The sequence below is a fragment of the Salvelinus fontinalis genome, chromosome 8, assembly GCF_029448725.1.
Source record: "Salvelinus fontinalis isolate EN_2023a chromosome 8, ASM2944872v1, whole genome shotgun sequence".
NCBI classification, from domain to species: Eukaryota; Metazoa; Chordata; class Actinopteri; order Salmoniformes; family Salmonidae; genus Salvelinus; species Salvelinus fontinalis.
The window spans coordinates 44,991,225-45,063,313 of NC_074672.1; the positions used below are offsets into that span (position 1 = coordinate 44,991,225).

Genomic DNA, 72,089 nt, shown 5'->3' on the forward strand with positions numbered 1-72,089 from the left:
CTCTGTCTCCTCCCCCTCCTCCACCTCCTGAGGGAGAGAGAGAGAGGGGAGAGAGAGAGAGAGAGAGAGAGGGAAGGGAGGGAGAGGGGGGGAGAGAGAGGAGGGAGAGAGGAGAGGGAGAAAGATGGAAGGGAGAGAGAGGGGGGAGAAAAAGAGGGAATGAGAGAGAGGGAAGGGAGGGGAGGGAGGGAGAGGGGAGGGGAAGGAGGGAGAGGGGAGGGAGGGAGGGAGGGGAGTGAGAGAAAAAGAGGAGGGAGAGAGAGAGGGAAAAGAGAGGAAGGAGAGAGAGGGGAGAGAGAGAAAAGAGGGAAAGAGAGGGGAGGGGAGGGAGGGAGAGGGGAGGGGAGGGAGAGAGAGGGAAGGGAGAGAGAGGGAAGGGAGGGAGGGGAGGGAGGGAGGGAGAGGGGATGGAGAGAGAGTGGATAGGAGGGGAGGGAGGGAGAGAGCGGGAAGGGAGAGAGAGGGAAGGGAGAGAGAGAGTGGGGGGGGGGAGTGGTGCAGCAGTAGATTCCTCCCTCGCTAAAGTTGATAAATCCTCTCACAGACTGATTCATATCTTAGTCAGTCAGTCCAGTGTTCCATAATGTGACTTTACATAATCAGTACCCTCTCGGGTTTAGTTTGGGCTGCTGCCTGAGTCACACACACACACACACACACACACACACACACACACACACACACACACACACACACACACACACACACACACACACACACACACACACACACACACACACACACACACACACACACACACACACACACACACACACAGTCTTGTACAGCTAACCTTGTGGCGACACACAATTCAGTCCCATTCAAAATCCTATTTTCCCTAATCACGAACCCTTAACACTGACCCTTACCCGTACTCTTACCCTAACCTTAACCTTAAACCTAACTCTAACCTTCACCCAAAAACCTAACCTTAACCCTAAACCTAAAACAAACCCTAGCTCCTATCTCCTAACTCTTAACCTTATTCTAACCCTAACCCTAATTCTAACCTTAACCCTAAACCCCCTAGAAATAGCATTTGACCTCATGGGGACTGAGGGAACCTCCTCACCTATAGTATCATCCATTGTTTTAAACAGCCAGAGGCTAAATAAATAGATTCCTGTATCTAGCTAGTCATAGCCACTCTATAACAGCCTGCATGGGTATCAGGTCCTTGGCTCCTATGCCATTATAGTGTAATGCGTCTTCTGTTGTTCTGGGTTTGGAAGGCAGACAACAAACATAGCTTTGGTTTAATTTATGCTGTTGGGTAAAGGGTAAGCTGTATATTATGTTTGCCAGTGCTACTCTGTGTGTAGAAGCACAGAAACAAACATCCTCACCAGATCCCGTCCTCCTCCCTTTGCCATTCGCTCACTAAAATACCCCACTTCAAATAAAACACACAGCCAATTAACCCCCCCCCCCCTCTTCCCCTCAGAGAGAATAGTTACTGTGGCATTAAACTGGAGAGTCAGCCAGGCATGATCTGTCACTAGTGACCACTACAGCAAAGAGACAGAGGGAGAGGGAGAGGGAGAGGGAGAGGGAGAGGGAGAGGGAGAGGGAGAGAGAGAGAGATTAACCCGGAGAAGAGCAAGCTGTTCTTGGGGCTCTCTTCAAAAACACAAACAGACCCCACAGAGCTTCAGGACAAGAGCACAATTAGACTCAACCAAATCATTCAGGGGGAAAAAAATCGAATAAAAAGAAAAGCAGCCAACAAGTGCTCAGCATATGTGGGAACTCCTTCAAGACTGTTGGAAAAGCATTCCAGTTGAAGCTGATTGAGAGAATGCCAAGAGTGTGCAAAGCTGTCATCAAGGTGGCTACTTTGAAGAATCTCAAATATAAAATATATTTTGATTTGTTTAACACTTTTTTTAGTTACTACACTATTATTTAAAAATGTAGAAAATAGTAAAAAATAAAGAAGAACCTTGGAAGGATTAGGTGTGTCCAAACATCTGACTGTACATGTATTTACATTCCGGATACAGACTCAGCTCGGTTTGATATTTCTTCATTTCTTCGTTGTCTTTCTTCTTTTGTTTACTTTGAGTGAAATGTGTTTTGTTATTGTATTGCTGGATATTGTTGTATTGTTATTGTATTGCTGGATAATGCTGTATTGTTGGAATTAGAAACATAAATCTTTCACTGCACCTGCAATAACATCTGTCAGACTGTGTACCAATAAACTTTGATTTGATTTGGTTTGTGAGGGAGCGAGAGAGATGGAAAGAGCGAGAGAGATGCCATGTTTAAAAGGGCAGGCCGGGGTAAACAAACACTGCACCTTTCAACCTGTCAACTCTGGCATGTTAGACAGCCACTTACTAACAATAACAGCCAGGACCCAGACCACGTGCTCTGTCTGTCTCTGTCTCTGTCTCTGTCTCTGTCTCTGTCTCTGTCTCTGTCTGTCTGTCTGTCTGTCTCTTTCTTTCTCTCTCTCTCTCTCTCTTTCTCTCTCTCTCTTTCTCTCTCGTCTATATTGTTAGTTCAGAGGAGTGTAGTGGGGAATGGCAGTAGTTCAGTGGAGTAGTTCAGGTAATAATGTCCCTGGTGTTATGGCTGCCTGGCCTGCAGCAGCTGAGATCCACCCTGGTGTTATGGCTGCCTGGCCTGCAGCAGCTGAGATCCACCCTGGTGTTATGGCTGCCTGGCCTGCAGCAGCTGAGATCCACCCTGGTGTTATGGCTGCCTGGCCTGCAGCAGCTGAGATCCACCCTGGTGTTATGGCTGCCTGGCCTGCAGCAGCTGAGATCCACCCTGGTGTTATGGCTGCCTGGCCTGCAGCAGCTGAGATCCACCCTGGTGTTATGGCTGCCTGGCCTGCAGCAGCTGAGATCCACCCTGGTGTTATGGCTGCCTGGCCTGCAGCAGCTGAGATCCACCCTGGTGTTATGGCTGCCTGGCCTGCAGCAGCTGAGATCCTCCCTGGTGTTATGGCTGCCTGGCCTGCAGCAGCTGAGATCCTCCCTGGTGTTATGACTGCCTGGCCTGCAGCAGCTGAGATCCTCCCTGGTGTTATGGCTGCCTGGCCTGTAGCAGCTGAGATGCTCCCTGGTGTTATAGCTGCCTGGCATGCAGCAGCTGATATCCTCCCTGGTGTTATGGCTGCCTGGCCTGCAGCAGCTGAGATCCTCCCTGGTGTTATGGCTGCCTGGCCTGCAGCAGCTGAGTGCCTCTCATACCGGTTTACCAGGCTCCAGTTTACCAGGCTAAAAAGGGCCAGTGAGTCAGTACTGTGCTGAACTGAATACACAAGGATGACAGGTCCCTTGTGAGAATACGAGAGTGGTTATTTGGAGCCTTGGTTTCCCTCCCTGTGTCTTCTGTCTCTAGTCTACTCTACCGGATCTCAGCACTACTAACCCATTGGGCACACAATGGTTGAATCAACATTGTTTCAACGTAATTTGTCAACGTATTGTGGCATGGAATCAACGAGGAAAATTAGAATCTCCAAATCTCAGAGCTGACGAGGTGATACATCTGTCTGATTAGAATCTCAGAGCTGACTAGGTGATCAATCTGTCTGGTTAGAATCTCAGAGCTGACTAGGAGATATATCTGTCTGGTTAGAATCTCAGAGCTGACTAGGAGATCAATCTGTCTGGTTGGAATCTCAGAGCTGACTAGGTGATCAATCTGTCTGGTTGGAATCTCAGAGCTGACTAGGAGATCAATCTGTCTGGTTGGAATCTCAGAGCTGACTAGGAGATCAATCTGTCTGGTTGGAATCTCAGAGCTGACTAGGTGATTAATCTGTCTGGTTGGAATCTCAGAGCTGACTAGGAGATACATCTGTCTGGTTGGAATCTCAGAGCTGACTAGGAGATACATCTGTCTGGTTGGAATCTCAGAGCTGACTAGGTGATCAATCTGTCTGGTTGGAATCTCAGAGCTGACTAGGAGATACATCTGTCTGGTTGGAATCTCAGAGCTGACTAGGTGATATATCTGTCTGGTTGGAATCTCAGAGCTGACTAGGAGATCAATCTGTCTGGTTGGAATCTCAGAGCTGACTAGGAGATACATCTGTCTGGTTGGAATCTCAGAGCTGACTAGGTGATACATCTGTCTGATTAGAATCTCAGAGCTGACTAGGAGATCAATCTGTCTGGTTAGAATCTCAGAGCTGACTAGGAGATCAATCTGTCTGGTTGGAATCTCAGAGCTGACTAGGTGATATATCTGTCTGGTTGGAATCTCAGAGCTGACTAGGTGATACATCTGTCTGGTTGGAATCTCAGAGCTGACTAGGTGATACATCTGTCTGGTTGGAATCTCAGAGCTGACTAGGAGATATATCTGTCTGGTTGGAATCTCAGAGCTGACTAGGTGATCAATCTGTCTGGTTGGAATCTCAGAGCTGACTAGGTGATCAATCTGTCTGGTTAGAATCTCAGAGCTGACTAGGTGATACATCTGTCTGGTTAGAATCTCAGAGATTAATTTTAATAGAACTGTGGTATGTAATAGATCCATGGTTTAAGATTTATATTTACATTTACATTTACACTTATATTTACATTTACATTTGAGTCGTTTATCAGATGTTCTTATCAAAGAGATCATACAATCCCTTCATTATTTATCTTGGTTAACCCAGAACTAAAATGCTGCTCACAATATAGTATGTTTACGTAGTCTGTCCACGAGAGATGAATTCATTATAGAATCTGTCGTGGTTCTTATCCAGAAAGACTACAGTTAGTGCATTCAACTAAATTAGGTCTAACATACAGATCATGATATTGTCTTCGAGATGCTTTACAGAGAGGTTTGAAGGGGTAAACAACTCATGCAAAAGCCTTTAATGCTTGTCTCAGGCCAACAAGCACGTGTTCATGTGGGAAGCAACCCGTCTGCCTAGTTGATGCAAATCCCTCTTTTATGCAGATGACACTGCGTACGTGTACCACTCTGACAGCGTATCGCCTGAACAGCTGTCGAGGTCTGGACTTGGTTTGGTGTAGTGGGGTCTCTGCTGTCAACACTGACATGGGTATGACACATCTTCAGCCTGTTGCTAAGCGATGGGAGGAGGGACGTGTTAGGGATCACAATAAGTGTTGTTTGTGTAGTATCATCATCATCATCATCATCATCGTTGTCGTCGTGATCCCCATCATCGTTGTTATCAATGAGTAACCTTGCCTAAGACTTGAGTTAGCTCCCTGAGCTAATGCCTAGGCTTAAGCTCAGCGGGCTAAGCTAGTCCTGTGGCCATGCCGGGGACCTACATTTGAATCCCGGTCGGCTACTGTATGTCTCAGATTTGTTGGAGAGAGAGAGGAACTAAATACTGCAAATTGGAACCTGAGCCCTGAATAAAACACCATGCTTTACTTGACTATAGTTCTCTACCTCCCAACACTAACACCTGGCCTTGCTATTGTTCTCTACCTCCCAACACTAACACCTGGCCTTGCTATTGTTCTCTACCTCCCAACACTAACACCTGGCCTTGCTATTGTTCTCTACCTCCCAACACTAACACCTGGCCTTGCTATTGTTCTCTACCTCCCAACACTAACACCTGGCCTTGCTATTGTTCTCTACCTCCCAACACTAACACCTGGCCTTGCTATTGTTCTCTACCTCCCAACACTAACACCTGGCCTTGCTATTGTTCTCTACCTCCTAACACTAACACCTGGCCTTGCTATTGTTCTCTACCTCCCAACACTAACACCTGGCCTTGCTATTGTTCTCTACCTCCCAACACTAACACCTGGCCTTGCTATTGTTCTCTACCTCCCAACACTAACACCTGGCCTTGCTATTGTTCTCTACCTCCCAACACTAACACCTGGCCTTGCTATTGTTCTCTACCTCCCAACACTAACACCTGGCCTTGCTATTGTTCTCTACCTCCCAATACTAACACCTGGCCTTGCTATTGTTCTCTACCTCCCAACACTAACACCTGGCCTTGCTATTGTTCTCTACCTCCCAATACTAACACCTGGCCTTGCTATTGTTCTCTAACTCCCAACACTAACACCTGGCCTTGCTATTATTCTCTACCCCCCAACACTAACACCTGGCCTTGCTATTGTTCTCTTCTCCCTCTCTCAGCCCAATCAGTCTATTAATAAATGAACTAACCTCCATTTGTGTTTGGAAAACCATTCCATGTGACTACCTCATGAAGCTGGTTGAGAGAATGCCAAGAGTGTGCAAAGCTGTCAACAAGGCAAAGGGTGGCTACTTTGAAGAATCTCAAATATAAAATATATTTTGATTTGTTTAACACATTTTAGGTTACTACATGATTCCATGTGTTATTTCATAGTGTTGATGTCTTCACTACTATTCTACAATGTAGAAAATAGTAAAAAAAAAACAAAAAAAAACACTGGAGTATGTGTGTCCCAATGTTTGACTGGTACTGCATGTGCTTGGATGCAGACTACCATCATAGGATCTCATCAATCTGTTCTCAGCCATCAAGTCACCCGCAGCTATAAGAAAGAAGAGGACTAGATTGGTTGGTGAGTGATGATGAAGGCTATAGACAGGCTTTACATTGAAACACTGCAGTGGGAGACAACAGTGGCATCACCAGCATCCAGGTCAATTATTCATCTGTGGAATAGTTTTTTTTGCTTTGCCACTTTCTGTCACATCTTAAATATTTAAATGGAGCTACTGCATTATGGAATAGGAAAGTCTTTTTTTTCTAGCGTCCTTGTCATTCTGCTGCCCTAGGCGAGACTAGAATATTCCCAGTAAGCAAAATGACGTTGAAAAGACATCTAAAAAAAGCTACAGTGTATTCGGGAAAGTATTCACTCCCCTTGACTTTTTCCACATTTTGTTACGTTATACCGCCTTATTCTAAATTATAATTTTTTTAAATCGCATTAATCTACACACAATACCCCATAATGATTTTTTTTGCAAATTTATAAAATAAAATAAAAGTGAAATATTCCATTTACATAAGTATTCAGACCCTTTACGCAGTACTTTGTTGAAGCACCTTTGGCAGCACTACAAGCTTGGCATACCTATATTTTGGGAGTTTCTCCCATTTTTCTCTGCAGATCTTATCTAGCTTTGTCAGGTCGGATGGGGAGCGTTGCTGCACAGCTATTTTCAGGTCTCTCCAGGGATGTTCGATCAGGTTCAAGTCCGGGCTCTGGCTGGGCCACTCAAGGACATTCAGAGACTTGTCCCAAAGCCACTCCTAAGTTGTCTTGGCTGTGTGCTTAGGGTTATTGTCCTGTTGGAAGGTGAACCTTTGCCCCAGTCTGAAGTCCTGAGCGCTCTGGAGCAGGTTTTCATCAAGAATCTCTCTGTACTTTGCTCTGTTTATCTTTCCCTCGATCCTGACTAGTCTCCCAGTCTATGCTGCTGAAAAACATCCCCACAGCAGGATGCTGCCACCACCATGCTTCACCGTAGGGATGGTGCCAGGTTTCCTCCAAACGTGACGCTTGGCATTCAGGCCAAATAGTTAAATCTTGGTTTCATCAGACCAGAGAATCTTGTTTCTCATGGTCTGAGAGTCTTTAGGTGCCTTTTGGAAAACTTCACACGGGCTGTCATGTGCCTTTTACTGAGGAGTGGCCACTCTACCATTAAGGCCTGATTGGTCGAGTGCTGCAGAGATGGTTGTCGGTCTGTAAGGTTCTCCCATCTCCACAGAGGAACTCTGGAGCTCTGTCAGAGTGACCATGGCACCGATGATGATGGCACCGACAGAGATGGTCGCCTCGCTTCAGGTCCTTAGAAAACTATGCAGTTATTCGTTTTTTGGGGGGTATTATTTCTTACATTGTTATCCCAGAAAATCTCAAGTGTTATTACATATAGCCGGGAAGAACTATTGGATATAAAAGCTATGTCAACTTACCATCATTATGACCAGGAATACATCTTTCCCGAAGTGGATCCTTTGTTCGGACTTCCACCCTGGACATGTGCTCTTATCCCAGAGGCCGACCCAAAACAACGCAGGAGAGGCAGACCGAGCGGCCTACTGGTCAGACTCAGAAGGTGAGCACACCCTCCACCGCTTCCGAGCATATTACTCGCCAATGTCCAATCTCTAGATAACAAGGTGGATGAAATTAGGGCACGAGTTGCCTTCCAGACAGACATCAGAGATTGTAACATTCTCTGTTTCACGGAAACATGGCTCAATCGGGATACGTTGTCAGAGTCGGTACAGCCACCCGGTTTCTTCACGCATCGCGCCGACAGAAACAAACATCTCTCTGGTAAGAAGAAGGGCGGGGGTGTGTGCCTTGTGATTAACGACTCATGGTGTAATCACAACAACATACAGGAAGTCCTTATGTTCACCTGACCTAGAATTCCTTACAATCAAATGCCGACCGCATTATCTTCCTAGAGAATTCTCTTCGATTAATCACAGCCGTGTACATCCCCCCCAAGCAGACACATCGACGGCCCTGAAAGAACTTCACTGGACTCTATGTAAACTGGAAACCACATATCCCGAGGCTGCATTTATTGTAGCTGGGGATTTTAACAAAGCTAACCTAAGATCAATACTCCCTAAATTCTATCCGCATATCGAATGCGCGACACGTGCTGGCAGAATTCTGGATCATTGCTACTCGAACTTCTGCGATGCATACAAAGCCCGCCCGCGCCCAGCCTTCGGTAAATCTGACCACGACTCCATTTTGGAAAAGGCTCTCCAGAGGGTCGTGAGATCTGCACAACGCACCACCTGGGGCAAACTACCTGCCCTCCAGGACACCTACAGCACCCGATGTCACAGGAAGGCCAAAAAAATCAAGGACATCAACCACCCGAGCGACTGCCTGTTCACCCCGCTATGATCCAGAAGGCGAGGTCAGTACAGGTGCATCAAAGCTGGGACCGAGAGACTGAAAAACAGCTTCTATCTCAAGGCCATCACTGTTAAACAGCCATCACTAACATAGAGCGGCTGCTGCCAACATACAGACTCAAATCTCTGGCCAAATAAATTACTTGGTACATATTCTCATTTAACCCTTTAGATTTGTGTGTATAAGGTAGTTGTTGTGAATTTGTTAGATTACTTGTTAGATATTACTGCATAGTCGGAACTAGAAGCACAAGCATTTCGCTACACTCGCATTAACATCTGCTAACCATGTGTATGTGACCAATACAATTTGGTTTGATTTGATTGGATTTTTTGGTCACCTCCCTGACCAAGGCCCTTCTCCCCCGATTGCTCAGTTTGGCCGGTCGGCCAGCTCTAGGAAGAGTCTTGGTGGTTCCAAATGTCTTCTCTTTAAGATTAATGGAGGCCAATGTGTTCTTGGGGACCTTCAATGCTGCAGAAATGTGTTGGTACCCTTCCCCAGATCTGTGCCTCGATACAATCCTGTCTCGGAGCTCTACGGACAATTCCTTCAACCTCATGGCTTGGTTTTTGCTCTAACATGAACTGTCAACTGTGGAACCTTATATAGACAGGTGTGTGCCTTTGAGTTTACCACTGGTGGACTTCAATCAAGTTGTAGAAACATCTCAAGAATTATCAATGGAAACAGTTGTGATTGTCCATTCCATATTGTCCATTTTACTTTGACCTGTCCTGTTTCTAGGATATGTTGTTTGTCAACATGACAGCGCTTTTCTGTTGTTGATTGGGTGCCATTTATGTTAGGCTACTTGATTGGAGAAACCTTCATGATGCAAAAAGTGTCCTTGTCATTACATTGTTGTATATTTTATCTCCAGTCTGAAGGCTACAGAAAAGGCCACATACTCTTTCTATCATATCTGCTCTATGATTTATGTTAGATCTTTTTTTTTAAAGGAATGTTGGTTTAGCGCCGCAGCGATGGGTCTCTCCAACAGCACTCTGGAGAGGCGCGCTGGGAATGGACTAGCAAAATATTTTGCACCTTTGCCTTTGACAAAGTGGGCACTGCTTATCACAGGGCGCCATCAACGCTCAGCTAAAAAGCCCTTATGCCACCGGTCGAGAACAATCGGCATTGTTTTTTGGCATAATTATGTGAGGTTTTCTGTGTTGTTGGAGGTGTTTCTTGGTCAGTTAAAGTCAGAAAATGCCACCCGTGTCAATCTGCTGCCATAGGCGGCTGCCTAATCATGCCTAATGTGAAGGCCGGCCGTGAATGTGGTTCAGGCCGCCATGATGACTGGCCTGCGTTCATTGGAAGGCTGTAATTACCCCTCCTCTCTCTCTCTCTCTCTCTCTCTCCCTCTCTCTCTCTCTCTCTCTCTCTCTCTTTCTTTATCTCTTTTTGTCCCTCTCCCCCTCTCTCTCTCTCCCCCTCTCTCTCTCTCTTTCTGTCCCTCTCCCCCTCTCTCTCTCTCTCTCCCCCTCTCTCTCTCTCTTTCTGTCCCCCACACCTCTCTCTCCCTCTCTCTCTCTTTCTGTCCCTCTTCCCCCTCTCTCTCTCTTTCTGTCCCCCCCCCCCACCTCTCTCTCTCTCTGTGTGTTGTTATAGGGTTGGTTTCCGGCAGCAGAACCCCTAAGTGATCTGGTTACATGGAGAGCAAAGGGAAGTAAAGTGGAGGCTGAGTACTGCAGCCACCACCACCGTACAGTCAGTTACTAGGCAACGCTGTCCTCGTCACAGCAGGAAAAAGAGTCGAACTGAACATTAATCACTTTGTACGTTTTCACATCTCAACGGCCTTCACATCTCAACGGCCTTCACATCTCAACGGCCTTCACATCTCAATGGCCTTCACATCTCAATTTCCTTCACATCTCAATGGTCTTCACATCTCAACGGTATTCACATCTCAACGGCCTTCACATCTCAACGGCCTTCACATCTCAATGGTCTTCACATCTCAACGGTATTCACATCTCAACGGCCTTCACATCTCAATGGTCTTCACATCTCAATGGCCTTCACATCTCAATGGCCTTCACATCTCAATGGCCTTCACATCTCAACGGCCTTCACATCTCAACGGCCTTCACATCTCAACGGCCTTCACATCTCAACGGCCTTCACATCTCAACGGCCTTCACATCTCAACGGCCTTCACATCTCAACGGCCTTCACATCTCAATGGCCTTCACATCTCAATGGCCTTCACATCTCAACGGCCTTCACATCTCAACGGCCTTCACATCTCAACGGCCTTCACATCTCAACGGCCTTCACATCTCAACGGCCTTCACATCTCAACGGCCTTCACATCTCAACGGTCTTCACATCTCAATGGCCTTCACATCTCAATGGCCTTCACATCTCAATGGCCTTCACATCTCAATTTCCTTCACATCTCAATGGCCTTCACATCTCAATGGCCTTCACATCTCAATGGTCTTCACATCTCAATTTCCTTCACATCTCAATGGTCTTCACATCTCAATGGCCTTCACATCTCAATGGCCTTCACATCTCAATGGCCTTCACATCTCAATGGCCTTCACATCTCAACGGCCTTCACATCTCAACGGCCTTCACATCTCAATGGCCTTCACATCTCAATGGCCTTCACATCTCAATGGCCTTCACATCTCAATGGCCTTCACATCTCAACGGCCTTCACATCTCAACGGCCTTCACATCTCAACGGCCTTCACATCTCAACGGCCTTCACATCTCAATGGCCTTCACATCTCAATTTCCTTCACATCTCAACGGCCTTCACATCTCAACGGCCTTCACATCTCAATGGCCTTCACATCTCAACGGCCTTCACATCTCAATGGCCTTCACATCTCAACGGCCTTCACATCTCAATTTCCTTCACATCTCAACGGCCTTCACATCTCAATGGCCTTCACATCTCAATGGCCTTCACATCTCAATGGCCTTCACATCTCAATGGCCTTCACATCTCAAAGTCAGACAGAATGAAGTTTCTTCCTAACAAACTAAGGCTGATTTAAATTGATGCCATAAAATAAATATACAGCGCCAGAATTCTGAAGTTCAGCACTACAGGGCAGTGGACAGCAACCGTCTCAAGGGCATCCCTGCATGTGATGTGACCCAATCCGGCATCCATAGCCTTGCCAAATAAGGCCCAGTATAGCAGCATTTAGAATTCCCAAAGCTGATTAATCCTAATCAGGCAAACCAACCTGTCTGATTAGGATGATCAGTTTTCCCTGATCCTTGGCTCTGTGTATCCATCAATCCAAAATGGGATCAATCACAGAGGTAAACACTCCTAGTAAACACGGCTTGCCTGCATAGTAAATGTATTTTATTTATTTATAAAGCCCTTCTTACATCAGCTGATATCGCAAAGTGCTGTACAGAAACAGGTTTGTAAGCAGGTTTGGTGTGGATTCAATGGGACTGTGTTGTGTACTTGCTTGGGTCCTTCCTGTCTCCCTCCCTGTCTGTCTCCCTGTCTGTCTCCCTGTCTCCATGTCTGTCACCGTCGCTGTCTCCCTCCCTCCCTCCCTCCCTGTCTCCCAGTCTGTCTCCCTCGCTGTCTGTCTCCCAGTCTGTCTCCCTCCCTGTCTGTCTGTCTGTCTCCCTCCCTGTCTCCCTCCCTGTCTGTCTCCCTGTCTCCATGTCTGTCACCGTCGCTGTCTCCCAGTCTGTCTCCCTCCCTCCCTCCCTGTCTGTCTCCCTCCCTTTCTGTCTCCCTCCCTGTCTCCCTGTCTGTCACCGTCGCTGTCTCCCTGATCAACAGGGCCAGTCATCACAGGGTAAATACTAACTGAGATCAACAGGGCCAGTCATCACAGGGTAAATACTAACTGAGATCAACAGGGCCAGTCATCACAGGGTAAATACTAACTGAGATCAACAGGGCCAGTCATCACAGGGTAAATACTAACTGAGATCAACAGGGCCAGTCATCACAGGGTAATTACTAACTGAGATCAACAGGGCCAGTCATCACAGGGTAAATACTAACTGAGATCAACAGGGCCAGTCATCACAGGGTAAATACTAACTGAGATCAACAGGGCCAGTCATCACAGGGTAAATACTAACTGAGATCAACAGGGCCAGTCATCACAGGGTAAATACTAACTGAGATCAACAGGACCAGTTATCACAGGGTAAATACTAACTGAGATCAAGGGATATAAAGTAGGGGGGGTACTGTATTATTGACTGTATGTTTTGTTTACTCCATGTGTAACTCTGTGTTGTTGTTTTTGCCGCACTGCTTTGCTTTATCTTGGCCAGGTCGCAGTTGTAAATGAAAACTTGTTCTCAACTGGCCTACCTGGTTAAATAAAGGTGAAATAATAAAAAAATATATATAAGAAATGCTTACGTGATAATGATGAATGTGTAGTATGCTTATGAGTGTTATGAAATCAGTATGTAGGTACCTTTCAGATAAGGTGTTTATCAAAATGAATGATCTAGTTCTCTCCAACAGATACAAGTGAGGAAAGGATATTGCCGATACTGGATTCAGGCCCCCAGTCTTATGTGGTATTGTGAGTCGATACTGGATTCAGGCCCCCAGTCTTATGTGGTATTGTGAGTCGATACTGGATTCAGGCCCAGTATTGTACAGACTGAGCTGAAGGTATAGACTGAGCTGAGGGTATAGACTATTGTATAGACTGATCTGAGGGTATAGACTGAGCTGATGGTATAGACTGAGCTGAGGGTATAGACTATTGTATAGACTGAGCTGAGGGTAGAGGCTATTGTATATACTGAGCTGAGTGTATAGACTGAGCTGAGGGTATTGACTATTGTATAAACCGAGCTGAGGGTAGAGGCTATTGTATAGACTGAGCTGAAGGTATAGACTATTGTATAAACCGAGCTGAGGGTATAGACTATTGTATAGACTGAGCTGAAGGTATAGACTATTGTATAGACTGAGCTGAGTGTATAGACTATTGTATAGACTGAGCTGAGGGTAGAGGCTATTGTATAGACTGAGCTCAAGGTATAGACTACTGTATATACTGAGCTGAGTGTATAGACTATTGTATAAACTGAGCTGAGGCTATAGACTATTGTATAGACTGAGCTGAGGGTATAGACTATTGTATAGACTGAGCTGAGGGTATAGATTATTGTTTAAACTGAGCTGAGGGTATAGATTATTGTATAGACTGATCTGAGTGTATAGACTGAGCTGAGGGTATAGACTATTGTATAGACTGAGCTGAGGCTATAGACTATTGTATAGACTGAGCTGAGGGTATAGATTATTGTTTAAACTGAGCTGAGGGTATAGATTATTGTATAGACTGATCTGAGTGTATAGACTGAGCTGAGGGTATAGACTATTGTATAGACTGATCTGAGGGTATAGACTGAGCTGATGGTATAGACTGAGCTGAGGGTATAGACTATTGTATAGACTGATCTGAGGGTATAGACTGAGCTGATGGTATAGACTGAGCTGAGGGTATAGACTATTGTATAGACTGATCTGAGTGTATAGACTGAGCTGAGGGTATAAACTATTGTATAGACTGATCTGAGGGTATAGACTGAGCTGAGGGTATAGACTATTGTATAGACTGATCTGAGTGTATAAACTGAGCTGAGGGTATAGACTGAGCTGAGGGTATAGACTATTGTATAGACTGAGCTGAGGGTATAGACTATTGTATAGACTGATCTGAGGGTATAGACTGAGCTGATGGTATAGACTGAGCTGAGGGTATAGACTATTGTATAGACTGATCTGAGTGTATAGACTGAGCTGAGGGTATAGACTATTGTATAGACTGATCTGAGGGTATAGACTGAGCTGAGGGTATAGACTATTGTATAGACTGAGCTGAGGGTATAGACTATTGTATAGACTGAGCTGAGGGTATAGACTGAGCTGATGGTATAGACTGAGCTGATGGTATAGACTGAGCTGATGGTATAGACTATTGTATAGACTGAGCTGAGGATATAGACTATTGTATAGACTGAGCTGAGGGTATAGACTATTGTATAGACTGAGCTGAGGGTATAGACTATTGTATAGACTGATCTGAGGGTATAGACTGATCTGAGGGTATAGACTATTGTATAGACTGAGCTGAGGGTATAGACTATTGTTTAAACTGATCTGAGGGTATAGACTATTGTATAGACTGATCTGAGGGTATAGACTGAGCTGAGGGTATAGACTATTGTATAGACTGATCTGAGGGTATAGACTGTTGTTTAAACTGAGCTGAGGGTATAGACTTATTGCATAGACTCAGCTCAGGGAATAGACTTTTGCATTGAATGAGTGATTTAATTAGATTTTTTCCATGCGGAGGAGATGCATCTCATTCTGCACCCATGAATCTTGAGAAAATATGCCATTTCTACTAGTGTATCATGGCCAGGGAGGACACATGTTATGGGAAGGGAATTGATCAGTCACTTTAACGCTCATTCTTTAGAGCAGGACAGGAGGAGCAGACAGAGCGTCTTCTTCGTCTGTGTGAGGTTAGACTTACAGTAGTAAGTCATTGTAGCCTAGTACTAGAGTAGCTTGTCGGGGTACCCAGTGGCGTGTATTCATGGTTGCCACGGGAAGCCCCCCCCCCCAAAAAAAATTACACATGTTTTATTCTCTCCGTGTTTCATAATTGTCCTTCAATTCACATAGAGGCTGAATGTATCTCACAGGAGAAAGCATCCGGGCGAGTGAAACAGCACCCCTCTGTCTCTCTACGAGTAGGCCATCTATCTGATTCTGTCTGGTCCAAACGACTATGACAGTGTTGCCGCCCGTAGCGCTGAAGGCAAGGGAAACCAGCACCCCTCTGTCTCTCTACGAGTAGGCCATCTATCTGATTCTGTCTGGTCCAAACGACTATGACAGTGTTGCCGCCCGTAGCGCTGAAGGCAAGGGAAACCAGCACCCCTCTGTCTCTCTACGAGTAGGCCATCTATCTGATTCTGTCTGGTCCAAACGACTATGACAGTGTTGCCGCCCGTAGCGCTGAAGGCAAGGGAAACCAGCACCCCTCTGTCTCTCTACGAATAGGCCATCTATCTGATTCTGTCTGGTCCAAACGACTATGACAGTGTTGCCGCCCGTAGCGCTGAAGGCAAGGGAAACCAGCAACCATCTGGCATCCATTGACAAAGACAGTATAAAACATTTGCCAATCAGCGTTGAGCTAAATTTGAGCGAGCTCAACTGTGAATGGTTCTGGCACACCAAAGAAAGTGTCAAGGGAAGCCAGCTTGGATTTGGCGTCTCTCCTATCATATCCCATTGAGAGCATACATCATTGACAGAAAAACTAGAATTGTTGCATCTCGTTGTGGTGTTGTTCTCCTGTGGATAGCTAGACAAAATGGGACCTTTGCTAAATTAGCCATGGATGGAGATGTGGACTTACATTTACATTTAAGATTTAAGACATTTAGCAGACGCTCTTATCCAGAGCGACTTACAAATTGGTGCATTCACCTTATGATATCCAGTGGAACAACCACTTTACAATAGTGCATCTAACTCTTTTAGGGGGGGAAGGGGGGGGGGGGGGGGTTAGAAGGATTACTTTATCCTATCCTAGGTATTCCTCAAAGAGGTGGGGTTTCAGGTGTCTCCGGAAGGTGGTGATTGACTCCGCTGACCTGGCGTCGTGAGGGAGTTTGTTCCACCATTGGGGTGCCAGAGCAGCGAACAGTTTTGACTGGGCTGAGCGGGAACTGTACTTCCTCAGAGGTAGGGAGGCGAGCAGGCCAGAGGTGGATGAACGCAGTGCCCTTGTTTGGGTGTAGGGCCTGATCAGAGCCTGAAGGTACGGAGGTGCCGTTCCCCTCACAGCTCCGTAGGCAAGCACCATGGTCTTGTAGCGGATGCGAGCTTCAACTGGAAGCCAGTGGAGAGAGCGGAGGAGCGGGGTGACGTGAGAGAACTTGGGAAGGTTGAACACCAGATGGGCTGCGGCGTTCTGGATGAGTTGTAGGGGTTTAATGGCACAGGCAGGGAGCCCAGCCAACAGCGAGTTGCAGTAATCCAGACGGGAGATGACAAGTGCCTGGATTAGGACCTGCGCCGCTTCCTGTGTGAGGCAGGGTCGTACTCTGCGAATGTTGTAGAGCATGAACCTACAGGAGCGGGCCACCGCCTTGATGTTAGTTGAGAACGACAGGGTGTTGTCCAGGATCACGCCAAGGTTCTTAGCGCTCTGGGAGCAGGACACAATGGAGTTGTGGTTTTACTTCTCCGTTCTGGCCAATGATTATAGCAGTGATTCTGATCCAACCATTCATTCATACATTGTTGTTCCCCTGGCCTGAGAGGATGTTAGTTCAATATGTAGCTAGATGTAGAAGGCTAATGTTAACTAGCAAACGTTGGCCATGAATGGAAGTTAGGCTAGCGAGCAAGCATTTTAGCCCGTAGCCTAGGACAACAACAAAAAATGAAAGCACGTACGGTATGACAGTGACGGAACATTTCATCAACTTGAAAGAGAGGAGGAAGGCATTGGTGTTTCTCTACAAGTAGGGTGAGTCAACATGTTTTTCTACTTGCTCAAACACACACACACACACACACACACACACACACACACACACACAAACACGTGCACACACGCACACATAAATCAGAACCATGGACAGCCACATCATATTTATCTTATTGGACTAAATAGTTTTGGGTATATTTTAGTTGTCACTGTATTAGACTAAGCAGAGGTGATTTGATGATGTTGAAATGTTAAAGTTGAAATGCTGCTGGAATAGCGGAGGCAGCTCCTGTTTTGTGACTTGCGGTAACTCTCTGTGGTTCTAAATCAATAGATGTTTAGCCGTCCTAAAATGTCTGAAACATTAACTAGCTTGACCATGCTGTAGGTCATGTACTGTCTGTTACTGGACATGCAATATGCGTTGTGGACTTCGCTGGACAGAGGTTGTTATCCGGTTTTGTGATGAAACAAAGGTGTTGATGAATTTATCCTGCCACTGTGTCTTCTTATTGTCTCAGCCGTTAGGCCTATATATCACGGTCGCGGGGCGAATGAACTAACAGGTTATGGATCAAACAACCGATTATCACAACACGTAGGTTAAAATACGGATTTTATGGAGTGGGTACCGCTAGTATCGCAGTGTGAGTGTAGGCCACCAGTCACTGTTGGTCTAGTATTGAAAAAAACACGTCTACAAAAGTCGGCCAGTTGCTGTGGGCAGCCGTAACACTACACAGACTGGAGTAGACCTATGAATAAGAAAAAAACACGAACAATTTCTTCTGGCAAGACTAGACTGCTCATGCGCTCCCATGATTCACCACCTCAGCTTGCAGAGATGCTGCTGACAATGCGACTCATGAAGAGAAAACGCACTGATTTGCTGCAGAAGACGTAAAGAATCGAAGGCCGCCGCTTGGCTGACCAGACCACTTGTCCTCAGAAACGTAATACATCATCAGAATACATGGCGTTGAATTTATCTCTGTCATTAATTCAGGTTGGGTGAGTGCCACCGGTCCAACAATGGCATGTGTTCTTATATTTTTACATAATCTTATTTTTGCGTAATTTTATACCGAGTTTTGGATGCGGCGCGGAGCAGTGTGTTGTCAGGATCAGGGAAATACAGCCAGGAAGGATTTCTCCAGCGCTCTCTTCTTTTCGCCCTGCATCCCGCTTCTTGTCTTTACATTGGATAGACTATTACTGTAAGGGACTAAGACGAGGTGCAAATTATAAACAGACGTGTCCGATTTGGTAGCGGATGGATTTAATTTCAGAGAATGGCTTAATCTGATCTGACGTGAAGGTAGGATACATAATTTATAATTTATCAACATTTAAATGAATTGATCCATTGCTGTGTTTTGGATTAAATGGAATGGAGCAATGCATCATTGAATTCACCAGCACTGTGCATGTAGAAACGAATAAAATTACTAACAAACGATTTGTTAAAGGGTCAATCGGCATTTGAAACAAAGCGTTTTTCCTCACCCTTGTTTCGGTAAAAAGCTGAGGGATAGGGCTGGAGAAACGTAAACCACTCTCAAACGGATAGACATAGCTATGGATAAAAGGATGATCTCAACACTATAGTTTGAACCGTGTTCTGAGACTATACAGAGTTTTGTTTACATTTGCTTTGTTTACAAACATTGGAGTGAAAAAAGCTTATATTTTAGGTTCTGATCGGGGTACGACAGTTGAACTAAGCTCATGACACATAAGTTATATTCTTCAAGAATCAATGGGTGGATTTAATTAATTCAGAATCAAAGAATGGATGAAACAACTGCAGATTGCCCATTTAAAGGCAACTGACGTTGAAAATGATGATAATGCCCTTTTAGTGTAAGAGCTGTTTGAAAAGACCACCTGAAATTTCAACTTGTTTTTGGTGGGATGTAGATTTGACATGCCTGGTGACATCACTAGGCAGTATATTGGTTAATAGACTAATACAAAATAGTGTTCCAAACCTCTCTGCTAATAACAGCTATTTTTCTGTTTTCTTCTCCCGACAGTCCTAATACAATTCTAGATTGAGAAATTGCTCTTTGCTAGGAAGTTATTTTTGTTTATTTTTCACCATTTTAATTGAAAACAATCACAGTAAGGTCCTTAATTGTTACCCAGAAATGATTGTATATTAATACAATATGGCTGTATTGGACCTTTAACATGTGAATGTATTGATACAGCCATCTCTGTTTACAACAACAATAGTTGGTTTTCTTTTCTTTCAGACCTCAATTAAGCGATGCCTGGGATTCCACCAGCTGCTGCTCCATGCTGTGTAGGAAGAGACCCATAATACAGGAAGTTCTGCTCCATAAATAACAACAACGCACCATCAACTAGCATGTTGCCTCCACACAGAGCAGACGCCCTGCCAGAGTCCTCTCCGTCTGCCTCTCCCTCTCCCAGCCTGAGGAGGGTCCAGGTTCAATGGGCCTTGTACCTCTCCCTCTCCCTGGCCCTCCTCTGGTTCCCCTCTGGGGCGGTAGCCTCAACCCTCAACTGCCACAAGACCTGCATCTGTGCCAGTAATATCGTGAGCTGTTCCAAGATGAACCTGACCACGGTGCCCACTGGCCTGCCTCTCTACACGGCCGTCCTGGACCTCAGCTACAACGACGTCTCCCGACTGAGGGCTGAGTGGACCACGGTGAAACTCACCAAACTCCACAACCTCCTACTCAGTCACAACGGCCTTCACTTCCTCTCCTCCGAGGCCTTCGTCTACGTCAAACACCTGCGTTACCTGGACCTGTCCTCCAACGACCTGCGACAGCTGGACGAGTTCATCTTCGAACCGCTGGGGCAGCTGGAGGTGAGAGAGAGTGAGAGTGTGAGAGAGAGAGAGAGAGAGTGTGAGAGAGAGAGAGAGAGAGAGAGAGAGAGACTCCTAATCTTCTGCCAAATATATGATCATAATTAGAGACACATATTTCCCTCAGATTACACAGACCAACGAAGATTTCGAACACAAATCACATTCTGACAAACTTCCATATCTGTTAGGTGAAATACAGCAGTGTGCAATCCCAGCAGCAAAATGTGTGACTTGCTGCCACAACAAAAGGTCAACCAGTGAGTCAGAAACACCAATGTAATATAACCTATATTTAAACCCCCCTGCCGTCATTCTTACATTCTACTATTAGCACATTGTCACAACACTGTACATCGCTTATGTAACATTATAAACTGCTAATAGAAAAATAATAATTTATTATTTTAAACGTTGTTATTCTCTTAGAACTATTTGTGTGTGTAATGTTTACTGTTAGTTTTGTTGTCTTTGTTTTGTTTCGTTCTCTTTGTTGCTTCGGGTTTTTTTTCACTTGCTTTGGTAATGTTTCCCATTTTTCCCAGATTTCCAATGTTTGCCACATTTCCCATGTTTCCTCTGTTTCCCATGTTTCCTATGCCAATAAAGCCATTTGAATTGAATTGAAAGAGAGAGAAGGAGAAACAGATAGAGAGAGAGCGACAGACAGACTGAGACGAGACAGTGAAAGAAAGATAGAGTCAGATAGAGAGAGAGACAGAGATGGGGAGAGAGAGACAGACAACGAGAGGGATAGAGAGACAAAGAGAGATAGAGCAATAGAGAGATAGAGAGAGCGCGATAAAGAGACAGAGAGAGATAGTTGTTTTTACAATTCTGACTTTTACAAACCGTACAAGTCAAAAGGTTGACACACCTACTCATTCAAGGATTTTTATTTATTTGGACTATTTTCTACATTAAAGAATAATAGTGAAGACATCAAAACTATGAAATAACACATTTGGAATCATGTGGTAACCAAAAAAGTGTTAAACAAATCAAAATATATTTTATACTTGAGATTCTTTAAAATAGCCACCCTTTGCCTTCATGACAGCTTTGCACACTCTTGTCACTCTCAACCAGTTTCATGAGGGAGTCACCTGGAATGCATTTTAATTAACAGGTGTGCCTTGTTAAAAGTTAATTTGTGGAATTTATTTCCTTCTTAATGCGTTTGAGCCAATCAGTTGTGTTGTGACAAGGTAGGGTTGGTATACAGAAGATAGCCCTATTTGGTGAAAGACCAAGTCCATATTATGGCAAGAACAGCTCAAATAACCAAAGAGAAATTACAGTCCATTATTACTTTTAAGACATGAAGGTCAGTCAATGTGGAAAATTTCATGAACTTTTAAAATTTCTTCAAATTCAGTCACAAAACGATCAAGCGCTCATGAGGACAGCCACAGGAAAGGAAGACCCAGAGTTACCTCTGCTGCAGAGCCACTACTAAAGGACACCAATAAGAATAAGAGACTTGCTTGGGTCAAGAAACACAAGCAATGGACATTAGTCCGGTGGAAATCTGCCCTTTGGTCTGATGAGTCCAACTTTGAGATTTTTGGTTCCAACCGCTGTGTATTTGTAAGACGCAGAGTAGGTGAACGGATGATCTCCGCATGTGTGGTTCCCACCATGAAGTATGGAGGAGGTGGAGGAATGGTGTGGGGGTGCTTTGCTGGTGACACGGTGTCTTTAATTTAGTTGAATTCAAGGCACCAGCATGGCTAAAACAGCATTCTGCAGCGATACGCCATCCCATCTGGCTTGCGTTTAGTTATTTGACCAAGGAGTGTGATGGAGTGCTGCATCAGATGACAAAAGCAGCCAACAAGTGCTCAGCATATGTGGGACCTCCTTCAAGACTGTTGGAAAAGCATTCCTCATGAAGCTGGTTGAAATAATGCCAAGAGTGTGCAAAGCTGTCATTAAGGCAAAGGGTGGCTACTTGGAAGAATCTCAAATATAAAATATATTTAAATTTGTTTAACACTTTTTTGGTTACTACATGATTCCATATGTGTTATTTCATGGTTTTGATGTCTTCACTATTATTCTACGATGTAGAAAATAGTAAAAAATAAAGAAAAACCCTTGAATGAGTAGATGTGTCCGAACTTTTGACTGGTTCTGTAATTTTCAATAGTAGCGAACGGCTGAATGATTTGATAAAAATGGGACAATTTCATAATTACAAAATCCATATTTCCAAATGATTCCCAGGTGCTGTTGCTGTACAACAACCGTATATCTCAGATTGACCGCTCAGCCTTCCAGGGTCTCCACAGCCTGCAGAAACTCTACCTGTCCCAGAACATGATCTCACGCTTCCCTCTGGAACTGGTCAAAGACAAGAGCCGCCTGGAGAAACTCAGCCTGATGGACATCTCCTCCAACAGGATCAAGGTTCATAAATCTATATTAAATAATAATGTCAAGTGCAAGTGGGTCTTTCTATAAACTAGGGTGAGGATTTCCTACACTAGACAACTTGTTACAGCTGTTTATAATTAATTGCTAATAATCTGCCAAATTTTGTCATGTCATTACATTAAGATATAAGGGGAATCATAGCTATATTCAATACAATTCACAAATTGATTTAAAACCTGTGTTTAACCCTTTCTCATGGTTGGTGTCTTGACGGATTTGTCCAAAATCGTGTGACATAAAACATAACTTTTCTGTCCTTGCATTTATAGAAGTGTAAGTCGTTATATCATATATTAAGCATTAATCAGTTAAATTAGACATTGAATCCTGGATCTGTCTGTCTGACATTTTGTTTTGTACAGAGATCTCACAAATGCAGTATAACTACTTACCATTTCGTGTCTCCTTCTGTTATCAGGTGAAAAGAGTTTTTATTGGCACACAAATCCCCCCCAAAATGTATGTGATTGCAAAATCGAATGCTTCTAACCAAAAGAGTCACCTTTACCATGAAACTTAAAACCTTAAATCGATACTGTTATTAACCTAGTTCTTCAATAATTATCTATAATATTTGTTGGATGCCCATTTGCTGTTGAGCGTGTTTAATAATGCCGTGATATTTTCAACACATCATCATCTAATCCAGGAAGGAATTTTCTGAATGACAGTCAAGTGACAAACAGCGGTTGCCACAACAACCCACGTGCTGTGGGGAAATAAAAAAAAGGTGTTCGAGAACGTCCAGGATATTATGGTGTCTCATTCGTTACACCGGCGAAGACAGTCGTGACAGTATTCACATTGGATCTAATATTTCCAACAAATTGAGGTTGATCATCTGTTGTTGTCTGCTTGATTTACAGCAGGGTCTTGTGAGGTTTAACAGAGAAAGCATTAAGGTAATGAGCTCATGTTTTCATATGTCATATGTTTCGGTTGGACACACAGTCTACTGTGCGTAATTGTGTAGGATATATGTTCGCGCAACACCAAACCCTATTCTTATTCATTGTTCTAAGTGTAATGACAACAAATGACATATCCTAGTGGATTTATACACAATATGATCTGGTAATGAAATAAATTGACAAATACATTTGGTTTCCATGTTAGACTTGCAATTTAAACAATACAAGGGGCTTGAAGTAGTCTATTTACACAAAGGGTGGATCTAATCCTGAATGCTGATTGGTTAAAAGCGCATTCCACCGTGTGTCTATTCCACAAATTACCACCGGCTAAATCTATGAAGTTCAAATGCCTATTTATTCTGTTCCATCTGACTGCGCAATCCACTGTCGCATCAGGCCAGGCAGGGAAGGTATACACTTGATCTCCACTATTAAAATCATCTAGACATTATCTCACATTTGTTTTAGACTAACATTTAGTTTTCAACAGCGGAGATTTGTATAAACATGTCTGTCTCTCCGACACTCGAAATATTGTTTCAGTATTCAAATTCGATCTCCAACTGTCCTATAGTAATAAACGAGTCAGGACGAGAGAGAGAGGTAGTCAGCGTTTCTCAGCCGGTCGAAATCATGAATCAGCTGGCATCATTTTTATGGATACATACAAAGAAATGTCAATTGAAAAAAGGTCAAACGGAACGAAGTGCAGCTCGTTTGCAGTCTTTCCAGCTTCAGTTTGAAGGGATCGTGTTAGCTGTGTTGTTGGCTAGCTTCTCTGAACAACAGTGTCCTGACGAGAGAACACATTTTCTATGCCAGGCGAAATCGCACCTCATTACCTAACTGTTATGGATGCATCCAAATATATGTCACTAGAAAACAGCTTTAACAAATGAAGCTACTGTCGTTATTGTCTGCACTGTTTGATGTGACTGTAAGTTAGCCGTAGTTGGCTAGCAAGCAAGGGCTAAGAACGTTGCCAGCCAGTATGGCAATGGAACATTTAGAACGAACGACTGGGTCGCGTCCATAGATACAGAACAAAAAGACTGTATGACTGGGTCGCATCCATAGATACAGAACAAAAAGACTGAACTGCTGGGTCGCGTCCGTAGATACAGAACAAAAAGACTGAACTGCTGGGTCGCGTCCGTAGATACAGAACAAAAAGACTGAACTGCTGGGTCGCGTCCGTAGATACAGAACAAAAAGACTGAACTGCTGGGTCGCGTCCGTAGATACAGAACAAAAAGACTGAACTGCTGGGTCGCGTCCGTAGATACAGAACAAAAAGACTGAACTGCTGGGTCGCGTCCGTAGATACAGAACAAAAAGACTGAACTGCTGGGTCGCGTCCGTAGATACAGAACAAAAAGACTGAACTGCTGGGTCGCGTCCGTAGATACAGAACAAAAAGACTGAACTGCTGGGTCGCGTCCGTAGATACAGAACAAAAAGACTGAACTGCTGGGTCGCGTCCGTAGATACAGAACAAAAAGACTGAACTGCTGGGTCGCATCCGTAGATACAGAACAAAAAGACTGAACTGCTGGGTCGCGTCCGTAGATACAGAACAAAAAGACTGAACGACTGGGTCGCATCTCTGGCAACCGAACCAATAGAACGAACGACCAGCTGGCTTGGGTACCAACCCTATATTTGTGTCGGGACTATATATTGTAGAAGGATGAAATAGTATGAATAAATTCATCAAAATAACGTTTTAATGGAAATGGCTTTTACAAAAACCTTCTCTATTAAATGTTAACGACAAAGTAGCCTGCAGTATGTCTACCAGGTAGAATGATATCATGATTATTTCTACAAAGTAGCCTGCAGTATGTCTACCTGGCAGAATGATATCATGATTATTTCTACAAAGTAGCCTGCAGTATGTCTACCTGGCAGAATGATATCATGATTATTTCTACAAGGTAGCCTGCAGTATGTCTACCTGGCAGAATGATATCATGATATTTCTACAAAGTAGCCTGCAGTATGTCTACCTGGCAGAATGATATCATGATTATTTCTACAAAGTAGCCTGCAGTATGTCTACCTGGCAGAATGATATCATGATTATTTCTACAAAGTAGCCTGCAGTATGTCTACCTGGCAGAATGATATCATGATTATTTCTACAAAGTAGCCTGCAGTATGTCTACCAGGCAGAATGATATCATGATTATTTCTACAAAGTAGCCTGCAGTATGTCTACCTGGCAGAATGATATCATGATTATTTCTACAAAGTAGCCTGCAGTATGTCTACCAGGCAGAATGATATCATGATTATTTCTACAAAGTAGCCTGCAGTATGTCTACCTGGCAGAATGATATCATGATTATTTCTACAAAGTAGCCTGCAGTATGTCTACCAGGCAGAATGATATCATGATTATTTCTACAAAGTAGCCTGCAGTATGTCTACCAGGCAGAATGATATCATGATTATTTCTACAAAGTAGCCTGCAGTATGTCTACCAGGCAGAATGATATCATGATTATTTCTACAAAGTAGCCTGCAGTATGTCTACCTGGCAGAATGATATCATGATTATTTCTACAAAGTAGACTGCAGTATGTCTACCTGGCAGAATGATATCATGATTATTTCTACAAAGTAGCCTGCAGTATGTCTACCAGGCAGAATGATATCATGATTATTTCTACAAAGTAGCCTGCAGTATGTCTACCTGGCAGAATGATATCATGATTATTTCTACAAAGTAGCCTGCAGTATGTCTACCAGGCAGAATGATATCATGATTATTTCTACAAAGTAGCCTGCAGTATGTCTACCAGGCAGAATGATATCATGATTATTTCTACAAAGTAGCCATGCTTTTTCCTGTTGGTTCTCTTCCTTTCATTGTCTAGCAGCTGTTAAAGACATTATCCTAGTAACCATTATCCTAGTAACCATTATCCTAGTAACTATTATCCTAGTAACCATTATCATAGTAACCATTATCCTAGTAACCATTATCCTAGCAACCATTATCCTAGTAACCATTATCCTAGTAACCAATGATAGTTGTGGCATCTTTAATTTCACCTCTTTCAAAATGTCTAACTGATATTTCTATCTCTGTCCATGAAACCGCCCGCAGGTGCGAGGCCCATTTTAGAAAGGTGTTTTCCCGCAATTTGCATTTTGGAACATTCGCATGTAGGCTTTACTGCTGTGTGCACATTACTGCGCCTAAAATGTGAAGAAATAATAGTCGATCAACATTTTAAGCTAAACATTCTGATCTGTTCCATCAGCCTTATTAATTGATAAGGTACATCATATACCTCCACTACACTACTTTGATATTCATCATGGATAAGAAGTGAGTATACGCAATGCCCGCTGAAGACATGGGGCGGCAGAGTAGCCTAGTGGTTAGACCGTTGGACTAGTAACCGAAATGTTGCACGTTTTGAATCCCCGAGCTGACAAGGTACAAAATCTGTCGTTCTGCCCCTGAACAAGGCAGTTAACCCACTGTTCTTAGGCCGTCATTGTAAATAAGAATTTGTTCTTAACGGACTTGCCTAGTTAAATAAAGGTTAAAATAAAAATATGCTCCACTACACCACTGAGAAACACCTCTAACCAAACAACAGTGCTAGGTGCATGTGCACTTGAATTAATGGGTAACTACACAGAATATATACCGATATATTCTTTGATCATTTTAGGTCATTCTAAGTGTGTCACTGTTTCTCATAGACTTTCGCACAGGGAGCATTTCCTTCACCGGGTGGACCGTCTTGGAAGTTTTTGGCAAAGTTAGAGTATACCCACTTCTCCAGGAACTGCTAGGAGGGGGAGAGGGGTTGCTGAGGAGTATTTCTGCCTGTATTAAAGACCCTTTGCAGGGAAAAACTCATTCTGATTGGCTGGGCCTGGCTCCCTAGTGGTACGCCCTCCCAGGCCCGCCCATGGCTGCGCGCCCCTGCCCAGTCATGTGAAATGCATAGATTAGGGCCTAATGCATTTGATTTAAATTGACTGATTTGCTTCTATGAACCATAACTCAGTAAAATCTTAAGAATTGTTGCATGTTGCGTTTCTTTTTGTTGTTCAGTTTATATTAGGTTCTAAGTGCTTGAAATGTCCCTACAAGTGAATTTGACTTGCTAATGGTCTGTATGAACCCTGCTTAAAGGATGTACATTGCCTTCAGAAAATATCCCTACCCGTTGACTTATTCCACATTTTGTTGTGTTGTGAATTCAAAAAATGGATTAAATAGATTTGTTTTCTCACCCATCTACACACAATACACCATAATGACAAAGTTGAAAACATATTTTTTATAAATGTTTGCAAATTTATGGAAAATGAAATATAGAAATATCTAATTGACGTAAGTTTTCACACCCCTGAATCAATACTTTCTAGAATCACCTTTTGGTAGTGATTACAGCTGTGAGTCTTTCTTGGTAAGTCTCTAAGAGCTTTCCACACCTGGATTGTGTAATATTTGCCCACTATTCTTTTCAAAATTCTTGAAGCTCTGTCAAATTGGTGGTTGATCATTGCTAGACAAACATTTTCAGGTCTTGCCATAGATTTTCAAGCAGATTTAAGTCAAAACTGTAACTCGGCCACTCAGGAGCATTCACTGTCTTCCTGGTAAGCAACTCCAGTGTTGATTTGGCCTTCTGTTTTAGGTTATTGTCCTGCTGAAAAGTGAATTCATCTGAGCGGACTGAAGCAGGTTTTCCTCTCTGATTTTTCCTGCTTATCTCCATTACATTTCTTTTTTATCCTGAAAAACTCCCCAGTCCTTAATGATTACAAGCATACCCATAACATGATGCAGCCAACATTGTGCTAGAAAATATGGAGAGTGGTACTCAGTAATGTGTTGTGTTGGATTTATCCCAAACATAACACTTTCTATTCAGGACAAAAAGTTAATTTCTTTCTCACATTTTTTGCAGTTTTACTTTAGTGTCCTTGTTGCAAACAGGATGCATGTTTTGGAATATTTTTATTCTGTACAGGCCTCCTTCTTTTCACTCTGTCAATTATGTTAGTATTGTTGAGTAACTACAATGTTGTTGATCCATCCTCAGTTTTCTTCTATCACAGCCATTAAACTCTGTAACTCTTTTAAAGTCACCACTGGCCTCATGATGAAATCCCTGAGTGGTTTCCTTCTTCTCTGGCAACTGAGTCAGGAAGGACGCCTGTATCTTTGTAGTGACTGGGTGTATTGATACACCATCCAAAGTGTAATTAATAACTTCACCATGCTCAAAGGGATATTCAGTATTTGCTTTTTTATATTGTTACCCATCTACCAATAGGTGCCCTTCTTTGCGAGGCAATGGAAAACCTTCCAGGTCTTTGTGGTTGAATCTGTGTTTGAAATTCCGTGCTCGACTGAGGCACCTTACAGATAATTGTATGTGTGTATAATCCTAGGCTTATGTTGTCGTATAGGTGGAGTTATGGGCCAATTTGCATAATATTCCTTTACATATGTGGAACTGCATTCGTTTTATTTCAAACCATTTAGAAAATTTGATCCCAATGTCACACATTTGGCGCCATTATTTATAGAAAGACCCAAGTGCATAGCATCTTTTACCTGTATTTTGTGCATACTGTATGTGGCCATTTTGTCTTTTTTGCACACTCTAATCTAATGTTTAGTGACGGTGTACGTTGTTTTTTTTACTTTGTAAATTGTGTTTTTATCAGTTACTTTGTATGTTCATTGAGTTTTTAATGTTATTGCTGCAAAATGAATTTACTCATTAAGGACATAAACATTTTAATATAATATAGGTCCCACCCATCGAGGAGCTGCAGTTGCTGCCTGCCTGGATAAAGAACGGCCTCTACTTCCACAACAACCCTTTGATCTGTGACTGTAGCCTTTATAGTCTCCTGGCTCACTGGCACATCCGCCGGCTCAACTCAGCCCTGGACTTTAAAGACGAGTACAGCTGCTATCTCCCTGGGCCCCAGAAAAGCAAGGTGGGGGTCTTCGACCTGAACAGAGACTATATGAACTGTAGTACGTACCACGAGGCGGACCAGGAAGCTTGGCTGGAACAGACGCTGATCTTGCGCTGTGATACTAAACACAGGGATCTGTCTAAGACCTGGGTGATGCCTGGTGACGTAGTGGTGACGGAGGGGTTTAATCAGACAGCCAAGGTGCTCCCTGACGGTAGTCTCCAGATCGGCCCGGTGAAGACGGACGACTCGGGGACGTATACATGCTACGCTGTGAGCGAAGCCCTCAACGAGACGCTCTACGTGCTGCTCAAGGTATGTGGATACTGCTTCATAATGTATACGTGTTGTGTGTTGTAATGTTGTATGTCCAATGATCCTGTGACATCTTTATTTTCCCCTTGGGGGGATCAATACAAGTCAATTCAATTACATTCAGCTCTAACCAATTCAATTACATTAAGCTCAAACCAATTCAATTACATTCAGCTCAAACCGATTCAATTACATTCAGCTCAAACCAATTCAATTCAATTCAGCTCAAACCAATTCAATTCAATTCAGCTCAAACCAATTCAATTCAATTCAGCTCAAACCAATTCAATTCAATTCAATTCACTCTGGATTAGTGAAAAATGACTAAAATGTGAATAACAATTCAATTCAAATCAACTCCATTCCCAAAGGTGCATAACTTCACGGAGAACGGCAACGGCGAAGCCCTGAACACGGCCTACACCACCTTGGTGGGCTGCCTGACCAGCGTGGTCCTAGTGCTCATCTATCTGTACCTGACCCCCTGCAGATGCTTCTGCTGCCCCAAAAAGAACCACGAGGACTCCATCCACTCCTCCATGCTCAGCGCCGCACCCAGCCATGAGGACCTGGTCAACAACACTGACCCAACGCACGTGGCCTTCATCGACCCCAAGGAGCTGGGACAGGGGCTGAACGGAAAGGTGAACCCCAACGATGGGGAGGGGGACCAGGGAGAGATGGATGAGGAAGGAGGGTTACTGGGGAAGGGAAGGAGGAAGAAGTCTGTGGCTGAGTCTATTAGTTCTGTCTTCTCTGACACCCCCATAGTGGTCTGAGATGGTACGGACCGTCGATATAGATGTACGCTGTGAAGTGATTGGATGGATCAGGGATGTACGTGGTGTGATTGGATGAAACTGTGACTACTTCCTTGGACAGAAAGCCAATCACAGTTCACTAAACTGACCAATCAGAAGCTTCAGGGGAGTGTTAACACATTGCCTTGGTATTAACAAGGACAACTGACAATAAACAGGACCTTTCCCCAGCATTTGATCTGTAGCACTTAAATACACATACTGTGAAAGCCTGACAGAGGACTTCCACTGGGCACACACTGGTTGAATCAACGTTGTTTACACGTCATTTCAATGAAATGACTTTGAACCAATGTGGAATAGAGGTGGAATAGATGTGGAATTGACATCTGTGCCCAGTGGAGTGTAAGAGGACACTATATTCCTTCCTGTGATACAGTAACGGTGGATATCATGTTGGACGGTAACAGTACTCAGGAAGACATTGATTGGCGGAGGACAGAAAATATGAGATTGTGAGCCATTTTAAACATTTAAAAAAAAAAAAAAAATGTTGTTGAGATGAATAAGTTTGAAAAAGAACATAGTTCATACATATATCGTCAAGTCATGAGCATGAACCTTGTAGACTGACTCATATTTCTATTAACTAATAGGAGTAGACTAGCGTGAGTCTTCTGTAGACTTTAGTACATACAGAACGTACATACGGTAGCTATACACATAGAAATAGAATGACTTTATATTACTTCCTGGCATGGGTACATTCATTACGGCCACCGGGCCACTCATCACAGAACATTGACGTGGATGGGAATGTCTGTTCTAATAATTATATTTCTATGCATATACCCCTCCACCCCCACAGTGAGACAGACAGACAGACAGACAGACAGACAGACCAGACAGACCAGACAGACCAGACAGACCAGACAGACAGACAGACAGACAGACAGACAGACCAGACCAGACAGACCAGACAGACCAGACAGACCAGACAGACCAGACAGACAGACCGTACCACCAGAGCTGTATATTGAAGCATCAACATGGTCACCAGATCCAGAGTTGGCCAAACACATCAACATGGTCACCAGATCCAGAGTTGGCCAAACACATCAACATGGACACCAGATCCAGAGTTGGCCAAACACATCAACATGGTCACCAGATCCAGAGTTGGCCAAACACATCAACATGGACACCAGATCCAGAGTTGGCCAAACACATCAACATGGACACCAGATCCAGAGTTGGCCAAACACATCAACATGGTCACCAGATCCAGAGTTGGCCAAACACATCAACATGGACACCAGATCCAGAGTTGGCCAAACACATCAACATGGACACCAGATCCAGAGTTGGCCAAACATAGCAACAAATGTAAATTGCGCTACAACGGAATTGAATCGAGCCGTTAGGTACCTCCCTGGTCATGAATAGTCAGAACCAGTGATTCATACTGAAGAGGGACCAGCCATGTTTATAAACAAACATCACACTACAGCCCAGAGACCAGACTGAGTAGCCTGTGAGTGGGAACCAGGAAATGTAGCTTATAAACAGAGTGTGACTTCTGTTTACACTCTCAAGTGGGCAGACTGCTAGGTCAGATGATTTATTTAGTCATAATGAGATAGAAATAGAGCGGAACAGCCTAATAAAAGGTCGTTGTGGTCCACCTGTATTGCTTGTTCTCTTCATGCTTGATTCAGTTATTTGTACAGTAGGTCAATGAGGAAGACTTCACCCTTGTTAAGCCATGCATTCCTATTGCCTTACTGGTTTAGGAAGCCAGTCACTAACAGATGAGCTATTATACATTAGTGTAATGGAAATACTGTTTATCATGGATTCATAATCGTAGATTTATATATATATATATATATATATATATATATATATATATATATATATATATATATATATATATATATATATATATATATATACTTTCAAAGACTTGCACACTGAAAAAAGAGACATATTGACATTAGTGCATTTCATGTCCAGAGGTCTGTATACTGCACCATACGACATGCTTCTGCCAGATGGTATCGTTCCTCGTGGTAATGTTCCCTGTCATAGTGAATGCACTGTATAGTAGGTGAACACAACCAGTCATTAGGACAGCTCATTAGAGAACCACCTGTCTCCACCTGCTAGCCCAGGTTCATGAATATACATCATCATGCTGTAGCTAGCATGCTATGTCCCATGAATATTCATCATCATGCTGTAGCTAGCATGCTATGTCCCATTAATTTACATCATCATGCTGTAGCTAGCATGCTATGTCCCATTAATTTACATCATCATGCTGTAGCTAGCATGCTATGTCCCATTAATGTACATCATCATGCTGTAGCTAGCATGCTGCCCCATTAATATACATCGTCATGCTGTAGCTAGAATGCTATGTCCCATTAATATACATCATCATGCTGTAGCTAGCATGCTATGCCCCATTAATACACGACATCATGCTGTAGCTAGCATGCTATGTCCCATAAATATACATCATCATGCTGTAGCTAGCATGGTATGTCCCATTAATATACATCATCATGCTGTAGCTAGCATGGTATGTCCCATTAATATACATCATCATGATGTAGCTAGCATGGTATGTCCCATGAATATTCATCATCATGCTGTAGCTAGCATGCTGTTCCATTAATATACTTTATCATGCTGTAGCTAGCATGCTATGTCCCATTAATATACATCATCATGATGTAGCTAGCATGCTATGCCCCATGAATATACATCACCATGCTGTAGCTAGCATGCTATGTCCCAGACTGACAGGAAAGAGATGGGTTAATGTTTAAAAAGGAAGAAACTTTTTGAAACAGAGTGAAATGGGGATGTACTACCTGAATATGTCCAATAAGAATACAGATTTTAATTCCCTGTTGCAGAAGATTTGACAACAGTGTGCTCCACTGAACAAGGCCCTGTGCTCTGTAATGCTGGGGAAAGACAGAGTTATTCATTACTGTTGTGCTGTCTGAGCTGATCCAGGTAACACATCTCTTCCTCAGTACGTTGTTGGCTCTGTCTTCAAATTCAATTCATAAATGCAAATTGAATGCAGGTCCTTTCAAGAGCGGCTGGCTGTTGAGGATCAAATTAACCAGGTTTTCAAGCAGACGAGGCGTCCACCACCGTCCATGTCTTGGCGAAACAAAACGGTGTCATTACGGTATCGTGAGCGTCTTTGTCATGACAACGACAGGGCTACTGACGTCTGAATGATAATTACATCGTTTGATAAGGCTTCCCTCTGCCTCACTGTGTGTGTGTGTGTGGGTGCGTGTGCGTGTGTGTCTCCCTGTGTGTGTGTGTGTGGGTGCGTGTGCGTCTCCCTGTGTGTGTGTGTGAGTGCGTGTGCGTGTGTGTCTCCCTGTGTGTGTGTGTGGGTGCGTGTGCGTGTGTGTCTCCCTGTGTGTGTGTGTGTGTGTGTGTGGGTGCGTGTGTGTGTGTCTCACTGTGTGTGTGGGTGCGTGTGCGTATGTGTCTCCCTGTGTGTGTGTGTGGGTGCGTGTTTGTGTGTGTCTCCCTGTGTGGGTGCGTGTGCGTATGTGTCTCACTGTGTGGGTGCGTGTGCGTGTGTGTCTCCCTGTGTGTGTGTGTGGGTGCGTGTGCGTGTGTGTCTCCCTGTGTGTGTGTGTGTGGGTGCGTGTGCGTGTGTGTCTCCCTGTGTGTGTGTGTGGGTGCGTGTGCGTGTGTGTCTCACTGTGTGTGTGGGTGCGTGTGCGTGTGTGTCTCACTGTGTGTGTGGGTGCGTGTGCGTGTGTGTCTCCCTGTGTGTGTGTGTGGGTGCGTGTGCGTGTGTGTCTCCCTGTGTGTGTGTGTGGGTGCGTGTGCGTGTGTGTCTCCCTGTGTGTGTGTGTGGGTGCGTGTGCGTGTGTGTCTCCCTGTGTGCGTGTGTGTGTGCGTGTGTGTCTCCCTGTGGGTGTGCAGACACATTTTTTTCCAGTGTGTTGTCCTATGCCACCCCACCAACACAAGTTCATTATATCAAATCAAATCAAATTCTATTGGTCACACACAGGTGATTAGCAGATGTTAATGCGGGTGTAGTGAAATGCTTGTGCTTCTAGCTGTGACAGTGCAGTAATATCTAACAAGTAATATCTAACGTGCTTCTACACCTGCATTGCTTGCTGTTTGGGGTTTTAGGCTGGGTTTCTGTACAGCACTTCGAGATATTATCTGATGTACGAAGGGCTATATAAAATAAAATTGATTGATTGATATCTAACAAATTACACAACATATACCCAAAACACACAAATCTAAGTAGGAATGAATTAAGACTATATACATATGGATGAGTGATGTCAGAGCAGAACGGACTAAGATACAGTAGAATAGTATAGAATACAGTATATACATATGAGATAAGTAATGTAAGATATGTAAACATTATGAAGTGAATGAGATACTGTAGAATAGTATAGAAAACAGTATATACACATGAGATGAGTAATGCCAGATATGTTAACATTATTAAAGTGACTAGTGTTTCATTCATTAAAGTGTCCAGTGATTCCTAGTCTATGCCTATAGACAGCAGCCTCTAATGTGCTAGTGATGGCTATTTAACAGTCTGATGGCCTTGAGATAGAATCTGTTTTTCAGTCTCTCTGTCCCAGCTTTGATGCACCTGTACTGACCTCGCCTTCTGGATGATAGTGGGGTGAACAGGCAGTGGCTCAGGTAGTTGATGTCCTTGATCTTTATGGCCTTCCTGTGACGTCGGGTGGTGTAGATGTCCTGGAGGGCAGGTAGTTTGCCCCCGGTGATGCGTTGGGCAGACCTCACTACCCTCTGGAGAGCCTTGCGGTTGCAGTCGGTGCAGTTGCCGTACCAGGCGGTGATACAGCCCGACAGGATGCTTTCAATGGTGCATCTGTAAAAGATTGTGAGGGTTTTAGGTGACAAGCCAAATTTATTCAGCCTCCTGAGGTTGAAGAAGCTCTGTTGCACCTTCTTTACCACCCTTTTTGTGTGGGTGGTCCATTTTAGTTTGTCAGTGAACTGTACGCCAAGGAACTCGAAGCTTTCCACCTTCTCCACTGCGGTCCCGTCGATGTAGATAGGGAGGTGGCCAATCACAGTGACAGCTATGATTCTGTCTGGATTGGTTTGAATATTATTGCGTATTTTGTCATTATGGGGTTGTCCTTTAATTAAATTTGAAAGCAATCACTGCCACTCAGGCAAACAGGTATTGTGATGCCCTTTAAGTGCTGTGTAATCAGTGGTGGAAAAAATATCCAATTGTCATACTTGAATAAAACTAAAGATACCTTAATAGAAAATGACTCAAGTAAAAGTGAAAGTCACCCAGTAAAATAATACTTGAGTAAAAGTCTAAAAGTATTTGGTTTTAAATATATTTAAGAATCAAAAGTAAAAGCATAAATCATTTAAAATTCCATGTATTAAGCAAACCAGACGTCACAATCTTCTTGATTTATTTCTTTACGGATAGCCAGACACTCACACATAATTTACAAATGAAGCGTTTGTGTTTATGTAACAGTTTAACTTTACGTCGTCCCCTCGCCCCGACACGGGCGCGAACCTGGGACCCTCTGCACACATCAACAACGGTCGCCCACGAAGCACAGTCGTTACCCATCGCTCCACAAAAGCCGCGGCCCTTGCAAAGCAAGGGGCAACACTACTTAAGTCTCAGAACAAGTGACGTAACTGATTGAAATGCTACTAGCGCGCACCCGCTAACTAGCTAGCCATTTCACATCCGTTACACTCACCTCCCTTTCAACCTCCTCCTTTTCCGCAGCAACCAGTGATCCGGGTCACGGCACCAATGTAACAGTTTAACTTTACGTCGTCCCCTCGCCCCGACACGGGCGCGAACCTGGGACCCTCTGCACACATCAACAACGGTCGCCCACGAAGCACAGTCGTTACCCATCGCTCCACAAAAGCCGCGGCCCTTGCAAAGCAAGGGGCAACACTACTTAAGTCTCAGAGCAAGTGACGTAACTGATTGAAATGCTACTAGCGCGCACACGCTAACTAGCTAGCCATTTCACATCCGTTACATTTAGTGAGTCCGCCAGATCAGAGGCAGTAGGGTAGACCAGGGATGTTCTCTTGATAAGTGAGTGAATTGGACCATTTTCCTGTCCTGCTAATAAGCATTCAAAATATAAGTACTTTTGGGTGTCAGAGGATATGTTTTCTTTAGGAATGTAGTGAAGTCAAATAAGTTGTCAAAAATATAAATAGTAAAGTAAAGTACAGATACCCCAAAAAATTACTTTAGTAGTACTTAAAATATTTTTACTTAAGTACTTTACACCATTGTATGTAATTAGGGTGATCTGAAGGAAATGGCCTGAGCACTCAAGTCAAGCTACATATGTTTTCATACTGAATTACGGAGTTCAGTATGGTTTCTTCTAGCCTGGTTAAATAACATAATTCAGTATGGTTTGTTCTAGCCTGGTTAAACAACATAATTCAGTATGGTTTCTTCTAGCCTGGTTAAATAACATAATTCAGTATGGTTTCTTCTAGCCTGGTTAAATAACATAATTCAGTATGGTTTCTTCTAGCCTGGTTAAATAACATAATTCAGTATGGTTTCTTCTAGCCTGGTTAAATAACATAATTCAGTATGGTTTGTTCTAGCCTGGTTAAATAACATAATTCAGTATGGTTTCTTCTAGCCTGGTTAAACAACATAATTCAGTATGGTTTGTTCTAGCCTGGTTAAATAACATAATTCAGTATTGTTTCTTCTAGCCTGGTTAAATAACATAATTCAGTATGGTTTGTTCTAGCCTGGTTAAATAACATAATTCAGTATGGTTTGTTCTAGCCCTGTTAATTAAACAGCATAATTCAGTATAGTGTCTTCTAGCCTGGTTAAACAACATATTTCAGTATGGTTTGTTTAAGCCTGGTTAACCAACATAATTCAGTATGGTTTGTTCTAGCCTGGTTAAACAACAGTCTTGTTAAACAACAGCCTTGTTTAAACAAGCAAAGGTTCACGTTTCTCTGTGTTCCAACCTCGTCAGTATTTCACTGGATGTAACGTTCGCCGTCTGAAGATGAGGAATCATCGGACCAAAGCGCAGCGTGGTAAGTGTTCATTTATTAAAAACAGAACACTAAACAAAAATAACAAAGAGAACGAAACGAAACAGTCCTGTCTGGTACAGACACAAAGACTGAAAACAACTACCCACAAAACACAGATGGGAAAAGAATACCTAAGTATGGTTCTCAATCAGAGACAACGATAGACAGCTGCCTCTGATTGAGTACCACACCCAGCCAAACACATAGAAATAGAAAACATAGAACAAAAACATATAATGCCCACCCTAACTCTGGAACAGATCATTGAGGTGAAACTGCAAGATCCAATCGCTAGCCTTCTTTTTCATATGCATCATCTTTTAATGTGAACCTTGTGCCTGTGCGTCTCTGAGTGATGTAATGGATGGATGAATCATATGTAGTGACCATAGCCATGTGTCTCTGACTGTAGCGAGATATCTGTACCAGGTTTACATAGTGTGGACGAAAGAAGTCTCACTCATCCCAGTGGTGTTAATGTGAAAGCCCATAGGAAGGCCCGTAGGAATGCCCGTAGGAAGGCCCATAGGAAGGACCGTAGGAAGGCCCGAAGAAAGGCCCGAAGGAAAGCCCATAGGAAGACCCGTAGGAAGGCCCGAAGGAAAGCCCATAGGAAGACCCGTAGGAAGGCCCGTAGGAAGGCCAGAAGGAAAGCCCATAGGAAGACCCGTAGGAAGGCCCATAGGAAGACCCGTAGGAAGGCCCAAAGGAAGGCCCGCAGGAAGGCCCGAAGGAAGACCCGTAGGAAGGCCCGTAGGAAGGCCCGAAGGAAGACCCGTAGGAAGGTCCGTTGGAAGGCCCGAAGGAAGACCCGTAGGAAGACCCGAAGGAAGACCCGTAGGAAGGCCTGTAGGAAAGCCCATAGGAAGGTAATTAGGAATGCCCATAGGAAGTTCCATATGAAGGCCCATAAGAAAGGCAGTAGGAAGCCAGTAGGAAGGCCCATAGGAAGGCAATTAGGAAGGCCCACAGGGCCTGTAGGAAGGCCCATAGGAAGGCCCATAGGAAGGCAATTAGGAAAGCCCACAGGGCCTGTAGGAAGGCCCATGGAGCCTGTAGGAAGGCCCATAGGAAGGCCCATAGGAAGGCAATTAGGAAGGCCCACAGGGCCTGTAGGAAGGCCCATAGGAAGTTCCATAGGAAGGCCCATAGGAAAGCCCATTGGAAGGCCCATAAGAAAGGCAGTAGGAAGCCAGTAGGAAGGCCCATAGGGCCTGTAGGAAGGCCCATAGGAAGGCAATTAGGAAGGCCCACAGGGCCTGTAGGAAGGCCCAAAGGAAGGCCCATAAGAAGTCCCATAAAAAGGCAAGTAGGAAGGCCCATGGGAAGGCCCATAAGAAGGCCCATAGAAATGCAAGTAGGAAGGCCCATAGGAAGGACCACAGGGCCTGTAGGAAGGCCCATAGGAAGGCCCATAGGAAGGCCCATAAGAAGGCCCATTGGAAGGCCCGTAGGAAGGCCCGAAGGAAAGCCCCCAGGGCCTGTAGGAAGGCCCATAGAGCCTGTAGGAAGGCCCATAGGAAGGCCCATAGGAAGGCCCATAGGAAGGCCCATAGAGCCTGTAGGAAGGCCCATAGGAAGGCCCATAGGAAGGCCCATAGGAACGCTCATAGTAGGAAGGCCCATAGGAAGGTCCATAGGGACGCTCATAGTAGGAAGGCCCATAAGGCTTTGGTCAAAAGTAGTGCACATTGCAGATTTTATTGGTCACATACACATGGTTAGCAGATGTTAATGCGAGTGTAGCGAAATGCTTGTGCTTCTAGTTCCGACAATGCAGTAATATCTAACAAGTAATCTTAACAAATTCACAACAACTATCTTATACACACAAATGTAAAGTGATGAATAAGAATATGTACATATAAATATATGGATGAGCGATGGCCGTGAGGCATAGGCAAGATGCATTAGATGGTATAGAATACAGTATATACATATGAGATGAGTAATGTAGGATATGTAAACATTATTAAAGTGGCGTTATTTAAAGTGACTAGTGATCTATTTATTAAATCTATTAAAGTGGCCAGAGATTTGAGTCTGTATGTTGGCAGCAGCCACTCTATGTTAGTGATGGCTGTTTAACAGTCTGATGGCCTTGAGATAGAAGCTGTACTGACCTCGCCTTCTGGATGATAGCGGGGATAACAGGCAGTGGCTCGGTTGGGTGTTGTCCTTGATGATCTTTATGGCCTTCCTGTGACATCGGGTGGTGTAGGTGTCCTGGAGGGCAGGTAGTTTGCCCCCGGTGATGCGTTGTGCAGACCGCACGACCCTCTGGAGAGCCCTGCGGTTGAAGGTGGTGCAGTTGCCGTACCAGGCGGTGATACAGCCCGACAGGATGCTCTCGATTGTGCATCTGTAGAAGTTTGTGAGTGTTTTAGGTAACAGGCCACATTTCTTCAGCCTCCTGAGGTTGAAGAGGCGCTGTTGCACCTTCTTCACAACGCTGTCTGTGTGGGTGGACCATTTCAGTTTGTCCGTGATGTGTACGCCGATGAACTTAAAACTTTCCACCTTCTCCACCACTGTCCCGTCGATGTGGATAGGGGGATGCTCCCTCTGCTGTTTCCTTTGTTTTGTTGACTTTGAGTGAGAGGTTATTTTCCTGACATCACGCTCCGAGGGCCCTCACCTCCTCCCTGTAGGCCGTCTCGTCGTTGTTGGTAATCAAGCCTACCACTGTAGTGTCGTCTGCAAACTTGATGATTGAGTTGGAGGTGTGCATGGCCACGCAGTCATGGGTGAACAGGGAGTACAGGAGAGGGCTGAGAACGCATACTTGTGGGGCCCCAGTGTTGAGGATCAGCGGGGTGGAGATGTTGTTTCCTACCCTCACCACCTGGGAGCGGCCCGTCAGAAAGTTCAGGACGCAGTTGCACAGAGCGGGGTCGAGACCCAGGATCTCAAGGTTAATGTTGAGTTTGGAGGGTACTATGGTGTTAAATGCTGAGCTGTAATCAATGAACAGCATTCTTACATAGGTGTTCCTCTTGTCCAGATGGGATAGGGCAGTGTGCAGTGTGATGGTGATGGTGATTGCGTCATCTGTGGACCTGTTGGGGCGGTATGGAAATTGGAGTGGGTCTAGGACAGGGCTGCCCAACCCGCTTCTTGGAGATCTACCGTCCTGTAGGTTTTCAGTCCAACCCTCTTCCTGGAGATCTACTGTCCTGTAGGTTTTCAGCCCAACCCTCTTCCTGGAGATCTACTGTCCTGTAGGTTTTCAGCCCAACCCTCTTCCTGGAGATCTACTGTCCTGTAGGTTTTCAGTCCAACGCTCTTCCTGGAGACCTACCGTCCTGTAGGTTTCCAGTCCAACCCTCTTCCTGGAGATCTACTGTCCTGTAGGTTTTCAGCCCAACCCTCTTCCTGGAGATCTACTGTCCTGTAGGTTTTCAGTCCAACGCTCTTCCTGGAGACCTACCGTCCTGTAGGTTTTCAGTCCAACCCTCTTCCTGGAGATCTACTGTCCTGTAGGTTTTCAGTCCAACCCTCTTCCTGGAGATCTACCGTCCTGTAGGTTTTCAGTCCAACCCTCTTCCTGGAGATCTACCGTCCTGTACGTTATCAGTCCAACCCTCTTCCTGGAGATCTACCGTCCTGTAGGTTTTCAGTCCAACCCTCTTCCTGGAGATCTACCATCCTGTAGGTTTTCAGTCCAACCCTCTTCCTGGAGATCTACCGTCCTGTGGGTTTTCAGTCCAACCCTCTTCCCGGAGATCTACCGTCCTGTGGGTTTTCAGTCCAACCCTAGTTTAGCATATATGATTCAGCTAGTTAAGGTCTTGTTGAGCAGCTAATTAGTAGAATCAGGTGTGTTAAATTAGGATTGGACTGAAAACCTACAGGACGGTAGATGGGCAGCCCTGGTCTAGGCTATCAGGTAGGGTGGAGGTGATTAGATCCGTCACTCGTCTCTCAAAGCACTTCACGATGACAGAAGTGAGTGCTACGGGGCGATAGTCATTTAGTTGCAGAGAATAGGGTGCTATTATAGTTAGTTTATATATAGTTTAATATAGTTTAATATCTATGGTACTGACTGACTATATTTTAATATCTATGGTACTGACTGACTATATATAGTTTAATATCTATTTTACTGACTGACTATATATAGTTTAATATCTATGGTACTGACTGACTATAGTGTAATATCTATGGTACTGACTGACTATAGTGTAATATCTATGGTACTGACTATAGTCTCATATCTATGGAACTGACTATATATAGTTTAATATCTATGGTACTGACTATATATAGTTTAATATCTATGGAACTGACTGACTATAGTGTAATATCTATGGTACTGACTGACTATATTTTAATATCTATGGTACTAACTGACTATAGTGTAATATCTATGGTACTGACTATAGTCTAATATCTATGGTACTGACTATATATAGTTTAATATCTATGGTACTGACTGACTATAGTGTAATATCCATGGTACTGACTATAGTCTAATATCTATGGTACTGACTGACTATAGTCTAATATCTATGGTACTGACTATAGTCTAATATCTATGGTACTGACTATAGTCTCATATCTATGGTACTAACTATAGTCTCATATCTATGGTACTGACTATAGTCTCATATCTATGGTACTGACTATAGTCTCATATCTATGGTACTGACTATAGTTTAATATCTATGGTACTGACTGACTATAGTTTAATATCTATGGTACTGACTGTATATAGTGTAATATCTATGGTACTGACTATAGTCTCATATCTATGGTACTGACTATAGTTTAATATCTATGGTACTGACTGACTATAGCTTAATATCTATGGTACTGACTGACTATAGTCTCATATCTATGGTACTGACTGACTATAGTCTAATATCTATGGTACTGACTATATATAGTTTAATATCTATGGTACTGACTGACTATAGTTTAATATCTATGGTACTGACTATAGTCTCATATCTATGGTACTGACTATAGTCTAATATCTATGGTACTGACTATATATAGTGTAATATCTATGGTACTGACTGACTATATATAGTTTAATATCTATGGTACTGACTATAGTCTCATATCTATGGTACTGACTATAGTCTAATATCTATGGTACTGACTATATATAGTTTAATATCTATGGTACTGACTGACTATAGTTTAATATCTATGGTACTGACTGACTATAGTCTTATATCTATGGTACTGACTATAGACTAATATCTATGGTACTGACTATATTTAGTCTCATATCTATGGTACTGACTGACTATAGTGTAATATCTATGGTACTGACTGACTATAGTCTAATATCTATGGTACTGACTATATATAGTTTAATATCTATGGTACTGACTATATATAGTGTAATATCTATGGTACTGACTATAGTCTCATATCTATGGTACTGACTGACTATATATAGTTTAATATATATGGTACTGACTATATATAGTGTAATATCTATGGTACTGACTATAGTGTAATATCTATAGTACTGACTGACTATAGTCTCATATCTATGGTACTGACTGACTATATATAGTTTAATATCTATGGTACTGACTGACTATAGTGTAATATCTATGGTACTGACTATATATATATAGTTTAATATCTATGGTACTGACTATATATAGTTTAATATCTATGGTACTGACTGACTATAGTCTAAAATCTATGGTACTGACTGACTATAGTGTAATATCTATGGTACTGACTATATATAGTGTAATATCTATGGTACTGACTATATATAGTTTAATATCTATGGTACTGACTGACTATAGTTTAATATCTATGGTACTGACTATAGTCTAATATCTATGGTACTGACTATATATAGTTTAATATCTATGTTACTGACTGACTATAGTTTAATATCTATGGTACTGACTGACTATAGTTTAATATCTATGGTACTGACTGACTATAGTCTCATATCTATGGTACTGACTATAGTCTAATATCTATGGTACTGACTATATATAGTCTCATATATATGGTACTGACTGACTATAGTGTAATATCTATGGTACTGACTGACTATAGTCTAATATCTATGGTACTGACTATATATAGTGTAATATCTATGGTACTGACTATAGTGTAATATCTATGGTACTGACTGACTATAGTGTAATATCTATGGTACTGACTGACTATAGTTTAATATCTATGGTACTGACTGACTATATATAGTTTAATATCTATGGTACTGACTATATATAGTGTAATATCTATGGTACTGACTATAGTGTAATATCTATGGTACTGACTGACTATAGTCTCATATCTATGGTACTGACTGGCTATATATAGTTTAATATCTATGGTACTGACTGACTATAGTGTAATATCTATGGTACTGACTATATATAGTTTAATATCTATGGTACTGACTATATATAGTTTAATATCTATGGTACTGACTGGCTATAGTCTAATATCTATGGTACTGACTTACTATAGTGTAATATCTATGGTACTGACTATATATAGTGTAATATCTATGGTACTGACTATATATAGTTTAATATTTATGGTACTGACTGACTATAGTCTAATATCTATGGTACTGACTGACTATAGTCTCATATCTATGGTACTGACTGACTATCTTGTAATATCTATGGTACTGACAGACTATAGTCTAATATCTATGGTACTGACTGACTATAGTGTAATATCTATGGTACTGACTATAGTGTAATATCTATGGTACTGACTGACTATAGTTTAATATCTAGGGTACTGACTGACTATAGTGTAATATCTATGGTACTGACTATAGTTTAATATCTATGGTACTGACTGACTATAGTGTAATATCTATGGTACTGACTATAGTTTAATATCTATGGTACTGACTGACTATAGTGTAATATCTATGGTACTGACTATAGTTTAATATCTATGGTACTGACTGACTATAGTTTAATATCTATGGTACTGACTATATATAGTGTAATATCTATGGTACTGACTATATATAGTGTAATATCTATGTTACTGACTATATATAGTCTCATATCTATGGTACTGACTGACTATAGTGTAATATCTATGGTACTGACTGACTATAGTGTAATATCTATGGTACTGACTATATATAGTGTAATATCTATGGTACTGACTATATATAGTTTAATATCTATGGTACTGACTGACTATAGTGTAATATCTATTGTACTGACTATATATAGTCTCATATCTATTGTACTGACTGACTGTATATAGTCTAATATCTATGGTACTGACTGACTATAGTGTAATATCTATGGTACTGACTGACTATAGTCTCATATCTATGGTACTGACTGACTATAGTGTAATATCTATGGTACTGACTGACTGTATATAGTTTAATATCTATGGTACTGACTGACTATAGTCTCATATCTATGGTACTGATTGACTGTATATAGTGTAATATCTATGGTACTGACTGACTATAGTGTAATATCTATGGGACTGACTGTATATAGTGTAATATCTATGGTACTGACTGACTATAGTGTTATATCTATAGTACTGACTGTATATAGTGTAATATCTATGGTACTGATTATTTATAGTCTCATATCTATGGTACTGACTGACTATAGTTTAATATCTATGGTACTGACTGACTATAGTGTAATATCTATGGTACTGACTATATATATAGATTAATATCTATGGTACTGACTATACATAGTTTAATATCTATGGTACTGATTGACTATAGTCTAATATCTATGGTTCTGACTGACTATAGTTTAATATCTATGGTACTGCCTATAGTCTCATATCTATGGTACTGACTATAGTCTAATATCTATGGTACTGACTATATATAGTGTAATATCTATGGTACTGACTGACTATATATAGTTTAATATCTATGGTACTGACTATAGTCTAATATCTATGGTACTGACTATATATAGTTTAATATCTATGGTACTGACTGACTATAGTTTAATATCTATGGTACTGACTGACTATAGTCTCATATCTATGGTACTGACTGACTATATATAGTTTAATATCTATGGTACTGACTGACTATAGTGTAATATCTATGGTACTGACTATATATAGTTTAATATCTATGGTACGGACTATATATAGTTTAATATCTATGGTACTGACTGACTATAGTGTAATATCTATGGTACTGACTGACTATAGTTTAATATCTAGGGTACTGACTGACTATAGTGTAATATCTATGGTACTGACTATAGTTTAATATCTATGGTACTGACTGACTATAGTGTAATATCTATGGTACTGACTATAGTGTAATATCTATGGTACTGACTATAGTGTAATATCTATGGTACTGACTATATATAGTCTCATATCTATGGTACTGACTGACTATAGTTTAATATCTATGGTACTGACTGACTATAGTGTAATATCTATGGTACTGACTATAAATAGTGTAATATATATGGTACTGACTATATATAGTTTAATATCTATGGTACTGACTGACTATAGTGTAATATCTATTGTACTGACTATATATAGTCTCATATCTATGGTACTGACTGACTGTATATAGTGTAATATCTATGGTACTGACTGACTGTATATAGTGTAATATCTATGGTACTGACTGACTATAGTGTAATATCTATGGTACTGACTGACTATAGTTTAATATCTATGGTACTGACTGACTGTATATAGTGTAATATCTATGGTACTGACTGACTATAGTTTAATATCTATGGTACTGACTGACTATAGTTTAATATCTATGGTACTGACTATAGTGTAATATCTATTGTACTGACTGACTGGATATAGTGTAATATCTATGGTACTGACTATAGTTTAATATCTATGGTACTGACTGACTATAGTTTAATATCTATGGTACTGACTGTATATAGTGTAATATCTATGGTACTGACTATAGTCTCATATCTATGGTACTGACTATAGTTTAATATCTATGGTACTGACTGACTATAGCTTAATATCTATGGTACTGACTGACTATAGTCTCATATCTATGGTACTGACTGACTATAGTCTAATATCTATGGTACTGACTATATATAGTTTAATATCTATGGTACTGACTGACTATAGTTTAATATCTATGGTACTGACTATAGTCTCATATCTATGGTACTGACTATAGTCTAATATCTATGGTACTGACTATATATAGTGTAATATCTATGGTACTGACTGACTATATATAGTTTAATATCTATGGTACTGACTATAGTCTCATATCTATGGTACTGACTATAGTCTAATATCTATGGTACTGACTATACATAGTTTAATATCTATGGTACTGACTGACTATAGTTTAATATCTATGGTACTGACTGACTATAGTCTTATATCTATGGTACTGACTATAGACTAATATCTATGGTACTGACTATATTTAGTCTCATATCTATGGTACTGACTGACTATAGTGTAATATCTATGGTACTGACTGACTATAGTCTAATATCTATGATACTGACTATATATAGTTTAATATCTATGGTACTGACTATATATAGTGTAATATCTATGGTACTGACTATAGTCTCATATCTATGGTACTGACTGACTACATATAGTTTAATATATATGGTACTGACTATATATAGTGTAATATCTATGGTACTGACTATAGTGTAATATCTATAGTACTGACTGACTATAGTCTCATATCTAGGGTACTGACTGACTATATATAGTTTAATATCTATGGTACTGACTGACTATAGTGTAATATCTATGGTACTGACTATATATATAGTTTAATATCTATGGTACTGACTATATATAGTTTAATATCTATGGTACTGACTGACTATAGTCTAAAATCTATGGTACTGACTGACTATAGTGTAATATCTATGGTACTGACTATATATAGTGTAATATCTATGGTACTGACTATATATAGTTTAATATCTATGGTACTGACTGACTATAGTTTAATATCTATGGTACTGACTATAGTCTAATATCTATGGTACTGACTATATATAGTTTAATATCTATGTTACTGACTGACTATAGTTTAATATCTATGGTACTGACTGACTATAGTTTAATATCTATGGTACTGACTGACTATAGTTTAATATCTATGGTACTGACTATAGTCTAATATCTATGGTACTGACTATATATAGTCTCATATATATGGTACTGACTGACTATAGTGTAATATCTATGGTACTGACTGACTATAGTCTAATATCTATGGTACTGACTATATATAGTGTAATATCTATGGTACTGACTATAGTGTAATATCTATGGTACTGACTGACTATAGTGTAATATCTATGGTACTGACTGACTATAGTTTAATATCTATGGTACTGACTGACTATATATAGTTTAATATCTATGGTACTGACTATATATAGTGTAATATCTATGGTACTGACTATAGTGTAATATCTATGGTACTGACTGACTATAGTCTCATATCTATGGTACTGACTGGCTATATATAGTTTAATATCTATGGTACTGACTGACTATAGTGTAATATCTATGGTACTGACTATATATAGTTTAATATCTATGGTACTGACTATATATAGTTTAATATCTATGGTACTGACTGGCTATAGTCTAATATCTATGGTACTGACTGACTATAGTGTAATATCTATGGTACTGACTATATATAGTGTAATATCTATGGTACTGACTATATATAGTTTAATATTTATGGTACTGACTGACTATAGTCTAATATCTATGGTACTGACTGACTATAGTCTCATATCTATGGTACTGACTGACTATCTTGTAATATCTATGGTACTGACAGACTATAGTCTAATATCTATGGTACTGACTGACTATAGTGTAATATCTATGGTACTGACTATAGTGTAATATCTATGGTACTGACTGACTATAGTTTAATATCTAGGGTACTGACTGACTATAGTGTAATATCTATGGTACTGACTATAGTTTAATATCTATGGTACTGACTGACTATAGTGTAATATCTATGGTACTGACTATAGTTTAATATCTATGGTACTGACTGACTATAGTGTAATATCTATGGTACTGACTATAGTTTAATATCTATGGTACTGACTGACTATAGTTTAATATCTATGGTACTGACTATATATAGTGTAATATCTATGGTACTGACTATATATAGTGTAATATCTATGTTACTGACTATATATAGTCTCATATCTATTGTACTGACTGACTGTATATAGTCTAATATCTATGGTACTGACTGACTATAGTGTAATATCTATGGTACTGACTGACTATAGTCTCATATCTATGGTACTGACTGACTATATATAGTTTAATATCTATGGTACTGACTGACTATAGTTTAATATCTATGGTACTGACTGACTATAGTCTCATATCTATGGTACTGACTGACTATATATAGTTTAATATCTATGGTACTGACTGACTATAGTGTAATATCTATGGTACTGACTATATATAGTTTAATATCTATGGTACGGACTATATATAGTTTAATATCTATGGTACTGACTGACTATAGTGTAATATCTATGGTACTGACTGACTATAGTTTAATATCTAGGGTACTGACTGACTATAGTGTAATATCTATGGTACTGACTATAGTTTAATATCTATGGTACTGACTGACTATAGTGTAATATCTATGGTACTGACTATAGTGTAATATCTATGGTACTGACTATAGTGTAATATCTATGGTACTGACTATATATAGTCTCATATCTATGGTACTGACTGACTATAGTGTAATATCTATGGTACTGACTGACTATAGTGTAATATCTATGGTACTGACTATAAATAGTGTAATATATATGGTACTGACTATATATAGTTTAATATCTATGGTACTGACTGACTATAGTGTAATATCTATTGTACTGACTATATATAGTCTCATATCTATGGTACTGACTGACTGTATATAGTGTAATATCTATGGTACTGACTGACTGTATATAGTGTAATATCTATGGTACTGACTGACTATAGTGTAATATCTATGGTACTGACTGACTATAGTTTAATATCTATGGTACTGACTGACTGTATATAGTGTAATATCTATGGTACTGACTGACTATAGTTTAATATCTATGGTACTGACTGACTATAGTTTAATATCTATGGTACTGACTATAGTGTAATATCTATTGTACTGACTGACTGGATATAAAGTGTAATATCTATGGTACTGACTATAGTTTAATATCTATGGTACTGACTGACTATAGTGTAATATCTATGGTACTGACTATAGTTTAATATCTATGGTACTGACTGACTTTAGTGTAATATCTATGGTACTGACTGACTGTATATAGTTTAATATCTATGGTACTGACTGACTATAGTGTAATATCTATGGTACTGACTGTATATAGTCTAATATCTATGGTACTGACTATAGTCTAATATCTATGGTACTGACTATATTCTAATATCTATGGTACTGACTGACTATAGTCTAATATCTATGGTACTGACTATAGTCTAATATCTATGGTACTGACTATAGTCTCATATCTATGGTACTAACTATAGTCTCATATCTATGGTACTGACTATAGTCTCATATCTATGGTACTGACTATAGTCTCATATCTATGGTACTGACTATAGTTTAATATCTATGGTACTGACTGACTATAGTTTAATATCTATGGTACTGACTGTATATAGTGTAATATCTATGGTACTGACTATAGTCTCATATCTATGGTACTGACTATAGTTTAATATCTATGGTACTGACTGACTATAGCTTAATATCTATGGTACTGACTGACTATAGTCTCATATCTATGGTACTGACTGACTATAGTCTAATATCTATGGTACTGACTATATATAGTTTAATATCTATGGTACTGACTGACTATAGTTTAATATCTATGGTACTGACTATAGTCTCATATCTATGGTACTGACTATAGTCTAATATCTATGGTACTGACTATATATAGTGTAATATCTATGGTACTGACTGACTATATATAGTTTAATATCTATGGTACTGACTATAGTCTCATATCTATGGTACTGACTATAGTCTAATATCTATGGTACTGACTATACATAGTTTAATATCTATGGTACTGACTGACTATAGTTTAATATCTATGGTACTGACTGACTATAGTCTTATATCTATGGTACTGACTATAGACTAATATCTATGGTACTGACTATATTTAGTCTCATATCTATGGTACTGACTGACTATAGTGTAATATCTATGGTACTGACTGACTATAGTCTAATATCTATGATACTGACTATATATAGTTTAATATCTATGGTACTGACTATATATAGTGTAATATCTATGGTACTGACTATAGTCTCATATCTATGGTACTGACTGACTACATATAGTTTAATATATATGGTACTGACTATATATAGTGTAATATCTATGGTACTGACTATAGTGTAATATCTATAGTACTGACTGACTATAGTCTCATATCTATGGTACTGACTGACTATATATAGTTTAATATCTATGGTACTGACTGACTATAGTGTAATATCTATGGTACTGACTATATATATAGTTTAATATCTATGGTACTGACTATATATAGTTTAATATCTATGGTACTGACTGACTATAGTCTAAAATCTATGGTACTGACTGACTATAGTGTAATATCTATGGTATTGACTATATATAGTGTAATATCTATGGTACTGACTATATATAGTTTAATATCTATGGTACTGACTGACTATAGTTTAATATCTATGGTACTGACTATAGTCTAATATCTATGGTACTGACTATATATAGTTTAATATCTATGTTACTGACTGACTATAGTTTAATATCTATGGTACTGACTGACTATAGTTTAATATCTATGGTACTGACTGACTATAGTCTCATATCTATGGTACTGACTATAGTCTAATATCTATGGTACTGACTATATATAGTCTCATATATATGGTACTGACTGACTATAGTGTAATATCTATGGTACTGACTGACTATAGTCTAATATCTATGGTACTGACTATATATAGTGTAATATCTATGGTACTGACTATAGTGTAATATCTATGGTACTGACTGACTATAGTGTAATATCTATGGTACTGACTGACTATAGTTTAATATCTATGGTACTGACTGACTATATATAGTTTAATATCTATGGTACTGACTATATATAGTGTAATATCTATGGTACTGACTATAGTGTAATATCTATGGTACTGACTGACTATAGTCTCATATCTATGGTACTGACTGGCTATATATAGTTTAATATCTATGGTACTGACTGACTATAGTGTAATATCTATGGTACTGACTATATATAGTTTAATATCTATGGTACTGACTATATATAGTTTAATATCTATGGTACTGACTGGCTATAGTCTAATATCTATGGTACTGACTGACTATAGTGTAATATCTATGGTACTGACTATATATAGTGTAATATCTATGGTACTGACTATATATAGTTTAATATTTATGGTACTGACTGACTATAGTCTAATATCTATGGTACTGACTGACTATAGTCTCATATCTATGGTACTGACTGACTATCTTGTAATATCTATGGTACTGACAGACTATAGTCTAATATCTATGGTACTGACTGACTATAGTGTAATATCTATGGTACTGACTATAGTGTAATATCTATGGTACTGACTGACTATAGTTTAATATCTAGGGTACTGACTGACTATAGTGTAATATCTATGGTACTGACTATAGTTTAATATCTATGGTACTGACTGACTATAGTGTAATATCTATGGTACTGACTATAGTTTAATATCTATGGTACTGACTGACTATAGTGTAATATCTATGGTACTGACTATAGTTTAATATCTATGGTACTGACTGACTATAGTTTAATATCTATGGTACTGACTATATATAGTGTAATATCTATGGTACTGACTATATATAGTGTAATATCTATGTTACTGACTATATATAGTCTCATATCTATTGTACTGACTGACTGTATATAGTCTAATATCTATGGTACTGACTGACTATAGTGTAATATCTATGGTACTGACTGACTATAGTCTCATATCTATGGTACTGACTGACTATAGTGTAATATCTATGGTACTGACTGACTGTATATAGTTTAATATCTATGGTACTGACTGACTATAGTCTCATTTCTATGGTACTGATTGACTGTATATAGTGTAATATCTATGGTACTGACTGACTATAGTGTAATATCTATTGGACTGACTGTATATAGTGTAATATATATGGTACTGACTGACTATAGTGTTATATCTATAGTACTGACTGTATATAGTGTAATATCTATGGTACTGATTATTTATAGTCTCATATCTATGGTACTGACTGACTATAGTTTAATATCTATGGTACTGACTGACTATAGTGTAATATCTATGGTACTGACTATATATATAAATTAATATCTATGGTACTGACTATACATAGTTTAATATCTATGGTACTGATTGACTATAGTCTAATATCTATGGTACTGACTGACTATAGTGTAATATCTATGGTACTGACTATATATAGTGTAATATCTATGGTACTGACTATATATAGTTTAATATCTATGGTTCTGACTGACTATAGTTTAATATCTATGGTACTGACTATAGTGTCATATCTATGGTACTGACTATAGTCTAATATCTATGGTACTGACTATATATAGTGTAATATCTATGGTACTGACTGACTATATATAGTTTAATATCTATGGTACTGACTATAGTCTAATATCTATGGTACTGACTATATATAGTTTAATATCTATGGTACTGACTGACTATAGTTTAATATCTATGGTACTGACTGACTATAGTCTCATATCTATGGTACTGACTGACTATATATAGTTTAATATCTATGGTACTGACTGACTATAGTGGATTATCTATGGTACTGACTATATATAGTTTAATATCTATGGTACTGACTATATATAGTTTAATATCTATGGTACTGACTGACTATAGTGTAATATCTATGGTACTGACTGACTATAGTTTAATATCTAGGGTACTGACTGACTATAGTGTAATATCTATGGTACTGACTATAGTTTAATATCTATGGTACTGACTGACTATAGTGTAATATCTATGGTACTGACTATAGTGTAATATCTATGGTACTGACTATAGTGTAATATCTATGGTACTGACTATATATAGTCTCATATCTATGGTACTGACTGACTATAGTGTAATATCTATGGTACTGACTGACTATAGTGTAATATCTATGGTACTGACTATATATAGTGTAATATATATGGTACTGACTATATATAGTTTAATATCTATGGTACTGACTGACTATAGTGTAATATCTATTGTACTGACTATATATAGTCTCATATCTATGGTACTGACTGACTGTATATAGTGTAATATCTATGGTACTGACTGACTATAGTGTAATATCTATGGTACTGACTGACTATAGTTTAATATCTATGGTACTGACTGACTGTATGTAGTGTAATATCTATGGTACTGACTGACTATAGTTTAATATCTATGGTACTGACTGACTATAGTTTAATATCTATGGTACTGACTATAGTGTAATATCTATTGTACTGACTGACTGGATATAGTGTAATATCTATGGTACTGACTATAGTTTAATATCTATGGTACTGACTGACTATAGTGTAATATCTATGGTACTGACTATAGTTTAATATCTATGGTACTGACTGACTATAGTGTAATATCTATTGTACTGACTGACTGTATATAGTCTAATATCTATGGTACTGACTGACTATAGTGTAATATCTATGGTACTGACTTACTATAGTTTAATATCTATGGTACTGACTGACTGTATATAGTTTAATATCTATGGTACTGACTGACTATAGTGTAATATCTATGGTACTGACTGTATATAGTTTAATATCTGTGGTACTGACTATAGTGTAATATCTATGGTACTGACTTACTATAGTTTAATATCTATGGTACTGACTGACTGTATATAGTGTAATATCTATGGTACTGACTGACTATAGTGTAATATCTATGGGACTGACTGTATATAGTGTAATATCTATATTACTGACTGACTATAGTGTAATATCTATGGTACTGACTGTATATAGTGTAATATCTATGGTACTGACTATATATAGTCTCATATCTATGGTTCTGACTGACTATAGTTTAATATCTATGGTACTGACTGACTATAGTGTAATATCTATGGTACTGACTATATATATAGTTTAATATCTATGGTACTGACTATATATAGTTTAATATCTATGGTACTGACTGACTATAGTCTAATATCTATGGTACTGACTGACTATAGTGTAATATCTATGGTACTGACTATATATAGTCTCATATCTATGGTACTGACTGACTGTATATAGTGTAATATCTATGGTACTGACTGACTATAGTGTAATATCTATGGTACTGACTGACTATAGTTTAATATCTATGGTACTGACTGACTGTATGTAGTGTAATATCTATGGTACTGACTGACTATAGTTTAATATCTATGGTACTGACTGACTATAGTTTAATATCTATGGTACTGACTATAGTGTAATATCTATTGTACTGACTGACTGGATATAGTGTAATATCTATGGTACTGACTATAGTTTAATATCTATGGTACTGACTGACTATAGTGTAATATCTATGGTACTGACTATAGTTTAATATCTATGGTACTGACTGACTATAGTGTAATATCTATTGTACTGACTGACTGTATATAGTCTAATATCTATGGTACTGACTGACTATAGTGTAATATCTATGGTACTGACTTACTATAGTTTAATATCTATGGTACTGACTGACTGTATATAGTTTAATATCTATGGTACTGACTGACTATAGTGTAATATCTATGGTACTGACTGTATATAGTTTAATATCTGTGGTACTGACTATAGTCTCATATCTATGGTACTGACTTACTATAGTTTAATATCTATGGTACTGACTGACTGTATATAGTGTAATATCTATGGTACTGACTGACTATAGTGTAATATCTATGGGACTGACTGTATATAGTGTAATATCTATATTACTGACTGACTATAGTGTAATATCTATGGTACTGACTGTATATAGTGTAATATCTATGGTACTGACTATATATAGTCTCATATCTATGGTTCTGACTGACTATAGTTTAATATCTATGGTACTGACTGACTATAGTGTAATATCTATGGTACTGACTATATATATAGTTTAATATCTATGGTACTGACTATATATAGTTTAATATCTATGGTACTGACTGACTATAGTCTAATATCTATGGTACTGACTGACTATAGTGTAATATCTATGGTACTGACTATATATAGTCTCATATCTATGGTACTGACTGACTATAGTTTAATATCTATCGTACTGACTGACTATAGTGTAATATCTATGGTACTGACTATATATAGTTTAATATCTATGGTACTGACTATATATAGTTTAATATCTATGGTACTGACTATAGTCTAATATCTATGGTACTGACTGACTATAGTGTAATATCTATGGTACTGACTATATATAGTTTAATATCTATGGAACTGACTATATATAGTTTAATATCTATGGTACTGACTATAGTTTAATATCTATGGTACTGACTATAGTCTAATATCTATGGTACTGACTGACTATATGTAACAGTACACTTCTTGCGTTGTGTACAATCAATCATCGACACGAACTCCAACTTGTAGCACCAGTCATGGAGCTTTATTCTGATAGGAACAGCACAAAATTGCACGTCGTGCAATGCACGGCTCACCATCCAACTCTGCACTCACGCACTGTACAAAATATACGAACCCCCCCCCCCCCCCCCCCCCACCAGACACAGTAAGTTGCTAGCTAGTATTAGCTTGAATTCTTTACAACAAAATGCACAACAAATATTCACCAAAAAATGCTGTATCTTATGTGTGATGTTCGAATAACATTTACAAACAAATTGATAATAAATGTACATTTAAATCAGCACTTGGGAGTATAAAAATCACTTTGACGTACAGTCCTTTGCAACCAACACCTTACCGCTGGTTTGGTGCTTGTTCACTGGGACGATTCTAACTGAAACATCCTCCCTCGTAAGCAAGCTACGCAAACCAGCCAATAAGATGCCATGTTGAGTAGGTGACGGCAAGACAAAACTAACACCAAAAACCCATTGGCTTAACAATAAAGTGGCAAGGGGAATCACCAATATAACCCTGTTACATATACAGTGGGGAGAACACGTATTTGATACACTGCCAATTTTGCAGGTTTTCCTACTTACAAAGCATGTAGAGGTCTGTAATTTTTATCATAGGTACACTTCAACTGTGAGAGACGGAATCTAAAACAAAAATCCTGAAAATCCCATTGTATGATTTTTAAGTAATTCATTTGCATTTTATTGCATGACATAAGTATTTGATCACCTACCAACCAGTAAGAATTCCGGCTCTCACAGACCTGTTAGTTTTTCTTTAAGAAGCCCTCCTGTTCTCCACGCATTACCTGTATTAACTGCACCTGTTTGAACTCTTTACCTGTATAAAAGACACCTGTCCACACACTCAATCAAACAGACTCCAACCTCTCCACAATGGCCAGGACTAGAGAGCTTTGTAAGGACATAGATGTAGTGTAATATCTATGGTACTGACTGACTATAGTTTAATATCTATGGTACTGACTATATATAGTTTAATATCTATGGTACTGACTGACTATAGTTTAATATCTATGGTACTGACTATAAATAGTTTAATATCTATGGTACTGACTGACTATAGTTTAATATCTATGGTACTGACTATATATAGTTTAATATCTATGGTACTGACTATATATAGTTTAATATCTATGGTACTGACTATATATAGTTTAATATCTATGGTACTGACTATATATAGTCTCATAGCTATGGTACTGACGGTCTCTGTATTACTCTGTACCATCATGGTTGGGGAAAAGGTTTAGGCCCAGGTGGCTTCCAGTTCCCATTAAAATGTTTTACTCTCACTTGTAGTTTTCTGAGAAGGTTCTGTTAAATATTGTCGGGTAGTGTATTGCTATGTTTTACCAATGTGCTACTAACAGTATTCTTGTATTATTACCCGATGTTGTTGATTGATCATTCAGCATTTTGTCTGTTCCCGTCTGTTCTTCAGTCAGTCTGTTCCCGTCTGTTCTTCAGTCAGTCTGTTCCCGTCTGTTCTGTCTGTTCTTCAGTCAGTCTGTTCCCGTCTGTTCTGTCTGTTCCCGTCTGTTCTTCAGTCAGTCTGTTCACGTCTGTTCTGTCTGTTCCCGTCTGTTCCCGTCTGTTCTTCAGTCCGTCTGTTCCCGTCTGTTCTGTCTGTTCCCGTCTGTTCTTCAGTCAGTCTGTTCACGTCTGTTCTGTCTGTTCCCGTCTGTTCTTCAGTCTGTCTGTTCCCGTCTGTTCAGTCTGTTCCCGTCTGTTCTTCAGTCAGTCTGTTCCCGTCTGTTCTTCAGTCAGTCTGTTCCCGTCTGTTCTGTCTGTTCCCGTCTGTTCTGTCTGTTCCCGTCTGCTCTGTCTGTTCTTCAGCCAGTCTGTTCCCGTCTGTTCTGTCTGTTCCCGTCTGTTCCCGTCTGTTCCCGTCTGTTCTGTCTGTTCCCGTCTGTTCCCGTCTGTTCTGTCTGTTCCCGTCTGTTCCCGTCGGTTCTGTCTGTTCCCGTCTGTTCCCGTCTGTTCCCGTCTGTTCTGTCTGTTCCCGTCTGTTCCCGTCTGTTCTGTCTGTTCCCGTCTGTTCCCGTCTGTTCCCGTCTGTTCTGTCTGTTCCCGTCTGTTCTTCAGTCAGTCTGTTCCCGTCTGTTCTGTCTGTTCCCGTCTGTTCTTCAGTCTGTCTGTTTCCGTCTGTTCTTCAGTCAGTCTGTTCCCGTCTGTTCTTCAGTCAGTCTGTTCCCGTCTGTTCTTCAGTCAGTCTGTTCCCGTCTGTTCTTCAGTCAGTCTGTTCCCGTCTGTTCTGTCTGTTCCCGTCTGTTCTGTCTGTTCCCGTCTGTTCTTCAGTCAGTCTGTTCCCGTCTGTTCTGTCTGTTCCCGTCTGTTCAGTCTGTTCCCGTCTGTTCTTCAGTCAGTCTGTTCCCGTCTGTTCTTCAGTCAGTCTGTTCCCGTCTGTTCTGTCTGTTCCGGTCTGTTCTTCAGTCAGTCTGTTCCCGTCTGTTCTGTCTGTTCCCGTCTGTTCTGTCTGTTCCCGTCTGTTCTTCAGTCCGTCTGTTCCCGTCTGTTCAGTCTGTTCTCGTCTGTTCTTCAGTCAGTCTGTTCCCGTCTGTTCTTCAGTCAGTCTGTTCCCGTCTGTTCTGTCTGTTTCTGTCTGTTCCCGTCTGTTCCCGTCTGTTCAGTCTGTTCCCGTCTGTTCTTCAGTCAGTCTGTTCCCGTCTGTTCTTCAGTCAGTCTGTTCCCGTCTGTTCTTCAGTCAGTCTGTTCCCGTCTGTTCTTCAGTCAGTCTGTTCCCGTCTGTTCTGTCTGTTCCCGTCTGTTCTTCAGTCAGTCTGTTCCCGTCTGTTCTGTCTGTTCCCGTCTGTTCTTCAGTCAGTCTGTTCCCGTCTGTTCTTCAGTCCGTCTGTTCCCGTCTGTTCTTCAGTCAGTCTGTTCCCGTCTGTTCTGTCTGTTCCCGTCTGTTCTTCAGTCAGTCTATTCCCGTCTGTTCTGTCTGTTCTCATCTGTTCTGTCTGTTCCCGTCTGTTCTTCAGTCAGTCTGTTCCCGTCTGTTCTTCAGTCAGTCTGTTCCCGTCTGTTCTTCAGTCCGTCTGTTCCCGTCTGTTCTTCAGTCAGTCTGTACCCGTCAGTTCTTCAGTCCGTCTGTTCCCGTCTGTTCTGTCTGTTCCCGTCTGTTCTTCAGTCAGTCTGTACCCGTCTGTTCTTCAGTCAGTCTGTTCCCGTCTGTTCTGTCTGTTCCCGTCTGTTCTTCAGTCAGTCTGTTCCCGTCTGTTCCCGTCTGTTCTTCAGTCAATCTGTTCCCGTCTGTTCTTCAGTCCGTCTGCTCTGTCTGTTCCCGTCTGTTCTTCAGTCAGTCTGTTCCCGTCTGTTCTTCAGTCAGTCTGTTCCCGTCTGTTCTTCAGTCAGTCTGTACCCGTCTGTTCTGTCTGTTCCCGTCTGTTCTTCAGTCAGTCTGTTCCCGTCTGTGCTTCAGTCAGTCTGTACCCGTCTGTGCTTCAGTCAGACTTTTGTCTCAGTCTAGTGTCTTCAGTCTTTAAATAATGTGTTTATCTGAGTATAGAGCCAGTTTCATATTGAAAGAAAAGGATGCTTAATAGCTACTGAAACCTATAGAGATAGTGAAAGGTAGAAGCTCACCTCGCCGATGTGAAGAGGAATACATTAAATGTTATTGGAATGAAGTGTTGTCAGTTTTGTCATTTTATCAAAAGGATTGCTGTTGGTGTTGGTCGTCAAGGTCTTTGCTTTGTGGAGGAGTTTGTATAGCCATTAAGAGTTACGAATGTTAGAGAATAATGTACGTTTTTTTTTTGCACTGGAATTTTTACACAAAGCCGTCAGAAATAAGCATGAAGGTAAAAGACACAGCGAGCCAAGGCCTCTTGGTGACTAACAGAATAGTCTATTCAGGTGTTGGGGAACATGCTGCCTGTTAGAGAGAATAGTCTATTCAGGTGTTGGGGAACATGCTGCCTGTTAGAGAGAATAGTCTATTCAGGTGTTGGGGAACATGCTGCCTGTTAGAGAGAATAGTCTATTCAGGTGTTGGGGAACATGCTGCCTGTTAGAGAGAATAGTCTATTCAGGTGTTGGGGAACATCCTGCCTGTTAGAGAGAATAGTCTATTCAGGTGTTGGGGAACATGCTGCCTGTTAGAGAGAATAGTCTATTCAGGTGTTGGGGAACATGCTGCTTGTTAGAGAGAATAGTCTATTCAGGTGTTGGGGAACATCCTGCCTGTTAGAGAGAATAGTCTATTCAGGTGTTCATGTGCTTGGATGTGTTTGATACCATTCCACTGATTCCGCTCCAGCTATTACCACGAGCCTCGTCCTCCCCAATAATAGTGCCACCAGCCTCCTGTGATTCAGGTGTTGTGGAAGAGAAAACAATCGATGGAAGCTTTTTTTAACGGCTTCTGCTCTAAGACTACTACACGGTACATTGTACACAGTGAGATCATGGAGTACCCACTGTATCAGTAATGAACCTGCTGGTTCTGTTAGAAGGATCTTGCGAATAAAGTTAAAGTGCTTTGAATGGTTTTGTTAAAGAAGTCCAGTGTATCTGAATCTGACTGTAGAACACAAATGTAACATGAGAGAATAGATGAAATACTGTAGAGTGTATTACCTTTTCAAATCAATAAAAAAGTAAGAAATGTTTGACATTTTCTCGCTCTTCCTGCTTTTTGAGTTCAACTGTTGTACTGTTTAAACATTTTAACAACAGTTGAACATATCCAGAATCCAACTACAAGAGGAAACAGAGAAATATACCTGACACTCTACTACATCAGGTCATGTATTGATTGATGATTGATTGGTGATTGAGGAGGGGTTGAGGAGGGGTTGATGATTGATTGGTGATTGAGGAGGGGTTGAGGAGGGGTTGATGATTGATTGGTGATTGAGGAGGGGTTGAGGAGGGGTTGATGATTGATTGGTGAATGAGGAGTGATTGGTGATTGATGATTGAGGAGTGATTGAGGAGTGATTGGTGATTGATTGGTGATTGAGGAGTGATTGATGATTGATTGGTGAAGGAGGAGTGATTGATGATTGATTGGTGAATGAGGAGTGATTGATGATTGATGATTGAGGAGTGATTGAGGAGTGATTGGTGATTGATTGGTGATTGAGGAGTGATTGATGATTAATTGGTGAATGAGGAGTGAATGATGATTGATGATTGAGGAGTGATTGAGGAGTGATTGGTGATTGATTGGTGATTGAGGAGTGATTGATGATTGATGATTGAGGAGTGATTGATTGGTGATTGAGGAGTGGTTGAGGAGGGGTTGAGGAGGTGTTGAGGAGGGGTTGAGGAGGGATTGAGGAGAGGTTGAGGAGGGGTTGAAGAGGGGTTGAGGAGGGATTGAGGAGGGATTGAGGAGGGGTTGAGGAGGGGTTGAGGAGGGATTGAGGAGGGGTTGAGGAGAGGTTGAGGAAGGGTTGAGGAGGGGTTGAGGAGGGGTTGAGGAGGGATTGAGGAGGGGTTGAGGAGGGGTTGAGGAGGGGTTGAGGAGGGATTGAGGAGGGTTGAGGAGGGGTTGAGGAGGGATTGAGGAGGGGTTGAGGAGGGGTTGAGGAGGGGTTGAGGAGGGATTGAGGAGGGGTTGAGGAGGGGTTGAGGAGGGATTGAGGAGGGGTTGAGGAGGGGTTGAGGAGGGATTGAGGAGGGGTTGAGGAAGGGTTGAGGAGGGGTTGAGGAGGGGTTGAGGAGGGATTGAGGAGGGGTTGAGGAGGGGTTGAGGAGGGGTTGAGGAGGGATTGAGGAGGGGTTGAGGAGGGGTTGAGGAGGGGTTGAGGAGGGGTTGAGGAGGGGTTGAGGAGGGATTGATTGATGATAGATTGGTGATTGAGGAGGGATGGAGGAGTGATTGATGATTGATTGGTGATAGATTGATGATTGATGATTGCAGTTTTAAGAAACATTTGAGTTAAGAAAGGATTTACTAAATAAACTAAAGTTTAAAAAAAGTAAAACAATAAAATAACAATAACGAGGCTATATACAGGGGGTACCGGTACCAAGTCAATGTGGGGGGTACAGGTTAGTGATGAGGCTATATACAGGGGGTACCGGTTAATCGAGGTAATTGAAGTAATATGTACATGTAGGTAGGGGTAAGTGACTATGCATAGAAAATAAATAGAGAGTAGCAGCAGTGTAAAAAAAAGGAGGGGAGGGGGGTCAATGCAAATATTCTGGGTAGCCATTTGATTAGCTGTTCAGCTGTCTTATGGCTTGGTGGTAGAAGCTGTTAAGAAGCCTTTTTGTCTCTTCTTCTCTCCCATTTGCTCTCTCTGCCAGGGCTTTGTCACTCATTCAGAGATCAAACACCGCCATCTACTGGTAAGCCATGGTTTTACAGAGGCACTCACAAAATCATCTACGTAGGCTTTGGTCATACTACAGTACTGTACCCAGGGGTTATGATGGTCATACTATAGTACTGTACCCAGGGGTTATGATGGTCATACTACAGTACTGTACCCAGGGGTTATGATGGTCATACTACAGTACTGTACCCAGGGGTTATGATGGTCATACTATATACAGTACTGTACCCAGGGGTTATGATGGTCCTACTACAGTACTGTACCCAGGGGTTATGATGGTCATACTATAGTACTGTACCCAGGGGTTATGATGGTCATACTACATACAGTACTGTACCCAGGGGTTATGATGGTCATACTACATACAGTACTGTACCCAGGGGTTATGATGGTCATACTACAGTACTGTACCCAGGGGTTATGATGGTCATACTACAGTACTGTACCCAGGGGTTATGATGGTCATACTATAGTACTGTACCCAGGGGTTATGATGGTCATACTACAGTACTGTACCCAGGGGTTATGATGGTCATACTATAGTACTGTACCCAGGGGTTATGATGGTCATACTACAGTACTGTAACCAGGGGTTATGATGGTCATACTACAGTACTGTACCCAGGGGTTATGATGGTCATACTACATACTATAGTACTGTACCCAGGGGTTATGATGGCCATACTATAGTACTGTACCCAGGGGTTATGATGGCCATACTATAGTACTGTACCCAGGGGTTATGATGGCCATACTATAGTACTGTACCCAGGGGTTATGATGGTCATACTACATACTATAGTACTGTACCCAGGGGTTATGATGGCCATACTATAGTACTGTACCCAGGGGTTATGATGGTCATACTACATACAGTACTGTACCCAGGGGTTATGATGGTCATACTACAGTACTGTACCCAGGGGTTATGATGGTCATACTATAGTACTGTACCCAGGTGTTATGATGGTCATACTACAGTACTGTACCCAGGGGTAATGATGGTCATACTACAGTACTGTACCCAGGGGTTATGATGGTCATACTACATACAGTACTGTACCCAGGGGTTATGATGGTCATACTATAGTACTGTACCCAGGGGTTATGATGGTCATACTACAGTACTGTACCCAGGGGTTATGATGGTCATACTACAGTACTGTACCCAGGGGTTATGATGGTCATACTACATACAGTACTGTACCCAGGGGTTATGATGGTCATACTACAGTACTGTACCCAGGGGTTATGATGGTCATACTACAGTACTGTACTGTACCCAGGGGTTATGATGGTCATACTACAGTACTGTACCCAGGGGTTATGATGGTCATACTACAGTACTGTACCCAGGGGTTATGATGGTCATACTACAGTACTGTACCCAGGGGTTATGATGGTCATACTACAGTACTGTACCCAGGGGTTATGATGGTCATACTATAGTACTGTACCCAGGGGTTATGATGGTCATACTACAGTACTGTACCCAGGGGTTATGATGGTCATACTATAGTACTGTACCCAGGGGTTATGATGGTCATACTACAGTACTGTAACCAGGGGTTATGATGGTCATACTACAGTACTGTACCCAGGGGTTATGATGGTCATACTACATACTATAGTACTGTACCCAGGGGTTATGATGGCCATACTATAGTACTGTACCCAGGGGTTATGATGGCCATACTATAGTACTGTACCCAGGGGTTATGATGGCCATACTATAGTACTGTACCCAGGGGTTATGATGGTCATACTACATACTATAGTACTGTACCCAGGGGTTATGATGGCCATACTATAGTACTGTACCCAGGGGTTATGATGGTCATACTACATACAGTACTGTACCCAGGGGTTATGATGGTCATACTACAGTACTGTACCCAGGGGTTATGATGGTCATACTATAGTACTGTACCCAGGTGTTATGATGGTCATACTACAGTACTGTACCCAGGGGTAATGATGGTCATACTACAGTACTGTACCCAGGGGTTATGATGGTCATACTACATACAGTACTGTACCCAGGGGTTATGATGGTCATACTATAGTACTGTACCCAGGGGTTATGATGGTCATACTACAGTACTGTACCCAGGGGTTATGATGGTCATACTACAGTACTGTACCCAGGGGTTATGATGGTCATACTACATACAGTACTGTACCCAGGGGTTATGATGGTCATACTACAGTACTGTACCCAGGGGTTATGATGGTCATACTACAGTACTGTACTGTACCCAGGGGTTATGATGGTCATACTACAGTACTGTACCCAGGGGTTATGATGGTCATACTACAGTACTGTACCCAGGGGTTATGATGGTCATACTACATACAGTACTGTACCCATGGGTTATGATGGTCATACTACAGTACTGTACCCAGGGGTTATGATGGTCATACTACATACTATAGTACTGTACCCAGGGGTTATGATGGTCATACTACATACAGTACTGTACCCAGGGGTTATGATGGTCATACTACAGTACTGTACCCAGGGGTTATGATGGTCATACTACATACAGTACTGTACCCAGGGGTTATGATGGTCATACTATAGTACTGTACCCAGGGGTTATGATGGTCATACTATATACAGTACTGTACCCAGGGGTTATGATGGTCATACTATAGTACTGTACCCAGGGGTTATGATGGTCATACTATAGTACTGTACCCAGGGGTTATGATGGTCATACTACAGTACTGTACCCAGGGGTTATGATGGTCATACTACATACTATAGTACTGTACCCAGGGGTTATGATGGTCATACTACAGTACTGTACCCAGGGGTTATGATGGTCATACTACAGTACTGTACCCAGGGGTTATGATGGTCATACTACAGTACTGTACCCAGGGGTTATGATGGTCATACTACAGTACTGTACCCAGGGGTTATGATGGTCATACTACAGTACTGTACCCAGGGGTTATGATGGTCATACTACAGTACTGTACTGTACCCAGGGGTTATGATGGTCATACTACAGTACTGTACCCAGGGGTTATGATGGTCATACTACAGTACTGTACCCAGGGGTTATGATGGTCATACTACAGTACTGTACCCAGGGGTTATGATGGTCATACTACATACTATAGTACTGTACCCAGGGGTTATGATGGTCATACTACAGTACTGTACCCAGGGGTTATGATGGTCATACTACATACAGTACTGTACCCAGGGGTTGTTAATGACAAAGAATCTATTCAGAGGTAAGCCTCCCGATGGTCAATGATAATATTAGCTGTTTCGCAACTCTGGCAACAGTAGTTCAACGCAGAAATAGTGGCGGACTATTCCTTTAATAAGGAGCTATACACTGTAGGTTTGATTGCTCTTTATATGTCTCTGTCCCTTTAATGACTGGTATTATATACACAGTACCAGTCAAAAGTTTGGACACACCTACTCATTCAAGGGTTTTTCTTTATTTGTACTATTTTCTACATTGTAGAATAATAGTGAAGACATCAAAACTATGAAATAACACATATGGAATAATGTAGTAACCAAATAAAGTGTGAAACAAATCAAAATATATATTATATTTGAGATTCTTCAAAGTAGCCACCCATATCCTTGATGACAGCTTTGCACACTCTTGGCATTCTCTCAACCAGCTTCATGAGGTAGTCACCTGGAATGCATTTAAATAAAAAATAAACCGCTGATCTCATGATTACCCATGCCTTTCGACTACACGGACTTCCCCAGGACATTGTCTGGGATCGTGTGCGCCAGTTTGTCGCACGGTATTGGAAAGCCTTCTGCTCCCTGTTAGGGGCATCGGTGAGTCTCTCCTCGGGGTTCCACCCACAGTCGAATGGGCAAACTGAGCGTGCCAACCAGGATCTGTAGAAGTTCCTCCGCTATTTCGTCTCCACCCAGGCCAGCAGCTGGAGCAAGTTCCTTGTGTGGGCGGAGTATACTCACAACACACTGCCGAACTCGTCCACTGGACTGTCAACTTCCGAAGCTCGCTCCACGCTACATAGGACCATTGAAGATCCTGAGTCGCATCAACCCGGTCACCTATCGTCTCCAGCTTCCCAGGTCTCTGAGGGTCTGTCCATCTTTCCATGTCTCCCATCTCAAGCTGGTAAGGACCAGTCCCTTCCCTCTCCCCACCTGCCCCTCCGCCCCCTCGACTTGTTGATGGTCGCCTGGTCTACACTGTCCAGCGTCTTTTGGAGGCTCATCGGATCCGAGACTCCCGGCAGTACCTGGTGGACTGGGAGGGCTATGGCATTTTCTGTGTTTACAAGGGGATCTCAATCGGCTCTGTGACATCATCTGTGTGTCCCTCCACGACTATCCAACACTGAGGAGGCTGCACTACTTTGTTATTTGGTATCTGGTATTTTATCAGGATCCCCATTAGCTGTTTGAGAAAGCAGCAGCTACTCTTCCTGGGGTAACAGAACACAAAACATGACATAATACAGAACACCAATAGACAAGAACAGCTCAAGGACTATATCAATTTATAAAAAGGAACAAATAGCCTACTTATCAATACAACAGTACACACAAACTCTCAAATAGGGGAGAGGCGTTGTGCCGTGAGGTGTTGCTTTGGAACTTTCAACACATTAATGTTTCTTATAAAAAGAAGAAGTGATGTAGTCAGTCTCTCCTCAACTCTTATCCAAGACAGACTGGCTGCATAGTATTTATATCAGTCCTCTGATTATAATGAAGAGCAAGACGTGCCGCTCTGTTCTGGACCAGCTGCAGTTTAACTAAACTCAGCAAAAAAAGAAACGTCCTCTCACTGTCAACTGCGTTTATTTTCAGCAAACTTAACATGTGTAAATATTTGTATGAACATAACACGATTCAACAACTGAGACATAAACTGAACAAGTTCCACAGACATGTGACTAACAGAAATTGAATAATGTGTCCCTGAACAAAGGGGGGGGGGGGGGGGGTCAAAAGTAACAGTCAGTATCTGGTGTGGCCTCCAGCTGCATAAAGTACTGCAGTGCATCTCCTCCTCATGGACTGCACCAGATTTGGCAGATATTTTTGTTAGATGTTACCCCACTCTTCCACCAAGGCACCTGCAAGTTCCCAGACATTTCTGGGGGGAATGGCCCTAGCCCTCACCCTCCGATCCAACAGGTCCCAGACGTGCTCAATGGGATTGAGATCCGGGCTCTTCGCTGGCCATGGCAGAACACTGACACTCCTGTCATGCAGGAAATCACGCACAGAACGAGCAGTATGGCTGGTGGCATTGTCATGCTGGAGGGTCATGTCAGGATGAGCCTGTTGGAAGAGTACCACATGAGGGAGGAGGATGTCTTCCCTATAACGCACAGCGTTGAGATTGCCTGCAATGACAGGCCTCAGTGTAACGCTCATTCCTTCGACAATAAACGCTAATCAAAACCGCGACTCGTCAGTGAAGAGCACTTTTTGCCAGTCCTGTCTGGTCCAGCGACGGTGGGTTTGTGCCCACAGGCAACGTTGTTGCCGGTGATGTCTGGTGAAGACCTGCCTTACAACAGGCCTACAACCCCTCAGTCCAGCCTCTCTAAGCCTATTGCGGACAGTCTGAGCACTGATAGAGGGATTGTGCGTTCCTGGTGTAACTCGGGCAGTTGTTGTTGCCATCCTGTACGTGTCCCGCAGGTGTGATGTCCGGATGTACCGATCTGATGCAGGTGTTGTTACACGTTGTCTGCCACTGTGAGGACGATCAGCTGTCCGTCCTGTCTCCCTGTAGCGCTGTCTTAGGCGTCTCACAGTACGGACATTGCTATTTATTGCCCTGGCCACATCTGCAGTCCTCATGCCTCCTTGCAGCATGCCTGAGGCACGTTCACGCAGATGAGCAGGGACCCTGGGCATCTTTCTTTTGGTGTTTTTCAGAGTCAGCAGAAAGGCCTCTTTAGTGTTCTAAGTTTTCATAACTGTGACCTTAATTGCCTACCGTCTGTAAGCTGTTAGTGTCTTAACGACCGTTCCACAGGTGCATGTTCATTCATTGTTTAAGGTTCCATGTGTAAACCCTTTACAATGAAGATCTGTGAAGTTGTTTGGATTTTTACGAATTATCTTTGAAAGACAGGGTCCTGAAAAAGGGATTTCTTTATTTGCTGAGTTTAGTTTTTTCCTCGCAGCACTTGACCACGACTGAACAATAATCAAGGTAAGCTAAAACTAGAGCCTGAAGGACTTGCTTTTCGGAGTGTGGCAGAACTCAGATCTCTTTATTACGGACAGACCTCTACCCATCTTTACACTCATTGAAATCTATATGTTTTGACCATGACAGTTTACAATCGTAGGTGTATATAGCATCATTCTTGTGTATTTGATTCCTCTTGTGTTACTATTTAACTTGTTCTTGTTTAACTGCATCGTTGGTAAGCATTTCACGTTAAAAAGTCTACACTTGTTGTATTTGGCGCATGTGATTTGAGAAAGACAGAAAGAGAGAGAGAGGAAGGGAGTGAGAGTGAGAGAGAGCGAATGGGAGTCTGTTTGAGGATCGGGTTGCTATGGTAATCATTCTATGTTCCTCCTCTGTGATTGGTTGGGCTAGAGTGAGGAAGTATCTGCTATTTCTGTCACCTCAGACACAGCGGACACACACGTACTCAGTCACAGGACCACACAAGTACACACGCACGCACACACACACACACACACACACACACATTCACACGCCCACATGCACGCACACACACACACCAAACAACCTGACCCTTTATCTCATTCTGAGAAAGTCTATTTCAATACACACTGGAATTGTTGTTTTGACCTGGCCTCATGTTGAACTGGCCTCATGTTGACCTGGCCTCATGTTGACCTGGCCTCATGTTGACCTGGCCTCATGTTGAACTGGCCTCATGTTGACCTGGCCTCATGTTGACCTGGCCTCATGTTGACCTGGCCTCATGTTGACCTGGCCTCATGTTGAAATGGCCTCATGTTGACCTGGCCTCATGTTGACCTGGCCTCATGTTGAACTGGCCTCATGTTGACCTGGCCTCATGTTGACCTAGCCTCATGTTGAACTGGCCTCATGTTGACCTGGCCTCATGTTGACCTGGCCTCATGTTGACCTGGCCTCATGTTGACCTGGCCTCAACGTTGACCTGGCCTCATGTTGACCTGGCCTCATGTTGACCTGGCCTCATGTTGACCTGGCCTCATGTTGACCTGGCCTCATGTTGACCTGGCCTCATGTTGACCTGGCCTCATGTTGACCTGGCCTCATGTTGACCTGGCCACATGTTGACCTGGCCTCATGTTGAACTGGCCTCATGTTGAACTGGCCTCATGTTGACCTGGCCTCATGTTGACCTGGCCTCATGTTGAACTGGCCTCATGTTGAACTGGCCTCATGTTGAACTGGCCTCATGTTGAACTGGCCTCATGTTGACCTGGCCACATGTTGAACTGGCCTCATGTTGACCTGGCCTCATGTTGACCTGGCCTCATGTTGACCTGGCCTCATGTTGAACTGGCCTCATGTTGACCTGGCCTCATGTTGACCTGGCCTCATGTTGACCTGGCCTCATGTTGACCTGGCCACATGTTGAACTGGCCTCATGTTGACCTGGCCTCATGTTGAACTGGCCACATGTTGACCTGGCCTCATGTTGACCTGGCCTCATGTTGACCTGGCCTCATGTTGTACTGGCCTCATGTTGACCTGGCCTCATGTTGAACTGGCCATGAGTAATTGACTGGCCAATGAGGGGAAGCCACAGGGTTGATGTCTTAACCAGTGTATGTGTGTTGTTTTCCCTAAGCAAGAGAGCAGCAGTGATGAGACGCTTGAGAACAGAAGGAATGAGCAGGACAAGATATAGTCACATCTGAGATAGGGTTAGGGTTAGAGGACGTCACATGACCAATAGGGTTAGGGTTAGAAGACATCATGTCTAGATTATTGTTAGGCTTAGAGGATATCATTTCTAGATTAGGGTTAGGGTTAGAGGACATCATGTCTAGATTAGGGTTAGGGTTAGAGGACATCATGTCTAGATTAGGGTTAGGGTTAGAGGACATCATGTCTAGATTAGGGTTAGGGTTAGAGGACATCATGTCTAGATTAGGGTTATGATTAGAGGACATCATGTCTAGATTAGGGTTATGATTAGAGGACATCATGTCTAGATTAGGGTTAGAAGATATCATGTCTAGATTAGGGTTAGGGTTAGAGGACATCATGTCTAGATTAGGGTTAGAAGATATCATGTCTAGATTAGGGTTAGGGTTAGAGGACATCATGTCTAGATTAGGGTTAGAAGATATCATGTCTAGATTAGGGTTAGGGTTAGAGGACATCATGTCTAGATTAGGGTTAGAAGATATCATGTCTAGATTAGGGTTAGGGTTAGAGGACATCATGTCTAGATTAGGGTTAGAAGATATCATGTCTAGATTAGGGTTAGAGGACATCATGTCTAGATTAGGGTTAAAAGATATCATGTCTAGATTAGGGTTAGAGGACATCATGTCTAGATTAGGGTTAGAAGACATCATGTCTAGATTAGGGTTAGAGGACATCATGTCTAGATTAGAATTAGAGGACATCATGTCTAGATTAGAGTTAGAGGACATCATGTCTAGATTAGGGTTAGGGTTAGAGGATATCATGTCTAGATTAGGGTTAGGGTTAGAGGACATCATGTCTAGATTAGGGTTAGAAGACATCATGTCTAGATTAGGGTGAGAGGACATCATGTCTAGATTAGGGTTAGGATTAGAGGACATCATGTCTAGATTAGGGTTAGAGGACATCATGTCTAGATTAGGGTTAGGATTAGAGGACATCATGTCTAGATTAGGGTTATGATTAGAGGACATCATGTCTAGATTAGTGTTAGAAGACATCATGTCTAGATTAGGGTTAGGATTAGAGGATATCATGTCTAGATTAGGGTTAGGATTAGAGGACATCATGTCTAGATTAGGGTTATGATTAGAGGACATCATGTCTAGATTAGGGTTAGAAGACATCATGTCTAGATTAGGGTTAGAGGACATCATGTCTAGATTAGGGTTAGGATTAGAGGATATCATGTCTAGATTAGGGTTAGAAGACATCATGTCTAGATTAGGGTTAGGGTTAGAGGACATCATGTCTAGATTAGGGTTAGGGTTAGAGGACATCATGTCTAGATTAGGGTTATGATTGGAGGACATCATGTCTAGATTAGGGTTAGAGGACATCATGTCTAGATTAGGGTTAGAGAACATCATGTCTAGATTAGGGTTAGTGTTA

General features: G+C 41.5%; 1 protein-coding gene across 3 annotated transcripts; it reads left to right on the forward strand.

The window, feature by feature from the left end:
• Positions 1 to 18,008: 18,008 nt before the first annotated feature.
• Positions 18,009 to 32,281, forward strand: LOC129861321 (amphoterin-induced protein 1-like). Of its 3 annotated transcripts, none has more exons than XM_055932645.1 (5): positions 18,009 to 18,665; positions 19,606 to 20,192; positions 22,422 to 22,604; positions 29,342 to 29,830; positions 30,202 to 32,281. In XM_055932645.1, the coding sequence occupies exons 2-5, from the start codon at positions 19,722 to 19,724 to the stop codon at positions 30,607 to 30,609; spliced, it is 1,551 nt and encodes a 516-aa protein (XP_055788620.1). In that variant the 5' UTR covers positions 18,009 to 18,665; positions 19,606 to 19,721; the 3' UTR covers positions 30,610 to 32,281. The 3 variants fall into 3 exon arrangements, with proteins under 3 accessions (XP_055788620.1, XP_055788621.1, XP_055788622.1); XM_055932646.1 differs by having other exon boundaries at positions 18,009 to 18,358; XM_055932647.1 differs by having other exon boundaries at positions 18,009 to 18,300.
• The last annotated feature ends 39,808 nt before the right edge of the window (positions 32,282 to 72,089 follow it).

What these genes read in the sequence shown, in the direction of transcription:
- LOC129861321 (XM_055932645.1), top strand. Translation starts at nt 19,722, where the DNA reads ATGTTGCCTCCACACAGAGCAGACGCCCTGCCAGAGTCCTCTCCGTCT. An exon ending in AACCGCTGGGGCAGCTGGAG is followed by an intron (nt 20,193 to 22,421) that starts GTGAGAGAGAGT and finishes AATGATTCCCAG; the next exon opens with GTGCTGTTGCTGTACAACAA. An exon ending in CGCTCTACGTGCTGCTCAAG is followed by an intron (nt 29,831 to 30,201) that starts GTATGTGGATAC and finishes CCATTCCCAAAG; the next exon opens with GTGCATAACTTCACGGAGAA.